General features: G+C 53.5%; 1 protein-coding gene and 2 long non-coding RNA genes across 7 annotated transcripts; 1 reads left to right on the top strand and 2 right to left on the bottom strand.

Annotated features, from left to right (window-relative positions):
* Window positions 1-3,085: 3,085 nt before the first annotated feature.
* LOC131275798 (uncharacterized) lies at window positions 3,086-25,995 on the top strand. 2 transcript variants are annotated; one of them, XR_009183259.2, is made up of 2 exons: window positions 3,086-5,525; window positions 23,315-25,995. It is a non-coding gene; the product is annotated as an uncharacterized lncRNA (long non-coding RNA). The 2 variants fall into 2 exon arrangements; XR_009183257.2 differs by lacking the exon at window positions 3,086-5,525 and adding an exon at window positions 5,538-7,472.
* On the bottom strand, window positions 23,611-27,613 carry LOC139437507 (uncharacterized). 2 transcript variants are annotated; one of them, XR_011647349.1, is made up of 4 exons: window positions 27,586-27,613; window positions 26,858-26,972; window positions 23,951-24,204; window positions 23,611-23,720 (listed from the first exon to the last, which is right to left on the bottom strand). It is a non-coding gene; the product is annotated as an uncharacterized lncRNA (long non-coding RNA). The 2 variants fall into 2 exon arrangements; XR_011647348.1 differs by lacking the exon at window positions 27,586-27,613 and having other exon boundaries at window positions 26,858-27,191.
* A 14,873-nt stretch (window positions 27,614-42,486) lies between these two features.
* LOC111765046 (uncharacterized) lies at window positions 42,487-52,391 on the bottom strand. Of its 3 annotated transcripts, XM_058287225.2 has the most exons (8): window positions 52,198-52,391; window positions 48,157-48,363; window positions 47,721-47,831; window positions 46,053-46,195; window positions 45,375-45,437; window positions 44,472-44,593; window positions 43,099-44,124; window positions 42,487-42,815 (listed from the first exon to the last, which is right to left on the bottom strand). In XM_058287225.2, exons 3-7 carry the CDS (start codon window positions 47,796-47,798, stop codon window positions 44,012-44,014), a joined length of 519 nt encoding a protein of 172 aa, XP_058143208.1. In that variant the 5' UTR covers window positions 47,799-47,831; window positions 48,157-48,363; window positions 52,198-52,391; the 3' UTR covers window positions 42,487-42,815; window positions 43,099-44,011. The 3 variants fall into 3 exon arrangements, with proteins under 3 accessions (XP_058143208.1, XP_071067888.1, XP_058143207.1); XM_071211787.1 differs by lacking the exon at window positions 52,198-52,391 and having other exon boundaries at window positions 48,157-51,583; XM_058287224.1 differs by lacking the exons at window positions 48,157-48,363; window positions 52,198-52,391 and having other exon boundaries at window positions 47,721-48,149.
* Window positions 52,392-56,167: the final 3,776 nt, after the last annotated feature.

The raw sequence follows: 56,167 nt of genomic DNA, 5'->3' as shown, positions 1-56,167 counted from the left end.
CCAACTGCTGGGGGTCCCTCCCTCCTGTGGAGCCCTGGGCAACTGACTGACCCTCCCTGGACTCAGTTTCCCAAATGAGGAGAGTGATATCGTTGCTTGGGAGCATTAGAGGACTCTAACGTACAGTCGAGGCTTAGGACAGGGCTAAGAAAGCACTGGCACATGCCCAGAGCGTTACAAGTGCTGGCGGGTATTACTATCATTATTAGGCCAGGCGGATGTTACGCAGGGCCGCGCAAGCCACGGGAGAAATGTGGGGCTTCTCCTGGAGGCCGGGGAGCCCTGGGTGACCTTTCACGACTGTTCCAAAGTAGTTTCAATGATAGTGAAAGTGCCACAAGGGAGTGGCATGTGGCTTCCAGAGTGGTCTCCCACTCTGCTGAACTAGTGCTTACAAATACCCCTCGACGGAGGTCCCTGGCTACCCCTTTTCAGATGGGAAACCCAGGCTCAGTAACCCTAAATCACTTGCCCAGGGCACTTAGCCGGTCAGGGGCCGAGCCAGACTCTGAAGCCTGTGCGAGTTTCCTCGTGAAATGGAAACAAATTACCATACATTTAGTAGCTTAAAACAAGACACATTGATCCTTTTCCAGCTCTGCAGGTCAGAAGCGCAAAACAGGGAGGCGGATGTGGCTCAAGCAACTGGGCTCCCGTCTGCCATATAGGAGGTCCAGGGTTCAACGCCCAGGGCCTCCTGGTGAGGGCAAGCTGGCCCATGCGGTGAGCTGGCCCACATGGAGTGCTCCCTGCGCGGGAGCGCTGGCCCACGTGGAGAGCTGGCGCAGCAAGATGATGCAGCAAAAAGACACACAGAGGAGAGACAATGAGAGATGCAGCAGATCAGGGAGCTGAGGTGCCACAAGAGAATGATCACCTCTCTCCCACTCCGGAGGGTCCCAGGATCGGTTCCCGGAACCACCTAATGAGAATACAAACAGACACAGAAGAACATGCGGTGGATGGACACAGAGAGCAGGCAATGGAGGGAGGGGGGAGAAATAAATCAATCAATCTTAAAAAAAAAAAAATGCAAATGGGTCTCATGAGGCTAAAGTCAGGGTGCCGGCAGGGCTGTGCTCTTTCCGGAGGCTCCAGGGGGGAGCTCTGCTTCCTTACCTTTCCAGCTCCTAAAACGGGTTCTTAACGAGGGGTCCACGGACTGTGGAGAGATTTCAGGGGGTCTATGAGTTTGAATTGATAAAAATCAACTTATTATCTTTGCTTTCTCTGACCTCTAACTGAAATCTGGCATTTCCTTCACTTAGGAATGGGTGCAACAAATGACAGTAGTATTTATTTCATATCACATTACAGTTGTTGCATATCTCAAAAACTCACTTACACTCACTCATACTTCAAAATTACATTAGTTGTTAGCCCCGACGCTGGCTGAGTGTCATAACACTACCTGCTGCTACGTTCTGAGAAGGGGTCCGTGGTTTTCACCTGACTGGCAAAGGGGTCCGTGGAACAAAAAAGGTTAAGAAGCCCTGTTCTAGAAAGGCTTCTTTGCCCTTCCTTGCCTTGTGGCCCCACATCCCCCTGACTTCTCTCTTATAAGGACCTTGTGATGATGTTGGACCCACCTGCTTAATCCAGAATAATCTCCCCGTCTCAAATTCCTTAATTTACTCGTATCTGCTAAATCCCCTTTGCCATGTGTTTTAGTTTCCATTCAATGGGTCGGTTTAAACGTTGGGAATTTATTGGCTCAGGTTTGAGGATAGAAGTCCAAAACTGAGGCGTCAGCAAGAGCAAGCTTTCTCCCCCGAGACGGTGTCGGGGCTGGCTGCCAGCCACCCTTGGTCCTCGGCTTTTCTGTCACCTGGCACTGCATGGAGAGGCATCTCCTGTCTCTTCTGGGTGCTGGCTTCTGCCGCGTCCAGCTTTAGGCTGCCCATCATAGCTTCTCTCTTTCCCTGTCCAACTTCCTTTTCTTCACAGGACCTCAGTCATGCTGGATTCAGTCCATCCTCATTCAGTGTGGGCACACCTTAACCGATAACACCTTCGCAGGTCCTAGTTACAAATGGGTCCCCACCCCGGATCATGCCTTTTGTGGGGGACAGGGCTCAATCCCTAACAGTCTGCCCTCTGGATTCCCAAAAGACATGCTCTTCCCACATACAAAATATATTCCTTCCATAACAGCATGCCCGAGGCCTTAAGCCATTTTAGAACAATTCCTAAGCACAAAGCCTCAGCAAAATCAGTTATGGGTGTGGTCCGTCCTGGGGCAAAATTCCTCCCCGGTGGACCTGTGCAACTTAGAAAACAAGCTGTCTGCTTCCAGCATGCGATGGAGGGACAGGCAAAAGAAACATGCCCAGTCCAGAAGGGAGAAATGGAAGGAAACCAGTGGTCCAGGGACCCAAACACATTGGAAACCCAGCGGCGCTAACTCAAGTTCAAGACCTGAGAGAGGTCTAGGGGATTGCTCGGTTGTCCTCTAGGCTTGACGGAGCGGCAGGACCACCCCTTCCGGGGCTTGGTGGCAAGCCGTCTCTCCCTCGGTCGCTGGGGTGGAGGCCGCGCCCCCTGCAAGGTAACAGGGTCGGGGATTAGAGCACAGACGTCTTCGGGGACCATGAGCCCACAGGCCTCAGACCCAGAGCCCAGTTCCACCCCAGCCCTTTCGGCCATCCCTGAGCACCTCCTGAGCTGCGGGGCTGCAGAGGAGTGGACCAAGGAGGAGGCTGGGAGAGCAGGAGGCGGGGCCTGGGACCTTGGGAGGGGGACGCCCCAGGGAAGGGCAGGCGTGCCCAGAGATGAGTGAGCCCCTTATCTTGTCTAATCCCAGCTGGCTCTTCTGTGGGGGGTGAGATGGGGGGATTCTTTGCCATCTTTCTCCCCCACTGTGGGAAGGCACGAGAAGGGGATTCGTGGTGGATGCCGTGGGAGGGGTGCAGAGGGTTGCTTTGGGGTTCCAGATCCCAAACGCCAAGGGACACGCTGGTCAGGAGGGCGGGGTTGCCCAATTAGGATTTGGCCGGTTCTTATCTGTGCCTGAGCACTGTGGGCCTGCGGAGGGGGGGATCAAAGGCCTGTTTATTTGCTCCCCCTTCCCGCTTTTTGGCAAAAGAAGATCAAAGGTAAGAGCAAATCCTCCCCTCCGCCCCTTCCTCCCTCCTCCTCTTCCCCTCTTCCTTCCCTGCCCCAGAAGGCTGAGAGCTAGAAGCCCTGCGCTTGACAGGAAGGCTTTTTGTCCTCCTCATGCTGTTTCCCGGGAACAGTGGCTCAGACTCCCCCAGGTAACCCGCGGGGCAGCTCCTATCACCCCCATTTGACAGAGGAGGAGACCGAGGCTCTGAGAAGGGAGGTCGCTCTTCAGAAGTCACCCAAGGCTCCCTGATGCTGGGGTCCATGCTCTTGGCCATTTCTCGAGCCATATCCCTCTGCCAAATTCATATAGCTGCCAAGAAAAATGAAAGGAATCCAAAGGTGGCTAATAGCAGAGACCCAACTTCACACGTTCCCTGAGCCTTTCTGCCGTGCCTGGCCCTGGGCAGGGCTGTAGCAATTCAAGGGCTACAAACTCAGCAGTCACCAGGCAAAACACATAGGTGATTGAAGGCAGTGAGGTGGGAGGCATTAGGAAGAGGTGGGGACTGTGGTAAACTGGAGGGCCCCTGAGCTGCGTCAGTGCCAGTCCCTTGCTGCCTTGGGAAAACAGCCCAGTGTTGCCAAAGCGTTTGGGCAAGCTGGAATTTACTTCATTTGCTTTCTGTGAAATCTCTGGATTTTTTAATGTGGCGGACGATGGATGTCTATTTTCATTTTCTTGCTGATAGTGTGTCATGTTGGCTGGGATCCTGGATTCAATATTCCATCCTTGTCCACTGAGTTGAAATACCCCGTTGCCATAGTCCTTCCCACTGCTTTTCTATTGCTTTCTTTTCTCTGTAGACTTCAAGGTGATTTTAGCCAATTAAAAACATCCTGTTGGGTCACACACTGAAATTGCATTAAATTTATATATGTTGACACCATTGTCATTTGAAGGACCAGAAGTCTTCCCAGTCATGTATTCTCATCTGATTTCATGTCTTTGGGGAAGATTTTTTTTTCCCCCTTTGAAATCTCTTGATTTTTAAGTGGTGGCAGAATTCCAAGCAGTTTGAACTGCAGCGGCCAAGTAACACCTCCTGTGGGCTGCGTTTGGCCAGGGAGCTCCCTGCTGCCCCCTGAGATTCGGGCTGCCTCGCCCCACGGGGGAGCCTGAACTCGCTGCCATTCAAAGATAACCCTGTCCCAGGCGGGGAGATCTCCAGGCCCCGGGAATGCAAGGCAAGCTCAGCTGAAAAACTCCGGGATGGTCGCCGCTTGACCCGCTCTGAGGGGAGGCAAGGTGCCCACTTCCTCCTCCCCTGCCCAGATAAGCCCGCGGCGCCCATGCCTTCCTGCCCAGGCTCCAGCCGCTCTTTTTTTTTCCCCAACTTTTTTACTGTAGTGACATAAGTGCATTTCAAAATTTCCCATTTTAACCGCATTCAAGCGTACTGAACAGTAGAATTAATTACATTCACAATATTGTGTTTCCATGACCAAAATCTGGTACCCCAACTTTTTCATCACCTCAAGCAGAAACTCTGCACCCATTAAGCAAAAACTCCTTCTGCCCCTCCCACCCCACCTTATGCCACCACCTGGTCCCAGGTAATCTATAATCTACTGTCTCTGTGAAATTCGCTTCTTTTAGATATTTCATATAAGCAAGATCATGCAATATTTGTCTCTTCGTGTCTGGCTGATTTCACTCAATAAGGTCTCCAAATCCAAATGGAAACATGCTCAGATCTTCATTCCTTGGGAATTGGATTTGGCTCAACTGATAAGAGCGTCCACCTACTATATGGGAGGTCTAGGATTCAAACCCAGGGCCTCCTGACCTGTGTGGTGAGCCGGCCCATGCGCGGTGCTGATGCACGCAAGGAGCGTTGTGCCATGCAGGGGTGTCCCCTGCATAGGGGTACCCCATGCGCAAGGAGTGCGCCCCATAAGGAGAGCCGCCTCATGCAAGAAAAGCACAACCTACCCAGGAGTCATGCTACACACACGGAGAGCAGACGCAGCAAGATGACACAACAAAAAGATACACAGATTCCCGATGCCATTGACAAAATGCAAGTGGACACAGTAGAACACACAGCAAATGGACACAGAGAGCAGACAACGGGGTGGGAGGGGGGAGAAGGGGAGAGAAATAAAAGAGAAAAAAAAAAGGAACTTCATTCCTTTTCACAGCTGAAAAATATTCCATTGTCTGTACGTACCGCCTTTTGTTTATCCATTTACCTGTTGGTGGACCTTGGGTGGCTTCCACCTTGTGGCTATTGTAAATAATGCTGCTATGAACTCTGGTATACAAATATCTATTCAAGTTCCTGCTTTCAGTTCTTTGGGGAATATGCCAAGAAAGTGGGCTTGCCAGGTCATATGGTAATTCTATTTTCAACTTTCCGAGGGACTGCTAAACTGATTTCCATGGAGGCTGCATCATTTTTCCACGCCACCAGAACCATGTAAGTGTTCCTATTTCTCTACATCCTAGCCAACTCTTACTTTCCTTTGTTGTTTTTTAACATAGCCGTGCTAGTGGGTGTGAAGTGGTATCTCATGGTGGTTTTGATTTGCATTTCCTTGATGACCAGTGACATTGAGCATCTTTTCACCTGCTTATGGGCCATTTGGATAGCCTCTTTGGAGGAACTTCTAGTCAACCCATTTGCCCATTTTTAAACTGAGTTATTTGTCTTTATGTTGTTCAGTTGTAGCAGTTCTTTATATATTCTGGATGTTAAACCCCAATCAGATACATGGCTAGTAATTTTCTCCCATTCTGTAGGTTGTCTTTTCACTTTCTTGATAGTGTCCTTTGACATGCAAAAGCTTTTAACTTTGATGAAATTTGGCCAGCTCATTTTTGGCCAGCTCTTAAAACAAAAATTAAAAATAGCCTTCATGGCTTGCTATTTGAAAAGCAAATAAAACAACAAGAAGAACAAGAAAACACAGTCAAAGAGTATCCCTTGGGGCCCGGGAGAGCCAGGCACGGCTCGAGGAGCTGGGGCCAGGGCAGTGCCTGCCCTCCCGTGTCTTACACTCTAGAGGGAGCTCAGGCGACAAATCCAGAGACAGGTGAAAAGAAGGTACATTCCGGTAGTGTCAGTGCAATAAACAGACGAAATAAGGCAACGAGACAAAGAGAGGCGGGGAGGGCAGGCTCGGGCAGGAGCGCATCACTGAGCCCCAAGCAGTGACAAGGAAACAGGCGTGTTGACGGCGCAAAGAAAGCTCTGGTATTTTGTGTGATCTAAGTATCTTTTAAAAATAAATAAAGGGAAGCAGATTTGGCTCAATGGATAGGGCATCCGCCTACCACATGGGAGGTCCAGGGTTCAAACCCAGGGCTTCCTGGCCCGTGTGATGAGCTGGCCCATGCGCATTGTTGATGCACGCAAGGAGTGCCCTGCCACGCAGGGGTGTCCCCTGCGTAGGGGAGCCCCACACGCAAGGAGTGCGCCCCGTAACGAGAGTCGCCCCGCGCGAAAAAAGTGCATCCTGCCCAGGAATGGTGCCACACACACGGAGAGCTGATGCAGCAAGATGACAAAACAAAAAGAGACACAGATTCTCGATGCCACTAATAAGTATACAAGTGGACACAGAAGAACACACAGTGAATGGACACAGAGCAGACAACTGGGGGGGGGGGAGAAGGGGAGAGAAAGAAATAAAAAATAAATCTTTAAAACATAAAAATAAATAGAAAGTATATTATTATATACTGTCTCCCTGGGGAAACCACTGTGATGCCCTGGGGCCTATCCTGCCGAACTCTTTTGCCTGATTACGTTACTATATCCATATGTTTCATTATTTACTTACTTTATTTATATTTTGAGTGTTTACGTTTTTGGAAAAAGCAAAAATGGCCCATCTGGTGTATTGTAGCCTCCTTTTCATGCTTGAAGCCTCAGTTTCTCCATCTGTAAACTGGAGATGATCTTCTGAGATAGCGCGTGTGAAGGGCCCACGTAGGCAAATGTGAAGAACAAACAAGAAAAAGTTCTAGGGAGCGTGATCGACCCACAGATAAGCTACGATTGGTTTGGTTTGGTTTTTTAAATCACTTTCCGTGCAGCGGCAGGCTGTCCTGGGAGGGGAAATGGGGATGATCACGTGCCTTTTGCAGGCGAGATTTCAAGGCTCAGAGAATCACACACCCAAGGCTGAGGAGGGAGCCAGCTGGGGAGGCGCCCCCCGACTCCCACCCCAGCCTCGCAGGGGGCGCCTCCGCCCGCGGGAGCCCCTTCTTCCTGGCGGTGGAAGCAGGTTGTTTTCTTTTTCCTCTCCGAAACGGTCTTCGTTTTTGCGAACATCGCGCTTATCTGATGTCACAGGCTTTTGGGAACCCAAACCACAGACATAAATACGTCGTGTTACTCTTTGAGGGATCGCGCCGCGCGGTAAGTGAGCCTGGGCTTGGGGTACACGGTGTGCGCGGACGCAGGGCTTGTTTTTGCAGAGCTGAGAACGTCAGGGTTTGTTCTTGGGTTCAAAGCCGTCAGTGGGTTTGGTGGGGGCCGGGCCCCCGCCGCCCGGGCCTCAGCTGGGGGTGCTGAGCGCTCACACCCGCCGTGGCGCGGTCCCGAACACCCAGCGGCGGGCGGGGGAACCCCAGCGGTAACACCCAAACCGCGGCCTCCGCGTTTCCTGGGGATGCGCAGCGCGGGCCGGCGGACTTGGGGCGAGGGCGCGCTGGAGGCCTTCCGCCCTCTGGCCGAATCTGGGTTGACCTGAAAATCCTGTTTGGTTTTCCTGTGCTTTTTGAAAATGTCACTCAAAAGCCCAGATCTCCTCTCTGACCTAAGTTCAGGAGGCCTGCAAAAGCCCACTTCCTGCTTCTGCCCTGGACCTCAGGCGGGCTGTTCTCCACGGGCAGCCAGAGGGCTGCTGTGAAAGCCTAAGTCTGATCGCTCCCCCGCTCAGCTCAAAACCCTCCCCTGGCTCCCACTTCACCCAGGGTAAAAGCCAAGAGCTTTCCGTGGCCCACCGTCCCTGCAGAATCCTCTTCCCACCGGAGCTTCCCTTTCTTCTCCTCCACTCTCACCACCCCAGATCTCTTCCACTCATGCCTCCAGCCTCCACCCAGCCCCTACTACCTCAGGGCCTTTGCACTTGCTGCTCCTCACTTCCTTCTCTGCAACAGCATCTTATCAGAGAGGACTTTCCTGACCCCCATCTAAAATGGCAGCCCCCTTCCCCAAAATACTATCTCCTTAAACCGCTTTATTTTTCTCCGTAGCTTTCGTCACTGCTCGACTTGGTTAGATATGTATTATTTTGCTTATGGTCACTGGACAGAAGTTCCCAGGGACTTTTGTGTTTCTCGGGTACCTGGATACTGCCTGGCTCATTGAGTGGGTGCAATAGTTTCTTTTATTTTAAATGAACAGGTAAAAGAATCTTGGGACAAGCAACTTCAGACTAAAGGGTTTAGCTTGGTCTCTGGCACATTAAGAACCACAAAAGATTTTAAACTGGGGACTTACAGGATCAACTGGCGTGGGAAAGAGCACCGCAGCACCTGAGAGAAGCACGTGTCCTCAGCGTGGGCTGCGCGCCATGGGTGGGTTGCCAGATAGTGTTCTATGGAACATGGACGACTTAATATTAGTGCCTCCCTCGTGGGGATGTTACAGGGATTACACGAGAAAACATTTGCAGGAGGCTTCGTTCCACGCTTGGCCTGCAGTCAGGACTCAACAATGAATCAAGAACAGCATGAGCCACAGTGTGGCAGGGGTGAGTGCAGCCAGGGGGACCATCGGGCACCTGGGTATCTGGATTGGGCGACTTATGGATGAGGGTGCACGGGGGTGAAGTTTGGGGGCCGAGGCTGAGCGTGCTGGAGTCAGAGCAGGAGAGAGAGTTGGGGGTTCTGGGAGATGTCCAAGTGGACATGTCCAGTTGGCAGCTGGACTCAGGAGCCAGGTCAAGGCTGGAGTTCCAGGTTTGGGGGTTGTCAGTGCAAAGACGGTGGCTGATGACCCAGCAATTGTTGACGTGGCCTAGAGAGTGTGTGTGGAAAGAAGGAGGGTATGGCAATGGAAAGCATAGGATGCCAACGTTGCGGAGGAGAGAGAAGGGGAATCTATAAATGAGACCGAGAAGGAGAAGACAGAGAAGCAGGAAGAGGCCCAGGAAAGAGCAGTGATCTGGAAGCCAAGGATTCTCCACCCTTCGTGTATCCCCACCTCTCGCCCTGTGATTTGGTGGGTACTCCCACGACAGGGGTAGATTATATTTCTTCACTCTTGACTTGAGTCCGGCTATGTGACTTGCTTTAGCCAATAGAATGAGATGGAAGGGGCCATGTGTCAGTTTGAGATGGAGCTTTAAGAGACCTTGCATGTTTCAGCTTGACTCTTGTGCCTTGGCCCTCACGATAGACCAAGGGTCCTTAACCTTTTTTGTTCCATGGACCCCTTTGCTGGTCAGGTGACAACCACAGACCTCTTACTAAGACTGCATTGTACTGTGTATTATTTAAATAAATATATTACACCTGCACCAACAGGTCCCCACAAGAATAATGTTTTTTTGAACTTCAAGTCAAGCTCACGGACCCCTTGTTAGGGGCCCCTGCTACAGACAGACGCACGCGGGATGGCTCCCTGGTCCCAGGGGGAGAAGGAGAGATGTGCAGCCGAGTGTGCAGCAGCCAGGCGCAATGTCTCAACAACTGCTCTTCAGCTGAACAACAGCTGCGAGTGGGCCCAGCCAAGATCAGCAGAGCTGCCCAGCCAAGCCCAGACCTGGCTGGCCAACCTGCAGCCAACTGCATGCCCAAGAGAATAAAAGGTCTGGGGGTGGTTTGTTATGCAGCATGACTGTAGCCATAGAGGACTGATACATGTGGCGAGAATGGGAATGAAATTGTCATGAGTTAGGGAGATGAGAGAATGGGATAAAAAAAAAGTTCGGCTAAAAGTTCGGCTAACCTAAGTGTGGCAGACAAGGTCAATTGCTCAGCCACAGCCATGTTTAACTCTTCTCCTTGGCTAAGAGAAGCCTATATTTTGTGTGCTCAAGGAAAGGTCTCCTCTCCGCAGCCTGAGCGGACCAATCAAATCTCAGGACGGAAGCCCACACACTGACAACATAGAGCGGGAAAGAGAAGAACGTCCTGGAGAATGTCTTTGAGCCGTTGTCCTAACGGGCCGTGGTGGGCTCTGCTTGGTGCCCGCCCGTTTCCTCCTTGTTTCCTGAACCCTGGTGTTTGTCAGGACGGCCAGGTGCTGGCTGAAATCCTCGCCTTCCCAGACTCCCTCGCAGCTACCAGTGGCCGTGGGGTCCAGGATGGACCAGTGACAACTGAGGCGAATCTGCTGCGGGGGATTAAAGAGAGGAAGGGGCCTGGCAAGTTCGTCCCGCTCGCCCCTCTTTCTGCCCGCTGCGGACATGGGCGGAGGTGGCCGTCTTGCCACCAGGACCGGCCGTGAGGACAAAAGCCCCACGTTCGAGAGGGCAGAGTCGGCAGTTGGAAAGCAGCTGGGTTCCTGGGAGCCTCACTGAGTCAGCCCTCCAGCCCTCACGGTTCTGACAGCGAGAGGCCACAGGACTCCCGCCAGCGGAGGTCAGCCCCGAGCCGGCCCCTGCGCGCCGAGGTCCGCCTGGCCTGTGACGCGCGCGGGGCGGGGGCGTGCTCTGCTCTTCCCGGAAGGTCCGGGGGCACGAGGCGGCCTGATCGGAGCTCCTGCCAGGGTCCGTTTGTCCTCGGCCCGGGAGCAGAGTCTGCCTCCACCGTGTTTGTGGAGAGTCCTGACTAATCTCGTGCATGTTTGTTTTGTCCCAGAGGAGGAAGCTGAGACTCGGGGAGGCGCAGTCACTGCGGAAGGCGCTCGGCCAGCGCCGGGACGGAGCTCAGGTCCTCCTGGCTCTGGGGATCCTCTTTTTTTCCTCCTCTCTGGGCCCCAGTTTCTTCATCAGGAGCAGAGGAGGCTACCTAAGATCAAAGCTTCCGGAAAAGTTCCTTCCAAAGCAGGCAAAACCCTTTTTACAACGGAACTTTTCCTTGGCGGTGCAACCTATTAACAACCACAACAAGAGATAAAAGAACCCGCCGAGGGAGGGGTCCGGAGGTCCGGGGCCTTCTCCCCCTGCAACCCCGCGGCGCCCGGATCCCCGGGGGGAACCGTGGAGTGGGGAGGAGGCTTTTAGGAAACCACCAGCCTGGACTAAAGGGGCGTCCCTGATCCTTTAAACGTTGCTCAAAAAATTGCACAGGAGGCAGCACTCACGTGGTAAAATAAAAACAAAGCAAAAAGCTTTCCAACAGCACAAAAGGGCATGGAAGGAAAGGAATTCTCCCAACTCCCATGAGCTGTTCCTTCCCCAGAAAAGCTGCTCTTACCAGGTGCTTGCGTCTCCCCAGGAGACGAATGTTCTGTGCATCTACCTGCAAATGTGCAAGTGTGCCGCCCCTGCTCTCTCCTTAAAACATACGTGCACTTTCTGCAATCCTTGTTTGGCTCTTGATTTGTTTTTTTCTGTTGACATCACATCTTTATAATGGTTCCATATCAGTACACAGAGATGTGCTTCATTTTTGTCAGTGGCTGCAGACTCCTGGAATAGTATTTAATTTACACGGCTGAAAAAGAAATCCCCAGTTCTTGGATATTCAGGCGGCTTCTAGTCTTTTGCTCTGCCGCAGCCCTCGGCAACAAAGGTCCATCTTGCGTGCAGGTCGGTGCTCACGTGTTAACTAGGATGCCGGTTCAGCCTTCCCTCCTTCTTTCCGCCCTCCCTCCCTTCCTTTCTTCTTTCCTTTTCCTTCCCTCTCTCTCCTGCTCTCTCTCGCTTGGTCTCCTTTGCCTTCTTTTTTTTTTTTTGCTTAGTTGCATTTTCCAATTTTTATTCCATGAGCATGTCCCATTTGTGTAATAATTAAAAGGATATGTTTACAGGCCCAGACCCACAAACTTCAGCCAAGTTAGATAAACAGCCTTCTGCACAGGCACGATTCAGCAAGAAAAAAGCCAGCATCCGGCGCCGAGGCCAGTTTGGCTGAGAGTCCCCATTTCTGGGAATTGTGTGCCGAGGACCAGCCCCTGCCCAGAGTGACGGTCCCGGGGTGTGGGGTCTGGGCTCCACCAGGCATGCCAGGAACTTGCCGCGTGATGCCGGGTGAGTCTCCGAGCCTGGCCGAGCTGCCGGGCAGCACTTACCTCATGCCAGGCTTGGAACGAAGTAAGGTACAAACATTGTCCGGTGAGCAACACGGGATTACCCCGCTTCAGGGATGAGAGGAGGAGCCTGGGGACACGGAGTGCTTGGCAGCCTCCTGCGGGGCAGTAAAGGAACTGCCATCCACCCAGGAGCCAGGGACAAGCCCAGGGGCCGGCGCGGATCCCCCCTCACCTTCCCTGCCAATGGCATTTCACCCACAAGGACCGCTGGCTCTACCTTTGCAGCCGGCCGCCCCACTCTCCCCCCGCTGTGTCGCCTCTCACCACCTCTCACCAAATCCTTGGCACGGCCTTTGAGACCCCGCATGATCTGCCCCCTACCGCCCCTCCAGCTTCATCCCCGCCCCTTCCCTAGCTCTCTCGTTGCCACCCCCAGGCCTTTGCACTTGCTGTCCCCCTCACTTGGGTTCCTTTTATGTTTTCCCAGCAGGCCCGGGACTAGGGTGAGGCAAGTGAGGAAAGGTTTAAGGAGACTCTCACGCAAGCCTACTAGCGAGTGCCTCCTTCAGTTTCGTGTCCTAATTCTGGCTACCCCAACCTGGCTCTTCTCGTCACTCAGCAACGTCCCCTCCTCAGAGAGGCCTGCCTGACCACTTGGCAAAGGGTCGCCCCCGTCTCCACGTGGCTGGCCATGTTGTCTTAGTTTCTTCATTTCCCTTATCACCAAATGATTTGTTCCGTGCCCGTCTCCAGCCCTAGATTATGAACCCCTTGGGGACAGGGACTGTGTCTGCCTCATTCACGGCTCCCAGCACAACGCTCGGCGTTCAGGAAACACACGAGGACTCTCTGTGAATGAACGAAGGAATGAAGGAGCCGGGAAGTGGCTGAGCTGGGATTCAAACCCAGGTCTGCCAACTCCAACGTCAGCCCTCTCGACCCCGATGAGAAGGACAAAGGGGTGGGATCGGCTCCATCGGGGGCCCCTGGGATGTGGCTCGTGTCACAGGCTGTCCCCAGGGGAACCCTGCGTCCCCTGGACGGGCCTTCTGAGGAAACTTCGAGGCGGGGAGGGGCGGGGCCGCCTCCCAGTCCTGCCGTCCCGGTCACGGGGGCTGCTCAGCCTCCGGCCTGCCCTCCCTCCCTGTTCTAGTTTTTATTTTTAGCGACGACTTTTTGGGCACAGAGACTCTCCTCAGGAAAAGTCAAAGCAAGCGGACGAGGGAGGCGGTTTGAAATCCGGTGGGAAAGTAGGTCAGGCCGGGCCGCTGGCCAGCGTCCAGGCGATAAGGCCCGCGTGGAGGCTTCGCATCCGTGACATAATTCATAGCTGAGAGGAAACGGCAATTACGGGCAGTTGTGCAATGGCAGACAGGCCTCCCGCACAGCTCGTAAAAGGGCGAGGGAGAGGCGGCGCTGTCGTTCCCGGGGCGGCGCGGGGCCGGGCAGGCGGCCGGCGGGGACGCTGGGAGGGGGGCTGCACCCACCTTCCCTCAGGACACGGGGAGCACACGAGAGCCAGGGACTTCCTCAGCAAGCGCCTACTACGCGCCTGGCCGGGCTCGGGCCTGGGGTGGGCTCCACAGAGCCACACGCGTCGCCGCACGCTTTGTCACCGCCAGGTCGGGCTGCCGCCGCGGGGTCTCGAGGCTGCCTCGTCAAAAGGGACAACCGCTTTGCCTGTCGAGGGAACGGACATCCCCGATTTTTATCCCATCTCTCCCGCCCCCACTCCAGTGACCATGGATTTTCGGTTTCTCCTCGATTCATTTTTGAATCGCTTGCTCGCTCTTTTCCGTAAGCAAGATTTGCTTGTCTAATCAGTTAAAAACAAAACAGTGAATCCTCACCAGCCCCATTTCTCCTCCTTAAACAGGCAAGGCCTGTGCCCACCTCGGGGCCTTTGCACTTGCTGTGCCTTCAGCCCCGATGCTGTTCCCATGAGGCTCAGCCCCTCCTCCCTCTGGTCTTTCTCATATGTTACCTGCCCTTTGAAGTCCTAGCTGACCCACCTTTTAAAAACAGTAAACGCATCCAGCCCTTCCGGCCACCTCCAATGCTTTGTTTTTAAAACACTGCACGTGCCATTCATTAATTTCGCCTGCTTCTCCCCACCCTACGCGGCGATGCCACGGGATTTGGTGCAGCTTGCCATCAGCTGCTTCCCCAGGGCACGGGACTGTGCTGGCTGCTCCATCGGTGTTGGCAGATGTCTTCATGCTTCACTCTTTTTTTTTTTTTGAAGATTGGTTTAATTTCTCTCCCCTCCCTCCCCACCCCCGTCGACTGCTCTCTTGGGTCCATTTGCTGTATCTTCTTCTCTGTCCGCTTGCATGCTTGGTGGCACCGGGAATCTGTGTCTTTTTTTGATGCGTCATCTTGCTGTGTCAGCGCTCAGTGTGTGCAGCGCCACTCCTGGGTGGGCTGCGCTTTTATCGCGTGGGGCGGCTCTCCTTGCAGGGCGCACTCCTTGCACACGGGGCTCCCTGACGCTGGGGACACCCCTGCGTGGCACGGCACTCCTTGCACGTGGCAGCACTGCGCGTGGGCCAGCTCACCACATGGGCCGGGAGGCCCTGGGTTTGAACCCTGGACCTCCTACATGGTAGGCAGGCGCTCTATCAGTTGAGCCACATCCACTTCCCCATGCTTTCCTCTTACTATTGGCTGGGGGAAAGGCTGGCAGTAGGCTCCTTTGATTTGGGGGCTGCCTCAGAATGCCCCAGGGTCAAGCCCACCATGAGCACAGCTGATGGGAGCGGAAGCTGGGTGGCCGGGGCCGGTCCAGCTGGCCTGGGGACTGGCAGCTGTTCTCACTGGCCAGTGAGCGACCTGACGACCCCCACCCGGCAGCCTTTCTGGAGGGCGCTGTCGCCGCTTCTGTTAGGATTTTAATGCACTGACGCTGGACTCCGTCAGTCCACGAACGCCCTCCACAAAGGGAGCAAAGCTCCAGACAGGACAGGGGCTCCTTAGAGAACTTTTTACAATAGTGCGCACACACACTCACAGTCAGGGATGCACTGTGCAGACACACACGCACAAGTCAAGGAGGCAGCGTGCACACACTTAGGAATGCGGCGTACACACCCCCCCCCACTGTGAAGGATGCGGCCTGAACACACACACTCACAGCGAAAGATGCAGTGTGCACACAAAGCGAAGAATGCAGCCTGCGCACACACACACCCTCATGCCCATGACCTTGAGACCCGGGGACACGGGCTCACACGCTCACACAATTGCCCATACAGCCTGTCATTCGCACACCCCACACACCCAAACACTTGTTCACCTGTGCAGACACTGCTACACATTCAGTGATACACACGGCGCCCCTCTCCCAGCACACTCACACCCCCTCCACACAGGTGCACGCGCTGGGCCGACAGCCACTCTCAGGGTGCGTGCCCACGCCCACCCTCCTTTCCCATTTAAAGTCATTCGCTCACACGCGGGACCGTCCTTAGACATGCTGCTCCCACCCCCGCACAGTGGACGCCCCCACTCCCCAGCCGCACCTGCTCTGACACACGCACCGCCCTGCCCGGGTGTCTCCACGAAGCCTCGGTGTGGACCCCTGGCCCGGGGCCGCCTCGGTGAACGGCGAGGGGCAGGAGGCCCACGTCAGCCCTGCCTGGGCCACCTCGAGCACGCCTGCCTGGCTCCTCTGCCCCCAGGCACCCACCCACTTCCTCCCCACCAGTGCGCGGGCAGGGCCTGCTGACATCAGGCATTTCCTGGGCCTGCCTGGCACCCAGAAGTGGGGAGCCAGCCTGACGAGCCCAGGGCAGGGTTGGCGGCTCCGTGACCCCGGGTTGCCTTGACTGAGCTGCCCCCTCCTCCTCTGTGGGGGCCGTAGCAATTCGAGGGGGCCTGGGCTCTCTGAATCAGCCCCCAGGCTGCAAGCCCCTTCCCCTTCCACCCCCGAGCACAGCGATGGCTTACCCGCCGAGCACTTCCTGGGTGCCCAGCATTGTTTAAACGCTCTCCTTGGATCTCACCTCAAATCCTCAAAGCAGCCCTATGGGGTGGCATTGTCATCCTTGTTCGACAAATGAGGAAACTGAGGCACAGAGCTCCCAGTCACCCCCCCACCTGCCGGCTGGTTTGCTTGGTTTTGCTGGCTTTGTTCTGTGTTTTGTGACCCTCCGATAGCCACGGCCCCGGCACCTCTCGTCTCTACCACCTCATGTGCAGGGCGCTCTGGATGCCCCATTTAACAGACGTGACCGCTGAGGTTTAAGCGACCGCCTGGAGGCAGGCAGCAAGGAAGGTGCAGAGCCAGGTTTGGCTCTGGGTCCGAGGGCTCTTCCCGCGATGCCACGCCATCTCCCGAATGTGGGGTGCCAGGGACCTTCGAGGTAGAGCAAAGTCACCCTGAACTAAGCTCTGGGTCCCCCTGGCATCAAGAGAGCGGCTAATGGGGGGTCTTGGTGGCCTTGAAACAGTTGGAGAAATGATGATAGATTTATCTCTACAACAAGAAACCTTTATTACGTTTAAGAAATAAATGGGGTGTGACGGACATTCCGAAAAACACCCAGACCTTATGCGTTGAGTTTGATGAGTTCTGATGGACGCACCCAGGAACCATCGCCTGACGCGAGCCACAGAGCCCGCCCGAGCCCGAGTGCTGTCACCCCCTTCGCCGCCGATGCCCACCCCGTCCCCCCAGGGACCCACGGGTCTGCTTTCGGTGGCCAGAGCTGCACACAGAGGCGGCGCGCGTGCCCTCCTGCCCGGCCCCGCCGTGCTCCTGCGAGCGCCATGGGCGCCCCTCCTGCCCAGCACTTCCCTGCCTCAGTGTCCCCCAGTTCGCTTCCCCAGCCCGCGGCGGGTGGACATCCGCGTCGCCGTGCACCTGCTTTACGCCACTCAGTTCTGTCCTCTGCGGGCACTGCGTCTGTAAAGCCCCGTCGGGGGTGGGTGTCACTGCCCGCGTTCGGGGCTCAGGGCAGTTGGGTGAGAAGCCAGGGGACGCCCAGCTTGCGGGGGCCAAGGCTGTGTAGGAAGACCGAGTGAGGGGTGGATGGGGACACAGAGGCCTGGCAGGTGGCCCCCGGCCTGGGGACACCCGTTCTAGTGGGAGCTGAATGGTGGGACCAGCAGCAGCCTGCATCTACTGCATTCCTGGCTCTGCTCTTAGCACTTTGCATGGATCAACTCTTTCAGTCCTCCCGTGTAACAGTTGGGGAAACTGAGGCCCAAGGAAGATGAGTCACGTCCCCAGGGTCACAGAGCTAGTGAGTGGCAGGGCCGCTTGGACCTGGAGGCCTAGCACCGTAGTCCTCTCTCCTGACCCCTGGGAGGCCCCTGCTAGGTTGTGGGCCAGCTGGGTTCGGCGCCTGCCTTGCCCTGGAGGCATTTCCACTCAGGACCATCTCCCAACCTGCCAGGGAGCTTCCCAAGTCTAGTCGGTTCAGAATCTGAAGGCAGGGTGCTCGGAGAGGCAGGCAGCAGAGTGGGGGTTGACGAACAGGGTTCTACATTCTGCCTTTGAATCCCGGCTGTGCCATCTGCTGGCTGTGCAAACTTGGACGGCCACTTAACCTCTCTGGGCTTCTATTTCCTCATCTGTAAAATCAAAGCTGGTAACGATGATAGGGACCTCATGAAGAGATGGTGGCTTGGGAGTGGTTAATGAGAGCCAACACTCACCTGCACCTGCTCCGTAGCCCGGGCCCGCTCAGTGTTTACGTCAGCCTCACAGCAACCTTACAACACAGACGCTGTTTAATCCCCATTTTTCAGAGGAAGAAACTGAGTCTCTAAGACCGCCATGCTAATAACTTCCAACTAGACGCCTCCTGCCGGGATGTCTCCCCAGAACTTTGTCTTGAACGTCCAGCTGCCCCTCAGCAGGCCTCACAGGCACCTGGGACTTCACACTGAGAAAACAAACTCCCTCCCTTTCCCCCACGCCCTGCCCCTCCTGCAGTCCCCTTCACTTTGGAAAACAGCACCCTCCGGGGGCACAGGACAGTAGCCTTCACGACCTCGTTGGCCCCTCCCCTTTTTTCACTCCACCACCCTCGATCCCATCCATCCACCTCCAGAGAACAAACAACGCCAGGCCTGGCTGGAGTCTTGCGTTTGCCTGGATCATTGCAGTGGCCTCCAAACCACCACCCTAATCCGGCCATTGCTCCCTACCAGAAGGAAGTCAGATCACACCGCTCCTCTGCTTGACACCTCCCGTGGCACCCGTGCCACTCAGAGAAGAAGACCAAATGCTCAGAGTGGCCCACAAGGCTTGGCGTGTTTGGCCTTTGCCTTGCCTCTCTGACCTCACTCCCTTCCAGCCACGCTGGTCTCTTCCCTGCTCTGGGAACACCCCAGGCACACTCCAGCCTCAGGGCCTTTGCATTTGCTCTTCCCTCTACCTGAGACTCTCTTCCCAGAGACATCTGCCTGGCCCCTGCCTGCCCTCCTTCAGGGCTTTGCTCGATTGTCAGCTCCCTGACCACTGTGATTCCAGCCAGCTCCTTGCAGGATCCTTAGCATCTCTGCACCTGGCTCAGGGTTTGCTCAATAAATGTTTGTCAAATGCATGAATGGGGACAGGAAAGGGTTAAGTGACTTCCGGGGGTCTCCAGGTTAGGACACGCTGGAGCTGGGACCTGAGCCCGGGGTCTGAGTCCCAGGCTACACCTTCATCTCTAGAGTCTGGTTCCAGGCCAGCAGCCCAGGGCCGGTGGCTGTCTCTGTCAGTGTCCGATATCCCCATCCTTCTCCACCCATGGAGAGGGCTGGGGGACAAAAGGGCAAAGACAGATGGATGGGCGCCCTCTGCCAGCAGGAGGTGACTCATCCACCCCCATGATGGCAGGTGACATTCCATCTCCTTCCCAAGGGGCCTCTGGCCTGAGATAAAGGAGGATCCAGCCTCCGGGGAGAGGAGGGCAAGCAGCGGGGAGAGGCAGCCAAGCTATTGCTTGCGGGGTGGCATGTCTGGGCAGCAGGGCCACTGGGTCAGGCCAGGTGGGCTGGCAGCTTTGGCCCCTCCCCTCACTTCCAGGGTCAGAGGCACAGGCCTGAGTCTTCTTACAGGGAAGATGGAGTTTTTCCCAAGAAGCTGACAGCCTGGCCTCTCTCACCTGGTCAGGGGAAAACCCCCAGTGCCCCTCCACTTTTCTCTTGCCATATTGTGTGGGTCAGCGGGAACTTGAACCAATCAACAGACCCTCTTCAAAAAGGAAAGTCAGGGAAGTGGACTTGGCCCAATGGATAGGGCGTCCGCCTACCACATGGGAGGTCCTTGGTTCAAACCCCGGGCCTCCTTGACCCGTGTGGAGCTGGCCCTTGAGCAGTGCTGATGCGCGCAAGGAGTGCCCTGCCACGCAGGGGTGTCCCCCGCATAGGGGAGCCCCACCCGCAAGGAGTGCGCCCCTTAAGGAGAGCCGCCCAGCGTGAAAGAAAGTGCAGCCTGCCCAGGAATGGCGCCGCACACACGGAGAGCTGACACAGCAAGATGACGCAGCAAAAAGAAACACAGATTCCCGATGCTGCTGATAAGGATAGAAGCGGTCCCAGAAGAACACACAGCGAATGGACACAGAGAGCAGACAACTGGGGGAGGGTGAATAAATTAAATAAGTAAATAAATCTTTAAAAAAAAAAAGGAAGGTCAGCGGGCACGGATGGAGCTCGAGGGGCTGAGCGCCTGCGTCCTGGGTCTGATCCCTGTGCACCTCCTAAAAAAAAGAGGGGAGGGTGGACCTCAAGGGGGCCCGTGGGCGCTAGCCAGCAACGCTAGACTTAATTTATTTTTCAATTGAAAAAAAAAAGTCTAAATTTTCCCCCTCATGAACAATGCCCAGCCAGGCATTCTCTATGCCCACTTGTATTTATCCAAAATTGGAACTGCTGGGTAGAAGGGAGCGGGCCTTTAGACATTGCTCAGCATTCCTGCATGCCGCTCCCTGCCCCGTGTGGAGAGGGCTGCGCCCCACGCTCGCCAGCTGGGAGGTTGTCACTTACAGGTGTTTTGCCATAATGATGAGCTCAAAATCCAACGCCACTATTTTTGTTAAAATTTGCATCTCCCTGATTTATCATTTATGTGTTGACTATTTGTAATTTTTTTTTAAATGTTGTTCATTTGCCTTTCAAAATTATTTGGCTGTGGTTTTCTACTGAGTTGTTTGGCTTTTCCTTTCTGATTGGTATCCCTGTTCTATTCAGGATATAAATCCCTTGTGAGAGAAAATTCAAGTTTATTGAGGCTTAATTTACGTACAATAAACTGCATCTACTTAAGGTCGTGTTTCTCACCTTCAGAACTGTTGGCATCTTGGGCGATAATGCTTTGTCATGGGAGGGTAGGTGCACTTGGGGAGGCAGGTAAGGGGGGGCAGGTAAGGGAGGGGCAGGTAAGGGGGGCTGTCCTGAGCACAGCAGGATGTGGAGGAGCATCCCAGCCTCTGTCTGTGAGATGCCAGGAGCGCCAACCTCCCACCCAGTGGTGACAACCAAAAACGTCTCTAGGGAGGTGGACGTGGCTCAACAGATAGAGCGTCCGCCTACCATATGGGAGGTCCAAGGGCTCGATACCCAGGGCCTCCTGACTCAGGTGATGAGCTGGCCCACGCACAGTGCTGATGCGCGCAAGGAGTGCCATGCCACAACGCCCATGCGTAAGGGTGCCCCCCACGCACGGAGTGGCCCCTGCGCAAGGAAAGCTGCCCCACGTGAAACCACAGCCCACCCAGGAGTGGCACTGCACACACAGAGAGCTGACACAGCAAGATGACGCAACAAAAAGAGACACAGATCCCCAGTGCCGCCTGATGAAAATACAAGTGGACACAGAAGAACACACAGCGAATGGACACAGAGAACAGACAATGGGGGCGGGGGGAGGGGAGAGATAAAGAAATAAATCTTAAAAAACAAAAAGTCTCTAGACATGGCCAAGTGTCTCCCAGAGAGTGGAGCGGGCAAAATCTCCTCTGGTTGAGAAACTCTGATGCGAAATGCACAGTTCAATGTGCTTTGGTGGCTGGAGAGCCCCAAGGACCCACGGCCACCTCGAGATCTTTGCATTTATATGGCAAATATTTCCCCCAATCTGAGGCTGGGCTTCAGCAGTCACTTCACTGCTACAAACCTCAGTAAATGATCCTATTAATTAGAATTATAACCGCCCCCCTCCTTTTTCAAGTGTTCTCTTTCTTAAAGTTGAAAGGATTCTAATTGAAAAAAATGTTCCGGATGCATTATCGAATTCAATCCTCTCAATAATCCTGGGAGGTTAGTATTATTATTATGACCATTTTACAGATGAAGAAACAGAGGCTGGGACAATTAAGTGACTTTGCCAAGGTCACAAAGACAGTAAGTTGCAGAGCTGGGATTTGAATCAGACTGGCTGATTCGAAAGTGCAATTAGGCTAAAGCCACAATCTCCTTAACACGTTTTTGGTAGGAAATTGCAGCCCTATTCTTACTTTTCCCTGGAAAATTATTATTATGGTTGGTGGGAAATTTCAAGTGGGCTGTGTTTCCTTGTACACAGTTAATGACTTTGATTATATGTTTCTGGCTTCTTCACTCTGAGAAAGGCTGCCATTGGTTGTACAATATAATCAAATCATTTCTTGTGTAAACAGCCGTCTGGCACAGAGTCAGCGGCAGTTCCATCAGCGGGAAGGTGAAAATGAAAACTGTGTTTCCAGCTCCGGAAAGCAATCTGCTATTCAGCAGGAAAAGATCAAGGGTTAATGACACACAGAGTTGGGCAAAGGCTGCCGCTGTGGCTCTGAGCATTATCAGGAGGCGGGAACAAAGAATGGTTGTTAAATGGGTTTGTTACAAAAGTTATTTCCTAATGTAATTTATGAAATGCTTGCCAGAACATTAGGCACATTCTTCGAAAGCACAAGGGAGCTAAAAGGGAAAAAGCCTTCTAAAGTCAATTGTGGAACTCTTAGAAAGGGTTCATATCCTTAATATACAAAGAGTTCTTGCAAAACAATAGGTAAAGATAAATATCTTATTTTTAAAATCACAATTCATAAATGGAGTACAAAGGCCAGAATATATATGCAGATAAGTTCCACCTTGCCAGTAATGAGGGAAAAGCAAAAAAAAAAACCTAACAGTGATATGTTGTTTTCCACTTATCAGGGTTAGTGGGAGTTCTTGAATTCTGTTGATGGGCCTGCAAGTGTCTCCGGGGGGGGCAACTGGGCAGTGAGGGCCATGATTTTCAAGGCACAGAAATTTTAAAGCAACCCAGAAATTTAACTTGGGGGCATTTATCCTAAGGAAATATTAGGCTAAGTATTCTTTATACACAAGGATGTCCTTTGTAGCACTGTTTATAAGAGTGAAAAACTGGGGAGGGCAAAAATCAAACTAGAGAAGATTCTTTAAGTAACCAAATGGTATAACCATATAATAAAATACTGTGCATCCATTGGAAATGGAGATATGGAGAGCTGGCCACAACATATTCTAGAGAAAAACATTTTCATGTGCATCATCTAATTTGTATTCAATCATGTATGCACAGGTGCGCACATATCCTAAAAAGAGTATTCTAAAGGATGTTCACCAAATGTCAGCAGTGTTTATTGCTGGATGGTAGGATTTTCGTTAATTTTCCTTTCCTTTAAATCAGAGTTTCTCAGCCTCAGCACTATTAACATTTGGGCCAGGTAATCCTTTGTTGTGGGGGTGGGGGTGGGGGGCTGCCCTGTGCACTGTAGGATGTTAGCAGCCCCCTGCTTCTACCCACTAGGTGCTAGAAGCACCCTACTTAGCCATGCCACCTACAAATGTCTCCAGGTACAGTTTGTTCCCAGGAGGCAAAATTGCCCCAGTTGAGAACCACTGTTTTAAATAGTTTTCTGCATTTTAAAAATATTTTAACAAGAAACATGTACAGTTATAATCAGAAAACAAAACAAAACACTTTTTCAAAAAATATTCAGTCTTTTGCGGCTCTGTAAATTGGCTATGGATTTGGTCGGAGGAATTCAGTCATGAAGCATAGGAGTCCATTACCTTCTCGCCTTTCAGACTCGTTTCTGGTGAAAACCTAGATATTTGGAAAGCTTTATCTGGGTTGGAATCTGCTCAAAGAACAATTTCTTTTTTTTCCTCAGATATTCATTCAGTTAAACTCCTGGAGTGGCCGTTTTAGCTGCTTGCCCGGTCTCCCTTGTCTTGGAAACTCCACCGTGCTTTTCCAGCGTAGCCACACCTCTCCCCAGCAGCCTTCTCTTGGGCAGAAGTGGCTGTCCTCCTGGGTCCAAACCTCAGCTCGTTCTCTACATCTCACCCTCCAGCCGCAGCTGCTGGTTTGAGGATGAGCATGTTACCTGCTGGGTCTGCTGAATCCGGAGGAGATAAATGTTGCAAGCGGAAAGACGCATTCCAGATACTCTTTAGAAGCCACTCAGAGAGACCTTCTTCCTCCAAACAGGGTGAGGCCTGGAATTTCTGTGCTCATTTTAACACCAAGAAGAAAACCAGCCAGAGGAAAAAGTCAACACATAGAAATGGGCCGAGCTGGTGAATCACAGAGAGAAAGAGTTGGCGCCTTGAGCAAACCAAGCCTGAACCCCACCACTAGGCTTCTCGTCAAGCCAGTAAAGCTCCTTCATACCCTGCCAGCTTGAGCTGAGCTTCTATTCCTTGCAAGCCCAAAGCAGAACTTCTGTAGCCCCTTCCAAAGGACAGGAACCCTCTCAAGACCTCTGCTTTTACGTCATGTCAGCAAATATGTATTAGACACTTACCATATTCCAGTTTCAGTGCCTGATGCTGGAGGGGCAACGATGACTCAGGCACAGTCCCTGGCCTGGAGGAACCTGCTTCTGGTGGTGGGAGGGGAGACCAACAGGCAATTCAGCCTGTGCTGTGACCGGCCACCGTCCAGGCACAGGGGCGGGAAGAGGCAAGCCTGACCGAGCTGAGGCTTGCAGGGAGAGCTGGGGAGGGAGCAGGACACAGCAGCCTGGACGTTCGTCGTGGGCTTAGGGTGGGGAACCACCTGAAGAGAGGAAAGGGCTGTTGGGGGTGGGAGCACAGGGAGGGGCCTGCTCAGAGGCCGCGTCCCCATTGAGCCCTGTGGCTTTGGAGTATCAGGTCTCTCATGGTCCTTGGATGAAGGGGAAGGTGGGTAGCTGGGGAGGGGACATCTGTCAAAGCTCAGCTTTTCCATTCCCAAGAGGGAAAGAGCAGCTATCTGCCAGATGACACTGTCAACATTTATTCCACCAGAGCACTACCACGATGGAGGGAGACGTGGACCTGAGCTCACGGCGTGGCGGAATGGACCCAATGACCCTGAAAACATACGACCCTAAAAAACCAGGAACCTCAGCCAGGCCCTGGGGAGCTCTGAGAGAGGCATCTGGCCCTCCAGGGAGACCAGGGAAGGCTTCCTGGAAGAGGCAGCACTTGAGCCGAGCTCGGAAGGGTGAGAAGGAGTTCCCTTGGCAAAGCCGGGAGGAGAGGGGGTCCTGGCAGAAGGAACCGCCTGGGCAAAGCCCGTGGAGGACGCTGCCTGTCACCAGGTTTCTCGTGGGGTCTGGCACCAAGCACATTTTACAGATTAGGAAACTGAGGCACACAGGGCCTGCCCAAGAACACGCAGCCAGCGAGCAGTGGAAAGGGAATTGAACCCGTGTTCTTAATCCCTCCCTCATGGCTTCTGTCTGATGGAATGGCGTTTCTTTGATGCATTAACTCAGCAGTTTTCAAAGTGTGGACCGAGGACCCCTGAGGGCCCCTGAGACTCTTCCGGGGGGCCACAGGTTATTTGCCTTTTTCACTCTCAGTCTCACATGAGAGTAAAGAGTGTGAAAAGTTCCTTTTTCAAAAAATGTTTATTCTTTTTTATTTTGTTGTTTTAAATTTATTTATTCATTTATTTAAATTATTATTCTATTCAGTGATATGGGTTACAGCTAACCTTTAAGAAACTGCCCTGGCCCACGCACAGTGCTGATGCGCCAAGGAGTGCTGTGCCACGCAGGGGTGTCCCCCATGTAGGGGAGCCCCACGCGCAAGGAGTGCGCCCCGTAAGGAGAGCCGCCCAGCGCGAAAGAAAGTGCAGCCTGCCCAGGAATGGTGCTGCACACACGGAGAGCTGACACAAGATGACGCAGCAAAAAGAAACACAGATTCCCGTGCCGCTGACAACAACAGAAGTTGACAAAGAAGAACACGCAGCAAATGGACACAGAGAACAGACAACTGGGGCTGGGGGAGGGAGGGCGCGGGAAGAGAAATGAATAAAATAAATCTTAAAAAAAAAAAAAAAGGAAGAAACTGCCCTGGGAGTGGATGTGCCTCAAGCAGGTGAGCGCCCACCTCCTTCATGGGACGTCCCGGGTTCCCCGTGCCTCCTGAAAAGCAAACAACAACAACAACAACAAGCAAAACAAACGAGAAGACCAACTCAGAGAAGCCGATGTGGCTCAGGGCTTGGGTGCCGGCTTCCCACTTCCGAGGTCCCAGGTTCAATCCCGGCCCCTGTACCTCAGGAAAAAAAAAAAAAAAGGAACCGCCCATGGTGAATTTCGGTGTAACAAGAATATCCACAATCTTAACGATAGTCTCCCTTTTCCCAACAATATGCCTTTGTGAGGCAGGTGTTTGTTCTTCGGCTCCTTCAACCAAAACAACATTTCACAACATTCTGGATGCAAGAGCAGCCACGAGGCTCCAGGTCAGACAACAGCGAGAGCTGCAAAAAATGTACACAATCCCATTTTCTCACTAAACTTTTTGTTCTGAAATATATGGTTATTTATTATAAAAAAGCCTCTTATGTTAACAGGTAGTGGGTTGATGATTATTTTAAGCGAATCAATAACATCTCATAAATTTCTCAGTTTTAATTTCTAATAGGAATATCTTTTGATATTACCTATATAAACAAAATCTCCTTGGGATCCTCAATCATTTCTTAAAATATAAAGGGACCTCGAGCCCCAAATGGTTGGGAGTCACTTGTGCTTCTTCCCCCCTCGTCCCCTCTGGCCAGCCCCAGGCTCGCCCCAGCGACCCCGTGGCAGGCGCCCCGTCTGGGTGCGCTCTCCTCCTCCGGGAAGGGGCGAGCCGCAGGGGCCCGCGCCCAAAAGCCCCTCCTGCCTCTGCCATTCAACGCGGAGGGGGGATAGGAAGGACTCCCATTTATGAAAAAGAGCCCAGCATGACGGCGGGGGCCCCCCAGGGTGGGGGGTGAGAGGAGGGGGTAGGCAGGGGTGGCCCTGTGCACGGGGCGCTGAGCCCAAGAGGTGCAGAAGTGCAGGGGGAAACGCGGCGGGGCCTTCTGCAAAGGCAGCCCCCGCTGCCCCGGGAGGGGCCAGGGAACAGCCAAAGCCCCCCAGGACGTGGGGTGCAGCAGAAGGGACCTCTGCGGAGGGAGCCAGCCTGCCCCGGGCCACGCCCGGTGGGCACATGGCCCTCAGCACCAGTGTCCCCACGCCCACTCCTGCACCCAACGCCTCAGCCCCACCAAAGGCCCAGACCTCAGGGTCTTCCCAGCAGAGGTGGAGGGAGGGCTGGAAGCGGGACTCGCAGGCTCCACCAGCCTGGCCAGACGAAGGCCCCAACCGGAAATGAAGCTCAACTTGCAGAAAACCCACCAACCAACGAAAGAGGTCCAGCTCCCATTCGTGAACTGGGATTCGTACCCTCTCTGTGTGGAGAAACTCCGCTCGAGTGTGTCATCTCCAGACCAGGCTTCTTTCCTTGGGCGTCAAAGAGGAGGCATCAGAGAGGGGATCTCATCTGCCCGAGGCTGCACAGCTGGAAGCAGCAGAGCTGGGATTTGCACCCGTGTTGCCTGGGCAGCCCAGGGCAGTGTGGGGGCTCTGGGCCTGGGCCTCCAGCACCCGGGGTGGGAGATTTGGGCCCCAAGGGGCCCTCGGCTGGGCAGAGGTGGGTCCTCGGGGTAGGGCCCGGGGCCGGGTCCTCACGCGCAGGCCTTGCCCGGGTGTCCTCTCAGCCACGGAGCCGCCGGGAGGGGCGGGGGGGGGAGCCACGGGCGCCGTGGGCGGCAGGACGGGTTCTTCAGGCTTCTGAGCCGGCGGCCTCGGCGCCTCCCAGAACCTTCCAAAACGGGGCCCGGGAAGGCCGAAGAGCTGGCCGGGGCCCCCGGGGGGGGGGGGGCGCACAGGGAAGCCAAGGCCACGCCCGAGGGAGCTCTGATGGAGAAGCAGAGGCTTTGGGGGGGCCCAAGCTGGGGCCTTTCGCCTGCCCCCCAAAGAGGAGCCTGGAGGAGTGGGGGCCCCCTACATTCCTGTCCCAGGCTACATGGACATTGTCCTCGATGTCCCCTCTCTTGCCCCCACACCCAAACGCCACAGCGCTGTTGGTTTTATGCCCTAAATATCTCTCAAGGCCAAGCACACGTCCTCACCTCCACAGCCGCCGCCCCGTGCCGGGCCACCGCCCCTTCCCACTTGGGCGGGGGCAGTGGCCTCTTCCTGCTCCCTGCCTCCACCCTCCCCGTGACCGTCTCCTTTCCATCTGCAGCCAGAGGGAGCCTAACAGAACCTAAGGCAGATCATGCGCCTCCTCTGCCTATAACCATCGATGGCTCCCCAGTCACTCAGGAAAAGAACAGATTCCTCACTGCGGCCACAAGCCCCCTGCAAGCTCTCCCATCCCATCACCCACCGTCCACTGCCCACACCTGCTCCCACCAACCTGCTGCTGCAGCCAGATAAAACACCTTGCAGCTCCTCCCAGCTCTGACCCGTCTCCAGACTCTTGACACGCGCCTCCCTCTGCCTGGAAGCCTCTCCCACCACTTTTGCTGATTGTCCTTTCAAGCCTCAGCTTAGATGTCACCTCCCCTGGGAAACTCCTCTTGACACTCCCCTTCTGTGGGGTTAAAGCCTCTTTGAAATGCTCAAATCCCCTGAGTCTCCCCACTATAGCACTGACCCCAAAGTGTTGTTTTGGTTTTGCTTGTGTTTTTTTTAAGGTTTTTTTTTCTCTCCCCTTCCCCACCCCCCTACCTCCCCAGTTGTCTGCTCTCTGTGTCCATTTGCTGTGTGTTCTTCTGTGTCCGCTTGCATTCTTGTCATGCGGCACCAGGAAACTGTGTTGCTTTTTGTTGTTGTTGTCATCATCTTGCTGCATCAGCTCTCCGTGTGTGCGGTTCCACTCGTGGGCGGGCTGCACTTTTCTCGCGCAGGGCAGCTCTCCTTGCAGGGCACACTCCTTGGGCGTGGGGCGTCCCTACACAAGGGACATTCCTGCATGCCAGGGCACTCCTTGCGCGCAACAGCACTGCACGTGGGCCAGCTCCACACGGGTCAGGAGGCCCTGGGTATCGAACCCTGGACTGTAAGCAGACGCTCTATCAGTTGGGCCACAACCGCTTCCCGCCAAAGTTTGTATTTACCTCTTCATGTGACTCTCTTTCTCACCGGGCAAGGACCATGTCTGATTCTTCTCTGTATCTCTTGCACCTGCACATTATGTGGACTTGGGCAATGTTTGTTGAATGACTGACTGACTGTGAGGGTGAATGAGGACAGAAAGGGAGAGAAGGGGTGAGGGACTGGGAAATGGTGACTGAGCACCTGCTGTATGCTGAGTCCTGGGCTGGGTGACGGGAGCACGGAGGAGGATGAAACAGATGCGCTGCCCACCTTTGTGAGCTGATGTCCCCCTGGGGGAACAAATAAGCACCGTGACAGTTACAATAGCAGGGCATTGTGGGAGCACCAGGGAAACTCCTGACCCAGCCTGGGCTGGGAATGCTCCTCCTGGGTGGCTCTAGAGCAGGGGTTCTTGACCTTTTTGGTTCCACAGACCCCTTTGCCAGGTGGGTGGAAACCACAGGCCCTTCCTAAGTGTGTGCTATAACACGTATTACTTAATAAACATATCACCCCCGCACCAGCACCTACCCACAAGAATGACATTCTTTTGAATTTCAAGTCAAGCTCACAGACCTCTGGTCAATGGGGGACCAGAAGCAGAGAGAGGCGTGAGCAGGCGAGGGCGGGCCGGGTGCCCCCCAAGAGGGAGCAGCCCAGGAAAGGCCTCGCCAGGCGGTTCTCACCTGGGGGAGACTGTGCCCCTCAGGAGACATTTGGCAACATCTGAAGGTGTTGGTTGTCAAAAAGTGAGTGGGGGGAAGTGGCAGTGGCTCAATCAGTTGGGCTCCCGCCTACCACATGGGAGGCCCTGGGTTCGCATCCCGGGGCCTCCCTGTGAAGGCAGGCTTGCCCGCACGCTACCCAGCCTGCGAGCGCCTCGGAGAGCTGACTCAGCAAGGTGATACAACAAAAATGGGAGACAAGCAAAAAAACACAGAAGGGCATGCAGCAAATGGACACGAGAGCAGACAGCAAGCAAGCCACGGGGGGGGGAGGGGAAATTAATTAATTAATTAATTAAAAAATAAAAACAAAGCAAGAAAACTGAGGGGGACGGGCAGGGGAGGAGGATGAAGCACGGAGGTAGGTAAGAGCAATGGGCAGCTCTTGAGGGGGTTTTCACCGGGGGAGAGGTACAAGTCGACTTAGGTTCTTCAACCTCTGGCTGAGTGTAATGAACAGATCATAACCGAGAGGGCAGAAGCAGAGACGCCTGGGAGGAGGCTACTGCAATGGTCCGAGCAAGTGGCCATGGCAACTGGGGCCAGGCAGAGGGATAGAGCAAATGGCTTCTCAGGGGTGTGGTGGTCGGCCTAGCCCAACGGTTTGATGGGGAGGGAATGAGAGGTAGACAAATAGAGAGCCGCCCCGAAGCTTCTAGCTGGTTCCAGCGCCTGGACACAGATTCCTGTGAGTGTTTCCTTTCCTGACCCAGCTCCCAAGGGCCGAGGGCCCTGACGTCAGGACCTCCCACCCCTTCCCAAATTATTCCGCCCTCTCTGTGGATGTTCATCAGCTGAGCACCTGCCAGCAGCCAGCCCAGGACACTGCTGTTGGGATTTTTCCCAACACTCCGTCTCCAGAATACACTGCACCTAAAAGTAGCCTCCAGCTGCTCCCACTGGCCTCTTAAATAGAGGTCAGAAGAGGACACTGCCGGGAAAAGTCAGCTCTCAGAAGCAGGACGGCTGTGTCCGGCGGGCCTGGGTTTGAATCCCGGCTCTGCCACTGCCTGGCCGCCCCCGCCGGGTGGCTCACCTCCCCCTGGCCGTGGGCTCCTCCCCCGTGGAGTGGGGAGCACGGAGCCCCCCTCACAAGGTGGGGGTGAATTTTAACCTGAGATGGTGCCTGGAAAGTACCTGGCACATAGTGGCTGGTAATCGTCAGCTAACATTATTATTACTATTATGCTGTTATTATTCAAGCACACGGAAACACGCGTTCCCCTCCCCGGCCGAACTCGCCGGGGCCGCGGAGCCAGCCCGGGCCTGCAAGGGGAGCCGAACACGGAGCTCCCGCGGGGTGAAGCCCGGGGTGTTCCCAGCACAGCCTGCAGAACAGGGGCAGCTCGGCGTGGAAAGGGGGTCTCCAGGGCTGCCAAGCCCGCGTCCCGAGCCCGCTCAGGAGCAGTGGGATGGTGCAAGTCCCTAAGCTGCCCGCAGCCTGCCCTCCCCAGGGCCGACAGGGAGCTCTTCTCCAGCCCCCGGCACAGGCCGCGGGGAGGTGGGGCCGCAGCCCACCCAGGGGCACCAACCCTGCCTCCCAGCCGGGCCCTTTCTGGTGCTCCCCGCCAGACCCTCGTGCCCACCCTTTGCTGCAGGGTCCCGGGGCTGAGGCAGCCCCAAGCTTGGGGCCCTCCCGGCGGGGGGGGGGTGTCCCTCGGCCCTCGGAAGACAGTCCCTGGGCCCCGTCACCCCGCACCGGACAGCGGTGGCAGGTCCAGCGGGCGTCTGTCGGATGATTAAGTGAGGGCGACAAGCACTGTCTGTGACTGAACAAGCGAGCGGGGACAGCAGCCACCCAGCCCCAGCTGGGACGGCTCCGCCAGGGGAGCTGCCCCTCGAGCAGCTGGGAAGAGTCTGGCTTGGGGGGCCGGGGGCCGAGCCTGCAGAGGTCGTGGCCCCTCTGGGCCTTCTCCACACATCCGTGGCTCCACCACTCCCCGGCTATGTATCCCCTTCTCTCTGTGCCTCAGTTTCCCAGTTGGTGGGGAGAGCAGGGTTTGGCCCAGTTTGGGCTCAGGAGTTCCCAGCTCAAGGACTTTGGACCTCAAGTTTGCCCTCCTGGAGGGGGCGTCCCACACCCAGCTCTTCACTGGAGGGTCCGCCTCTGCCTGAGGTCACAGCCCAGATGCCCCCCCTCTTCCTCGAGGCCTCCAGGACCCCCGTTTTCTACTTTCTCCCCAGATGACCTCACTCATCTACCTGCTGACTCGTCTGTTGCCTGTCGGGGGCACTAGAACCTCAGCTCCCCAGTGCCTGACTCAATGCCCAGCACATAGTAGGTGCTCAAGAAGTATCTGTTTAAAAAAATGATGCTCCCAGTTTCTTCTTTGAAAAAAAAATGATACTCCCAGTTTCTTCTTTGACCCTTTTTACCTGTCACCATCTATGTCCCACAGTTATGATGCAATTTCACAGGTGAGAAAAACCAAGGCAGGTTAAGAGGGGACATACCTTACCTGGGACAGCCTCCACATATAAAGCACCTACTATGTGGGCAGATGCTGAGCCTCATCTCAGAATCCACAGGGCTGGGAACCCTACTTGAATCAGACTTCCTGGATTCAAATCCCAGTTCCATCACTCCCTGGCTGGGTGACCTTAGGTGACTGCTTCTACCTCTCTGTGCTTCAGTTTCCTCATCTGTAAAAACAGGATGGTTATATTTAACTCCCAGGGTTATTGAGAGGGTCACATGGGCTAATACATATGAAGAGTTTAGGCTGGTGGCTCCCAATAAATGTCAAATACAATGTTTAATAAGATATTGAATTGATGGAGTGACAATAATAACTCCCGTCTCTCAGATAGGGAGACTGAGGCACAGGGAGAAGCTAACTGAGCGTGGGACTGGGCAGCAAGCCCAAGTGTGTTCAACTCCAGAGGCCTCCTCTGAGCGAAGCAGGTGGTGCTGGGGTGGGGGGTGGAGTCTAGGCCTCGGGGCTCCCGCTGAGGGGGGAGCTGGGACCCCCGAGCCTCGGGCCTCTCCCGCAGGCAGCAGGGACGACCCAGCACTAGCCTCAGAGGGGATGGCTGTGCCTGGCCAGGCCCAGGCTCCTGCTCTCTGATCGGCCCCCGAGGAGCCCCTCTCACCACTCCCGGTCCGTAGAGTTTGAGTGCTGCCGACCCCACCCCCCAGCTGCAAGGTTGTTCACGTGACCGAGATCTGGGCACGGGCCACAGAGTCTGGTTCAGAGATGGACACACAACCCAGCCTAAGCCGATGGGAGACTGTCCTGGGACTTTGATGGAAGTAGCCGAGAAGGAGCACTTTTTGGGGGGTTGCTGAACTGATAGGCTGATAATAGTAGCAGGAGTCTTCGTAGCAATAAAAAAAAAAGCCAATACTTACAGAGCATTAGGTGTGTTAGGTGCTGCTTAGTGCCTGACTTATATTCATTAACTCAGTCCTCCAGAGGGCCCTAGGGTGTTGCTAAGTCTAGAGAAGCTACATGAGAAAAACCCGCCTGAGACACGGAAAACTGATGGTATCGTTCAAGCACCTGGATCCAGCTGTGCCTGAAGCAAGATCCCTGGATTTTTTTTTAAGTGACCCAATAAAATTCCCTTTTGCTTAAACCAGTTTGAGTTGGGTTTCTATCCCTCACAACCTAGAGAGAGCCCTGACTAATCCACCTGCCTTCCTGACATTATCTAAGCTTCTATCTCTCCATTATTACTGTAGCTGAGGCGGCGCACCCATTAACTGTTTTATGCCTGTCGCTGACTCACAGGTTTCCACTGTAGCTCTTGGTCCATCCTTCCCAGAGGGAGGCTGTGGGTCTGCCCCTGTTCCCATGGCCCCCGAGCGGGAGAGTGGGTGTGCAGGTATCATCACACCCTTGTTCCAGGAAGAGCTCCACGGGGCTGGCTTGACCCAAACCAGACCTCATTATTAGCGTGGTGACTGGTAATAAACAGTCCCGGCTCCCCGATCCGGCTCCTCGGCTGGGCCAGCTGCTTTGCATACGTGGTGATCTCATTGAGTCCTTCCCACAACCCTGCAGGCAGGTATTGGCACCCCCATCTCAGAGACGAGGAAAATGAGGTTCAGACGCGCAGAGCCGGAGTCGTGCAGCGACCGAGCGGCAGGGCCTGCCCCCCGACTCCAGGGCTCGGCCACTTCCGGGACGGGGGCCCCACTGGGAGCGAGGACTCAGGGTCAGCTTGTTTGACAACGTACAAGTCAGACCTACTGATGTATGTAAGGTCTGTCTAGCCATCCATCCATCCATCCACCCATCTGTCCATCCATCCATCCATCACCTGTCTAGCCATCCATATCTATCTCTCTATCATCTATTATCTAAGTATAGAATTTACATCTATGTAGAATATGCATGTGTGTAGAATATATGAGAAGAATCTATATAAACGTAGAATGCGTATATGCATAAAATGTATATGTAGAATATACATATATAGAATCTAAACGTATGTCAAATCTACATATGCATCTATAATACGTGTGTGCTATTGGAATCTGTCTATGTAGAACGTGTACATGGCAGGTAAAGGATTTGCACAACCTCCTGGTCAGCAGGCTCATTGTGCAATGGAGAGAATACACCGAGCACTCGTCCCCTCTGCTGCCTCCACCAGCCACTGTCACCTCCCACCTGTCCTGTTGCAGTTGCCTCCTTGTGGCTTTTCTGGATTCCTTTTTCCTTGCCCCACCCCCACCCCCACCCTCCACCTTGGGCCAGGGAGGTCCTGTTAGGACCTTGGTCCATCAGGGCCTCCTCTGCCCAGAGCTCTCCACGGCTCCCACCTCCCTCGGAGGGAAGTCAACGTCCTGCCCGGCCTGGCCCCGGGGCCCCGCCTGACCTCACCGACCTCCACTCGCTACTTCCCTCCCTTGGCCCCAGCCACCTGCCCCCGTCACTCCAGGGCCTTGGCCCTCAGCTGACAATACCTGTGCAGTTCTACTGTCCCAAACGTGTCTCAGGGGAAGCGTCACCCCCCGAGAGGCCAGACCTGAGCCCCCCATCTGAATACCATCCCTGACTCGCCACGGCTTCCCAGCCTGCCTTGATTTCCCCGAGAGCGTCCCCTCATGACGTGGTGCTAACGGGCCCATCGTGGGTCTCTCCACAAGGGCAGGCCGAGTCTGTCTCTCAGCACCGGGCACGGTGCTGGCACAGAGTAGGCCCTCAGCCGGCGTTTGATGACTAAAGAAGTGTTAACCAGTCACAATGCACCAGGATGCAGGGCCAGCGTGAACGCTGTCTTGCCTTTGTCTTTTTGTCTTCTCCGGCCACACGGGATTTTCACGGCCTTGACTGGTTTCTCCCTACCCCCTGCCTTCTCTCCACAGACCCCGTCTGACTACCCTGCCCCCAGAAAAGCCCACACTTCTTCTCGGTGACTTTTCCAGCCCCTCCGTCCCGGGCTGCCCATCAAGGGGTTTTTTCCTTCAGGTGCTCCGGGCAGAGGTTCCACAGGACAAGAGGCCCTCCAGGACCACGGCCATTGTTCTGAGGCTCACAAAGCTTCTATCCCTTTACTCCCTTCACGCCACAGAGGTGCAGCCCCACTGGCTGCACATACACAAGATTCTGGAAACTTCCACAGCCCGGGCTGCAGGGCCCTGGCACTGACCTGAACCCAGGCTCCCCTGGTCTATTTCCTTCTCGACTGGGGCTACAAATGACGAAAAGGGCCTTTCTTTGCTTGCGTGTAATTGTTTCTTTTTAAAAGGAGAAAAGGGAAGTGTCAGGAGCAACCCGCAGCCCAGAGGCATTTCTCCATCGCTGCCGGCCCCACGGGGGGAATTCTGCTTTCCGGGACAGTCCCTCGTGGTCTGCAGGAACCGGATGTTCCGGGGAGCTCAATGTTCTGGGTAACTGAGAACAACCTCCGGGGACCGAGAAACGTGGCCTGCGGTTGACACTGACCCACGGGAGCACTCTGTTAGCTGACGCCTTTAGTTTTTTTTTAATGGCTTTCCTGAGGTAGAACCCAACACCAGACGGTTCATCCTTTGAAAGTGCACATTTCAATGGTTTTTGGATAGTTGTGCAAGCGTCACCACAGCCCATTTTAGAACGTTTTCCTCTCCCCTTCCCCAAAACCCAGACCCAGGAGCAATCACGCCTCACCGTCCAGCCCCCAGGCCCCGGCAACGACGCTCTGTCTCCCCATTTTTGCCTCTTCTGGGCTTTTCAGACAAACGGAATCATACGCGGCCTTTTTGACTGGCCTCTCTCACGGAGCGTCGTGTTTCTGAGCCTCACCCGGTGGTGGCAGGGCTCAGCCCTTTCCTTTCTGTGGCTGAACACTGTTCCCTGCGGGGACAGAGCACTCGTGGCCGTTCACCGGCGGGCCCGGTTGGCGTGTTTCCACTCTGGGCTATTGTGAGTGATGCTGCTGGGAACAATCGCGGACAAGGATGTTTGTGGTCCCGGGTTTTCCTTTCTCTTGGAGAGCGAGCCGGGCGTAGAACCACTGGCTGGGCCGGGAGGTGCTGTTCCACCTTGCGAGGAGCCGCCAGCCTGTTCTCCACAGCGCGGCGCCGTTCCACTCCCCCCGCAGCGCGAGGAATCCAATCCCTCCACGTCCTCGCCAGCTCTTGCTGTTGTTTCTTTTTGAGCGTGGCATCCTGGTGGGTGTGTAGTGGTAGGCTGATGCTTGCCTTTTTTTTTTTTTTAATTAGTTGGACACAGTAACAAATTGGGAGAGCTCCTATCAAAATCTGGCTTTCTGGCCTCTCTTGAGAAAAGGGGCTGGGGCGAGGCAGGGACACGCTCCCCACGGAGCGGAGCTGCGGCCAGGCCTTCCGGCCCCCACGGCCCTCGCCCGCCCCTGCCCTCGTTGAAAGGGCCCCTCCTCCTTGCTCCTTGGCCATTTAGGTCTGTAAGACTCGTGAGGGCCAGATGAGCTTTTCAGCAAGGACATTTCACCTTCACGGCCTTCCTGAAATTCCTTCCTCCCACCGCCGTGAGGAGATGAGCTTTGATATGATGAACTCACATCGTTCCCTGTCGACTTGCATCCTCTTGAGATCCTGGGAAGGATTTCTTGTCCCCATTTTCCAGAAAAGGACACTGAGGCTTCCAGAGGAGAGGGTCGCAACCCGCCCTGGTCCACACGGCCGGGGGGCGGGGTGGGAGGGTCTGACCCCCCAGTCCCGTGTCACCCGTGATGTCCCATTTTCCATTAAAGTCCCCTCCTCGGGCCCTGCCTCTGCAGGGGGAGCCCCGGAGCCCAGGCCTCTGTCCTGCAAGGGCTGCATCTGACCGGAGGCCACGAGGCGCCCACCTCTGGCTCAGAGCTCAGGCAGCTGTTGTTAATTTTTGTTTTGTTGTTCATTTTCTTTTTTTCTTTTTTGTCATACAGTTCTGATAATTATAGGCCTAAGGCAAGCTCAAGTTCAAATGTGCAAATCCTCAATGAGATGGGCACCTTCACCAGCTCACGCGCTCCAGGAGGGCAGGGGTCTTTCTGTTTGGGCTCTTCTGTGTCCCCTGGGGAGAGCACCGTGCCTGCACACAGTGTCTACTATGGAAGGATTTGTTTGATGAATTAATGAACTGACCATACGTCTTCAAACAAGATTTCCCACTTTTCCTTCATAATATTTTCCCCCACAAAGGTGATTTGTTAAATGTCTAACTAAACATGATTGAAGTTCTAGACCCTGCAACAGCCAGGGCTGTGCTCAGCTGCAAGTGATAAATAATCCAATCCAATCTAGCTTTTGCAGAAATAAAAAAAGAATTTATTGTTTCACATTAGCTGGGTGGCCCGAGGGTTTCAGGTATGGTTGGATCCAGGGCTTGCTTTCTCTTTCTCTCCATCTGCTGCCTCCCCTTGCCTCTGCCAGACTTTATTCCCAGGCACATTTTCTCCTTGTGGTGACAAGAAGGCTGCCAGGGGCTCTAGGCTCACCAGGACAAATTTCAGGCCTGATTCTGATGGGCCTGGCTTGGGTCCTGTGCTATCCCTGAACAATTAACAATGGCTGGGGGTGCTCTGTGACCCTCGGGCTTTAGCCACAATGTGGAGCCTGGAAGGGAGCAGGCTGAGTCCCTCAGGCACGTAGCATAGTTTCTACGGGGTTGGGTGGCAGAGCTGCACAAAGAAAAGGCTTTTGGCAAGCAAACATGCCCACTGCAAAGCAGAGGCTTTTCAAGGGAAGAATTCCCAAAGGAGACCAGGAGTCCTGCGTGGCCTCGCCTATCTCCATAGCTGGACCATCCCAGGATGGCCGGGCTCCTGCACTTACAGGCAAGTCCCCAGCCCCCCCCCCCAGGCCTTGTACCCCTCCCCTAGGAAACGGGGAGGAGAGCGGCACCTGCCTCGAAGCTCTGCATGCAAAGCAGTCACTCGAAGGAGCTGGAAGCCAGCACCATCACTCGGATTTCAGTTTCAATCTGAGCACCAGGCCCGGCTTCTGGGACAAAGGTGAGTGGGAGGTGAGCCGTGCTGTGCTCTCAGGGTGACTCAGGTCCTGCACCGCAGCATGACAAGTTCAAAGGAAGGGTCACAGTGTCCCCTGCGAAATGACGAGGCGGCACTTGCGGGACGAACGTGAGGGGAAGTGAATGAATGGTGGTTGGCAGGCGCTGGAAGATGCACGCCCGCCCGGTGGCCTTGCTCAATCCATCCGGTGGCAGCGGGGCCCGCGGGGACCCGGGGCTGGGGGAGGAAGGTGTTCAGGGCGCGTCGGCTGGATGAGGCGGGGGGCCAGCCCTGAGCCCCCGGGGGGGGGGCTGGCGAGCGGGGAAGGGATCCCCGAGGCTCAAGGTGGAGGATCCCCAGTCTCAGAGGCCCCGGGGGCTCCAGATGGAGGAGGAGGGAACGCTGCCTCCGCCACTTCTGGCTGGACGCCTGGGTGTCCCTGAGCCTCCTGCCTTCCTGGGACCCCTCTCCATTCCCTCCTAGGGAGAAGGGTGCTCCCCCCAGGATGGGGATCCTGGCGCCTCCCCCCACCTCTCAGGAGGTTCTCAGGGGCTGGCAATTCTCCTCGCCACTTCTTTACTTGTTTCATCTGGATTCCTTATTTCCACCTTTATCCCGCCTCCTGAGACGGCCAGGCTCATCCTGCACCCACCACCCACACGGGGCCCGGCCAGTGCCCTCAGCCCTCTCCCTGCAGTCACGGCAGCAGCCACAATAACCACACGCGCTCAGGTGGATTTCGCACTCACCACGAGCCTGGCGCTGTGCACACGGCTTTACATGGGGTCACACAGCTTGTCCTCACGACACCTGCGACACAGGTGCCCCATTACCTCCCCGAGGTCGCAGAGGCCCAGAGAGGCCAAGTCACTTGCCCAGGGTCACATAGCCAGGAAGTTGTCCCAAACGTGTATTTATAGCCTGTCAAACTCACACAGCTCGGGCAGAACAGTCCATTCAACAAATGGTGCTAAAAGAACTGGATATCCATAGCCAAAAGAAGGAAGGAGGGCTCCTATGACACACCTTCTCTAAAAATTAACTCAAAATGGATCAAAAACATAAACATCAAAGCAAGAGCCATAAAGCTTCTAGAAAGAATTGTTGGAAAATACCTTCAAGCCCTGTGATCGGTGGTGGATTCTTACAGAGATAAGAGGAGGACTGAGATGGACTACTGATGTTTAATGTATAAAGAAGTTTTAATTAGCCTTAATGTAAAAGTGTGGAGATGTATAGAGTGGATGGTAACAAAGAGTGAGTGACAGCTAGTTTATAAATGGGGATGTGGCTGAAAATGGTAGTCTAGGGATATAAATGCCAATTGACACAATGCTAGAGAATAATCTAGGAATTGAATAGCACAGTAAACTCCAAAGCGGATGAGAATTGTGGTAGATGGTACAGATGCAAAAGTGTCCTTTGTGAACTAGAGCAAATGTACACCACTACTGCAGGGTGGTGGGAATGGGGCAAAGCATGGGAAAATACAACTGAAGTAACCTCTGAAGTATTAATGTAATATGTTTGCATCTATGCCAAAGATGTATTGTGTTGATAATGGGGCAGTGCGGAGAATCTGTGCCATACACTGTGGACATGGTAACAATCAGATGATATTATTTTATCTGTAATGAGTGTTCCACCACAGTGCAGTGTGTTAATAGATGTATGTTGTTTGGGAATTCTGCACACGTGCATGATGGTTTTATAAGTTTACAACTTCTGTCATAAAAAATATTAAAAAACACTGATAGGGTGGGGGGAAAAGACACCAAATGTAAGATAAAGACTATAATTACTAGTAAGATTTTGACAATATTCTTTCATAATCTATAACAAGTGTCTCAACACAATGCAAGGTGTCGGTGGAGGGATGATGTAAGAGACCCCTGTATAATATTATGCATGTTTGCTTTGTAGTCCATAAGTTTTACTTTACACTTATTGTTTATATATGTTCATATATAAATGATATAAAGCTAATAATAATAGGGTGGGTTGGAGGAACATACTGTTCTTTAGTTGAAATATATTGACATTTTTCTTTAATCATTAGTGAAAAATGTTTAACAACAATGCCAGGTATTGGTGGTAGGTGAGTTATGAGAGACCTGTATGACGCTATGTATGTTTGATTTGTAAGTTCACAACTGTTACTATACACTGATTGTTTATGTATGTTTATGTGTGAGTGATACACTCCAATAAATTTTTTAATGGAAAAAGTATATAGAGGACTTCCTGAATTTTCACTTCTCACAATGATAAGCAGGTTTTATGCCAATTTATTTGCATTATGATTATCACAAGGATCATTTAATAGGTGTATTTTTTCCATTATATTATACCATTGGTTATTTTGCCATTTCCTTATTGGGCGATACTTATTTCAAATTTTTCACTATTACCAATAACACTGAGATGAATTTATCTGTGCCTTAATTTCTTCCCTTACATTATGAATTGTTGCTTTTATCTTTCACTCTAGTTATTTTACTCAGCTATTGTGACCCTACTCCCTACACATCTCATTAATCTGAACTCAAAGTTCCATAAGAGATACTTTCTACTCAGACTCGTTGGCCACGTGTTGGAGCAGAGAGTGGGCGGCGCCTACAAGGGCCAGGCTTCCTTCTTCCTTAGGCGCTGTGGTCTCAGCTCCTTTCAATCTAAGTTATCAGCTGCATAAGGCTCGTCTCTCTCCCAAGGGCTCATTTCTCTTCAGTATCAGCTGCAACCACAGGCTATTAGGCTCATCTCTTTCCCCAGGGCCTCTGCTGTGTCTACAGAGCTGTCTGCATTCCCCTGTGCTCTTCTCCTGTGTACTTACTTTCTCAGGCTACAGTTCAACAACTCCAAACTGTCTTCTCTACAGTGCTTTTTTCTGAGTCCCCACCCCCTCGGTGGTTGGGGACACAGCAACCTGCCTATGTGGCCCCATCAAAGCCTAATCATTATTAATTCAAGTGAAAGTGAAACAATGGAGTCCAGTATAATATAATATGCCCAGAGGAAAAGACCAGTTCACAAATATAATGAAATATCTATTTTTGGAATTCATGACCAATATTAAACTGCTACACACCCCAAAGTTTGTATTCTTTGACCCCACAAGGACAACGAAGTGCCCGGCTCATCAGCAGGTTTTTGGTTAGAGTCCACTGAAATGGACCAGGCAGACCTAGCACATCCGGATGTATCTAGGAGGGACCAGGATCTGGGGTTCATTCTTACCTAAAGAGTTTGCAGCAGATGGTCCCTGAGCAGGTGTTTTCCTGGAGTTGCTGCAGCTTTTCCTGTCCCACCAACCACCCACCGACTCTGGGTACCTGCAGATAGCTTAGGGCCAGAAGACAAGGAGCAGGGAACCCCTGGCCCCCTCCCACTCACCCCCACCACCCTCCCACATTGCAGCTGGTATAACAGGGGTAGAGACGGCCACGGCAAGAGGCAATCCCCATGGGTTGTGTGGAGTGCAGAGGCAATTCTTGTCAGAGAGCCCTCCCTGGTCCACTGCTTTTCCCCGTTTTGTAGATGAGCAGTAATCTCAGGCCTCAAGTCCCCCCAGTTTTGGGCAATAGAATCCAGCTCAAGGGTGGGACTCAGAATCACTGCTCGGAGCCAAGTGCTCCATCTTCACCCTTTACTATAGAGTTCAAGCCCCTAAAACTTTACACACCTCTAGAAATGAATGGTCAAGTAAAATAAAAAATAAGTTGGGAATTCTTAAAAGAAATGAAGATAAAATAAATATTCCAAGAAATGTAGGGAGAAACTTTTTAGCAAGAACAGAGAAAATGGATCTTTGAGCTTCCTTTCAGTCTAGGCCAAAACGAAAGTGTGAAGGATACGTAACTTCTCCAATTAAATGAAGAATAAAAATCATTTGTAGAGAAAAATATATTTTGATGAAACTGAATATGAGGAGGAAGATGCCTTAAAATGTCAAGAGGAGGTGAATATATACTCAATTAGAATTGTAGAAGCTATCATAAGGCCATGGTTTCACCTTGCCCAGGCATGGGAATCCCAGTTTCCTTTTGAGTCCTGAGCAATTCCCTACATCCTTCCATACTCCTCTTATAGCCTCCCTCCAGGATCCTTTTCTGTGATGATCATGCCCAGTGAATACCTTGAAATATAGGGTATTCTCCTCTGTCATTCTCAGAATTTCCAAGACCTCTCCCTACCTGTCCCTCCATTTTCATGGATGACAAGTGCCCCACACGGTGGGGTGGATCATGTGGACAATTTCCAGTAGGCCACAGGGCTGCCCTTCTCCATGCATTCAGTTCTAACCATATCCTGTAAAACAAGCCAAAAGCATCTCCTGGATAGAAGTGGCCAGAACTCAAAAAGGTATGTGGGGCTGAGACACTGGCAGGGGCAGAAGAACAGAGGGTTGAGGCACAAAACGGTTGACTCAGACTTCAGACCCCTGCTCTGCTGTGAGTCCTGTTCTGGGTTCTGTCCTTGCTGCCTGATGTTTCAGTGGGGGCAATTTGGGCAAGTCCCTTAACATGCCTGAGCTGCGCTGCACCCGTATGTCAAAAGTGGATAACGTTTCCCGGGTCAAGCCTGACTCTGGGCCAGGAGCTGAGATTGTCCACCTGCTCATGCCAGAGCCCAGGAAACAGTGACACAGCAGCAGTGTATCCATGGCTCCCATGGTCCGAAGGATGTAAGAAAGGAGTGTGGCTGCCAGGTAGGGAGGGGTTCATGTTTGAAATCTGCCTAAGACACTGATGAACACACTACAAAGGAGTAAATGATAACAAATATTTAATATATATGACTTAACACTAGGAAATAAAAATATCCATAAAATAAATAAACAACCAAAAAAGTTGAGAAAAAAACCCCACAGGCACTCTTGAGAGAAGGAAGAGAAGCCTCCTGTCCTTCCTCGGGCCCACACTGGAGAAGTGGAGCTTCAGCCTCCTGTGCTGCCTGGGCAGGCACGACCTCCTCAGGTGACCGTTCTGTGCCGGGTGACGATGGAGCCGGTGCGGGCACTGAGTCCAGCCTCACATGTGGCCCTGCGGTTCTTCCTTCAAACATCTCAGAACCGGACTGAGCAGGAGGGAGAGCTGGCCAGCCTGTGGCCACTGGACCTGACCTTGGAGCTGGAAGAGAAGCAAGATTCAGCATCATGACTGCCATGCCGGTGCCGAATGGCACAAACTGTCCCCAAACCTTTCAGGGGGAAAGGCCCCAACCCCCAGAGGAAACTCTCCCTTACAGAGGACGACTAGGTGACTCTTCTGAGGTTCTTCTATCCCCTCAGAAGCCCCGAAGCCTCCCTCCCAGGTGCTCCCCCCAGGTCCTGCAATCACCCTCACAAACAATGACAAAGACCCCACCTCACCCTCTGGCCCGGCCCCTGCTTATTTCAGGGTCTCTGCTTACCACAGAGCTGTGCCCAGCATGGGAACTCAGCACGCTGGGTCTTAATTTCCACAGCCCTCGGCAGGGCCCTGCCGCCGGGAGAGCCCAAGCGATGGGGGGATTCCCTGCTGAGGTGGCCCAGCCAGGTTCCCAGGGTGAAGGTTATGGCCCTGGTGGGGGGAGGGTGGGCAGATCAGAGGACTGGTCCTTCCTCCCTCCACCTCCTCCACTTTTGCCATTGTGTCTGCTTCTGGGATGTTCCTCTACCTGTCCCTACCCATCCCCATGTCCCCAGCCCAAGCCACAACCCTCCATGTTAGTCCTGCATGGTTGACTTTTAGGAGAAAGTTCACATTAGGGGGTCATGATCAATCATCTCAACAATTTCTCCTACTTCAGAAACCTCAGACACATCTGACTCCCTGAGTATAGACCCAAGATCTGGGGTCTGGACGGACAGGGAGGGGCTGTGTCTGCTCTGCTCACATCGACAGTAAATGCTCCCTAAAAACCATGTGGTTGAGAGACCTCCTGCCAAATTTTCTAAGGACTAGAAGTGTACCGCAATCTGAATCTCGAGCCAAAGGGTTCCATCTACTCTGTGTGCTGTAAAGTCCTCATCGCTATGACACTCCGCTCCCGGAGGCAGGGTGCGGCCTGCACAGCCCATGCCTGCAGCTGAGCATACTTCAGTGTACATCCAGGCAGTTGGGGGACAGAATGCACACCACATCTCCAGGTCGGGGACACGGTATCCTGGGGTAGAATCAGGATCATGGGAAGTGGAGCAATAGTGGGGAGATGTTGAGGTGGTTGGAAACATCAGATGTGGGGGACACAGTGATCTGCCCTGTCCTTCCCACACACTACCCACACTGACATTTCCCATTCTAGTTTGGAGAAAGGAAACACTCGTGCCTGCCCAAGGCTCCACTCACATTTCCAGTTCTTGCCGAGGGGATTCCAGCTCCTTAGGCATTTCTCTCTCTGGCCATTGTGCTGGTCCTGGAGCTAGAGCTGCCAGTGTACCTGGTGCAGGTCTTGATGCTGGAGGTGGAAAAGGATGAGTGTTCACCAAATGTTGGCATCTCCAGTGCCCTTATGAAGGCAGAAATCATCTCCACATCTTTCAGGTGCAAACACTTAAAGACATACCCACAACCCAGGAAGACTTCGATGACAAGGAGTCCACCAGATGACTCATGGGAGGTTCCTCTTGCCACTGGACTGACACCAGCCCTAGGGGTTCCTGCCTGGGGGTGTATCCAAGTACTCCCATCCTCCCCTCAGCTTCGCAGTCTGCAGCCCCCAGGCCTCCTCACCCTCTGATTCAGCTACTCTTAAATACACAGTCTCAAGCTGCACATGTGAAATTTGGGCCTGGCACTGCCAACCTGATCCCATGATGTTCATTTCAATTCTGCACACCACAGCACTGAGGATGGTAGAGACCGCGATGGGAAAGGTATCTGCTGTGCAGGGTTCCAGCCAGGCGCCCCGGAAGCAGGAGATTTCACTGCGGAGATAATGGTGGGCATCAGATCAGAAGTCTGGCCTTTTTTAATACTGTCCCTTTCAAAAGTATTCCTGTATGTGTGGGTGGACAGCTCCTGTGACAGTCCCTGCCTGTCCTCTTGTCCCCACCCCACAGCCCATTCCCTCCCTCATTGTCCTTTCAGTGGACGAATGTTAACAGAGAGGAGACTTGAGGAAAGATTAAACCACTGGGTGCTCATGCCCCATCATCTTCACAAGTCTCTCCTTCTTCAAGTATCCTTGACACGTATCTGTCTCTCTCCCTACATGAACAACAGGAATCTCAGTTCCAGCTGGGTAGAGACGGCCTGTATCTCCTCTGCTCAGTGGGCTGAGCATTCACGAGTAGGCGCTCCCTAAATACCTGGTGGCTTGTGGACCTTCTACTGGAGCTGAGGCTCATGCAAGTACGGGTGCGTTATTCCCTGCATGTGAGGCTCTCACCCCCCTACACTGTCCTCCTGGAGGCACGGGTACAGCCTAGCCACCCCCTGCCTGTACGTGAGTATCCTTGACTGGTGACGCAGCCCAATGGGGAACAGGTTGCTCCCCACGTCTCCTGTTCTGGGACCAGGTATCCTGGGTTAATTCAGAAATGGGAGCAAGTTGAACCATGATGGGGTGAGGTTGGGAAGGTGGGAAGCATTAGATATGGGGGCCTAGTGACCTGAAGTGCCTCTCCCAGCCACTACCCACACCCCACCGTTTGCATTCCAATGAAGATTTAGGAATCTTTTCTTTGTAAACTAGTGTCCACTCACATTTTTACTTGTGTCAGGCATCTTCTTCTAGCTCCGTCCATTACACAGAAGTTTCTTTCACACCTACGGGGTGACATGAGGATGTCATTTCCCTCTGGACCCTTCCTGCTCATGAGATCTAGAGTCACTGTCTGATTTTCTGACTGGAATGGAAGCCCGATAGCCAGAGATTTTTTCTTCTTTATTCCTGCAACTAGGCTAAATACAGAAATAGACCTGCACACAAAGATACCTGTGTATATTTTGTTGAGTCCCACCCGCACCTTCCTAGAAGTCAGAGTGGGCATGGAGCTCTCCTCCCAGCCCACTGCAAAATCTGCTCTGACTAGACTTCAGATCTTGACGTTGGATGACATCTCCAATATCTTGACAGAAAGAACATGTGACGGTTCACGGACAAAGCATCTGTGAGGACCGAGTCCTGTGCTTCCCATGGGGGAGGAAAAGTGAGAAGATGTCTCCAAATCTCCAGTCCTCCAGCAGCACATTGCACTGGTTAGCACTGTGTCAGCACTTCTCATGGCATATCTCATTTATTCCACACAATAACCCTGTTAGCTGTGTCCTCTCAAGCCCTAGTCTCCCAATGAGCCACTTGAGTTTCAGGGCGTTGAAGTGACACCCCAAGAAACATGCTAACGTCTGGTGGAGGAGGGCCTGGGGGGGCAGGGTGCTCACCTGGTGACAGGCAAGGCCTGCGGCCTGCAGGGGTAACGTCCAAATCTCCCCAGAAGCTGGCCACGCTCCTCCTGCCTTCTCTCCCTGGGCAACATCAGTTCTGGGCTGGTCTTCTCTATGTTTTCTGGAGGTTCATTTTCCCACTGGCATGTAGGCGTCAGGGACAAAATAGGAACACACAGTCAGAGTTTCTCTGTCTACCAGGAGGGTTGGGGATGGAGGTCAGACCAGGAAACCTTGAGATCTCAGGGAGTCCCACCCTGGGTGCGTGCATTCGGTTACAAAGCAGGAAGCCTTCTCTTCTTCCTTTTGCTTTTAGAGAGTTTTTTTTTCCTATGATTTGTTTATTTTTTTTAAATGTTACATTAAAAAAAATATAAGAGGTTCTCCTATAACTCCCACCCCCCGTAACCCACTCTTCCCACGTCAGCAACCTCTTTCATCATTGTGGCGCAGTCACTGCATTTGATGGATACATTTTTGAGCACTGCTGCACCACGTGGATCAGTTTACATTGTAGTTTACACTCTCCGCCAGTTTGTTGAATGGGTTATGGCAGGATATATAATGCCCAGCATCTGTCCCTGCAATAGCACATATGACTACTCCAAGTCCCAAAAATGCCCCCATATCAAATCTCTTCTTTCCTCTCCCTGCCCTTAGCAACTACCAGCTCATTCTATGGTGACCCCTCATTCTGCATATGGGTAGACGCCTGGAAAATCTGAATGGGAAAAAAAGACCCTGGCTTGATCAAGGATAAGAGCTGATGCTGCAGTGAAGAGAAATTCTAAATGGCCTTGAAAATGTTCATGGTAGATCCCCTTTGCACTGGAGAAATTGCACATACGACTTCATATCCCAGACAAGAGTTTCAAACCTTGTCACACACAAGGTTGTCAGATGGCAGGGAAGCAGCCTGGTTTTTTCTCTTTAACTCCTTCAAGTATTCTGGCCCCAGCCATTCAAACTTTATCTATGCATAACCTTTGCCCAGGCTGTCCCATTCCCAGGAGTCTATTCTGGGCGAGCTGGAAACATTAGAATATTCAGGGATGTTCCCTTCAATCCTGTTGAAATGGCAAGAGGAAAGACTCCCATCAAGGCCCAAGGGAGTAAGAGGCTGAACCCCTGTCCCTGTCCTATCCTATGAAGAGACGCAGCCCTGTCACCTGACCTGGAGGGTACTAGTGGTGAGCTCTGTGAGATGGCAGGATGCTGAGAAACATGTATCACACTATCATCCCCTCACCCTTTCTATGTAAAAACAACCCAGGAAACCTGATGATGAGTAAGGATAGAGATGGCGTGGAGGGACACTCTAGCTGACCTCAGGTGGGACTCGTGGCATTGGGAAGCACCTGATGGCAGGTAGAGTAAACAAACAAACACATAACAAAAGCAAAGACCACCATGAATGAACGTGAGGGTGAATCATGGCAAAGTCTCTTTTCTGCTATTCTGTCAAACACTGCGCCTGGTCAGGGCTGGGGCTGGGTGGTGGGCGTCGTGGCTGGGGCTGGGGCCTGGATGCCTCTGCTGGGACTGAGCACCAACAGCAGGAGTTCCCAGGAGGGAACCTGGTGTGCAGCTCAGGCAGCTTCTGTGTCCTGGAGGCCCCGTGACTGTCTAGAGCCTTGGGTGTGGGACTGTCTGCTCCCATCTCACCTCCAGCCTGCTCTGGTCAATGTTGGTGGCATGATGCCCAGACTCCCAGGTCTGGGGCGAGAGGTCGATGACCTCCATGTCGTTTTCTGTTCTGGTCTCATGGGTAGAAACCTGCAAAGACAGGTCTGTCAACCAGGCCTGGCGGCAGCAGGGCCCAGCCTTACAGTCAATGGCAAGGGACAGCTCCATGGGTCAGGATCAACATTTGGGCAGAGGGATGCCAACCTATGTCCCCCATCATGCCCTGGTTGCCGTGGCCTGGAAGTGAACATGACAAGCCACCTGGCCTCCTCCCCCAACCCCCTGCTCCTGCCCAGGGACGTCCTCACTCATGATCCTCCCCTGCACACACCAGGCCAGAGTGGACGATCTGAGGCTGCCCAGGCAGGCCACAGGCTAGGCCTGGCCTCATCCCCTGCCCAGCCCCATGGCTTACCTCATGGCTCCTCCTAGGAAACGGCCACAGCCGGCGAGGCTGCGGGGTGAGCCGTCGATACTGTGGGGTGAGCCAACGCCGACAGCATCAGAGAAGCCTCTCGCGACAGGGACTCCTGGCGCGGGAGTCTCGGGAAGCTCGGAGGCAGCAAGAGAACATCTTCCTCCCTCAAGTTTCTCTGCCCGAGTGAGCAGGTAGCGGCTGTCTCTAGAATGTGGGTGCCTGGTTACCAGGTTCCAAGTTCTGCTGGGCTCCAGCTTCAAGGAAGTGAGGTCACTTCCTGTGTCCCCTTCCCTGGGCCCCTTTCCTGGATAACAACTCCTCAAGGACCTCTGTGGGCTGCTGACTGCTCACCATCCTCTCCCATGTCCTTTCCCAAGTGTGCTCAATGTCACCAGCACAGCATCCAGGCTGCACTGCGAAGGCCTGGGGGCATCAGGAACCATCTGAGGGGAAGGAGCTGGGTTCACACCCACTCCTGTGACCCTGGATAAGTCAGCATGACCCTCAGGGTCTCCTAAGTCTCCCCTCCTCCACAACTAGCCCAAGCTGGCTCCTCTTTCCCAGGGACGGCAGCAGGCGAATGGGAGCTGATACCAAGAACCTCGAGGGCTGGTGTCACGTGCAGCCACTTCGAGAAGGGAGACAAGGGGATGTACAAGAAGAGGGGGGAAGCAGCCAGGGTCACAACTCAGATCAGGGCAGAGTTCAGGGTTCATGATCATGGAAAGTCAGTTATTACTTTGCCCTCATTTCTAAGTCCACAGCAGGAGGGTTTTGAAATTCAATGAATATCAGAATTTGTCACCACTTGGGTATAAAATCCTCCAAAGTTTCTCATTCTATACTGTACCTTATCACTCGCTCCCACAAAGTTTGTCTTTCCCAAGATCACAGACTTGTGGTCTGGTGCCGTTTCCTGCTTTGTGCACCCCAGGTCCACACAGCCCCAGACCTTCAAGCCTGTATCTGCTTAGAAGGACCCCAGCATGGGGAAAGTATTTTCCAGGGTCTCAGGGCACTGCAGTTCATTGATGGAGAACCACAGTCAAGCATAATTCTTCTAGGAGTGGGACACTTGGGGTCACCTACTCTAAGTATTCCAATTTAGAGAGGAGGAAACTGAGGCCTTCTCTCCAACAGCCCCTGTAACAGGCAGGTTTCTCTAGGGAAACAGAATCAACAGCAGCTGTCTGTCGATAGTAAGAGATTTGATAAGAGTCTTTTAACTGACTGTGCGGATACACATGTCGAGGTTCCACAGGCAGGTTGCAAACCAGGGGCCCTGATGAAAGTCCAATGAAGGTCCTTGAGGAATTTCCTGGGGACACTGGCTGTCCAAAGATGATCTGGGAAATTCTCTCTGAATGCTGAAATCACTTCCCCTTTTAAGGCATTCAACCAAGTGGTAAAAGCTTCACTCACTGCTGACAGCAATCCCCCTGATTGATGTTGATGTAATCAGCTATCTGTGCAGTAAAGTCACTCATGACTAAAGGCCATAGATGTCCCTGTAGTACAATTAACCCAGTGCTCGCTTGACCAAACAACTGGGCACAATCACCTGGCTGAGTGCATACATTAGCCTAACCATCACAGCCTCCATCCACACAGAGGCTCATCCTAGTTGCAGGTGCCCAGGGTGGGGCAGGCAGGACACCAGCTGTCCTCTCCTGCTTGTCCTGGAGCTGACCAGGCCCAGCAGATCCCTGGGAATATCAGGCATCTCCCCACCCATCAACCTGGCGTCTCTGCCTCCCTGTGCTGTGGGACGTGGGCATGTTGTCAGGAGGATGATGGCACTGCCCCATAGCAGAGCTGTCTCAACCTCCTACCTCTGTCCCCTTCTCACCTCTCTGGTGCCAGCTCCTGCCCTGCCTCCCCCTCCATCGTCCCCACTGGTTACTTCCTGTGTGTGCACGTATGTATTTGTAATTGTGAATGATATTTAGGATTTTCAGAAGAAAATTGCTTCACGTGGGCAGGAGGAAGTAGGGGTTCCACAGGATTAGGAACTCTCACTAGCAAACCCCACGGGAATGGTTGAGCCCGGCCTAGATGGCCAGTTGATTCCAAGTCTTCTAGACTATACCTAATTTTTCTAACTGCGCACAGGCATTTGGGCCTGGACTGGTTTACGGGTGCTCAAGGAGGACAGTCAGTCTCCCCTGCCTGGGTATGGGTGGGATGCTGTGCTAGGGGTACACTGGCATGGGGCTAACCTAACAGGCAAATGCGGAAGGCACTGCACGGGACACATGGGTCATGCTGAAAGCTGGGCACCCACATGGGTCCCACAAGGGACAGAGGACAGTCCATGGAGTGGGCCCCCTTTGCCAGGCATAGTCAGTGTCCAGTGGTTCTGCCCCAACACTTGCCTTGCTAACGCGCACTGTAGGTACCTGTTCTTTTTCTTCCACTCAGGACTGAACCCAGGCCAATCTATACTCATCTTAATTCATTTACTTTCATCTGCAATGACTCTATTTCCAAATACTTCCAACTTCTGGTAAACCAGCGTTAGGACTTCACCATATCTTTGTGGGGATAGATTTCAACCCATAACAGCTGATGATATCCAGGAGGAGGGAAGTTTAAATCTTGCCATGTGCTGTCCTTTGAAAACGGGTCCTGAATTAATGCTGGTATTTCCAGTTTAGCTGAGTTATGTTTTAACCTTGCTCTAAGATTGGAGTGCTGTGGTCTCTGGCTGTGATGTGCCACATGATGTGTGATCACACGCCATCATGTTTAGAGGAAAGACCTAAGGCATTAGAGTTGTGATGAACTCCACCCTATCACCTCTGCCATCTCCCCCTCCCTCCTGCTGTTGCTGCCCAGGGGCCTCCCTCTCCTTCCTTGCAAACAGCAGGCATTCTCCTATTGAAAGTTGTGACTCATGCTGACGGGAATGCTCTCCCTTCAAATAGGTACTTGGCTCCCTCCTTCCCCACTTTGGAACAAATGCTACCTTCTGAAAATAACTGGAATGAGAGATAAAAGCAACAATTCAAAATGTAATGGAAGAGACTAAGGCACAAAGCAGGCCCCTGCTCTTAGTAGTCATTCACGAGAGGTGGGTATCCAGAAAGGATGCACCCAGGGCTAAGGGGACATGATGCCCCCACTGCCCCAGATACTCATGCACCTGTCACCTTTGTTAACTATGCTAATGTTGTGCAGATCACAGCAGGACCCACATGAAACAAAGGCACTTAAGGAGTCAGTGGAGAGATACTACTAGGACATTAAGGAAGGCAACTTCAGAAAGTGGAGATCAGCTCTTAAGGCCAGTGTGTGCCCTGACTGGCAGCCACTTCCACAGAAAACATTTCCTCTGAGAATGTCCCGCCTCTGACTTGTGGCAGATAGGCTTCTGGGTATGTCAGCCATAACCATCCGAAATGGGTGATCTGACGTCAGCTGGTGAACAGATGCCCAGCGGGGAGAAGCCATTGATGGCTTCTGAGTGATTTGTGTTCCCTGCGTAGGTGAGCCCCACGTGCAAGGAGTGTGCCCCGTAAGGAGAGCCGCCCAGCGTGAAAGAAAGAGCAGCCTGCCCAGGAATGGCGCCGCCCACACGGAGAGCTGACACAGCAAGATGATGCAACAAAATGAGACATAGATGATTCTGGGTGCCACTGACACAAGCGGGCACTGAAGAACACACAGCGAATGGACACAGAGAGCAGACAACTGGGGGGGGGGGCGGGGAAGGGGAGAGAAATAAAAAATAATTCTTAAAAAAAAAAAATACACCCATGGGTTATCTTAGTGCTCTAGAGATCAGAATTGCAAAATGGGTTGGCAGGGCTGCCTTCCCTTTGGAAGCCCTGAAAGAGAATCCATGTGCTGGCCCTTTCCATCTTCCAGAGGCCACCCATCTGCCTGGGCTCGTGGCCCCTTCCTCATCTTCCAGCGCCACAGCCACCCTCAGCGTCCCACCTCCCAGCTCCTCCTCTCACTCTCCTCCTGCTTCCCTCTCACGACTCCTGTGGCGAGGACCCACCCGGATAATCCAGGAGAAGCTCCTTGACTCACCATCTTTAATGTACCCTGCAGACTCCCTTGTGCCAGGCAGGGTGACGGTCCCAGGTCCCAGGGACTAGGAAGTGGACGCCTTCGCAGGGCCGTGATTCTGTCCACCACACCCCCTCTCCCACCACGCCACGCCCCAGCTCCACAGCTCTATCTTCCCCACTGCACTTTGGAGAAGGATTGTCCAGCGTTCATGGCTGCGGCGGGTGTGCCCAGCAGCCCACTAACCTAAGTCTATACGGAAGAACCCGTTTTATTTAAAGCAACATCCGATGCATGTTGACAAATGAGAGACTCTAAGTCCTGCAACAAAGGATTTTCCTGGGGTGTGGAGGTACTACTCCTGTGAACGTTCTCTAAAGTGGCGTCCTGCAAAATTCTTTGTGAGAGATGTTCACAAAAGAATAATTTACTCCAAAATGCCCACAGCAGCTATCTACAAGTAGTGCCATATTACAGACAACTTCTATTATCTTTCATTCGCTTATCAGTATTTTTTAATTCTTTGACTGTAATAAACTTTTTTAAAAATCATAATTGTGAAGTGTCATCTTCCCTCTTTTTTTTTTTATTTATTTCTCTCCCCTCCCCTCCCACCCCAATTGTCCGTGCTCTTTGTCCATTCACTGTGTGTTCTTCCGTGTCCTCTTCTATTCTTGTCAGCGGCACCGGGAAACTATGTCTCTTATTGTTGCATCATCTTGTTGTGTCAGCTCTCCGTGTGTGCGGCCCCATTCCTGGCCAGGCTGAACTTTCTTTCACACTGGGCGGTCTCCTTATGGGGCGCACTCCTTGCACGTGGGGCTCCCCTACACAGGGGACACCCCTGCGTGGCACGGCACTCCTTGTGTGCATCAGCACTGCACATGGGCCAGTTCATCACACGGGTCAGGAGGCCTGGGGTTTGAACCCTGGACCTCCCATGTGGTAGGCGGACGCTCTATCCATTGAGCTAAGTCTGCTTCCCCATAATAACCTTTTAAACTTTTTTAAAATTAAGCAAAGAACCACCTTTCTAATAGCTGTTGTTAACATGTTAAATCAAGCCCTAGGTAAGGGGGATGAAATGCTTACTTAAGTAGTAAGAAATAATATCTGGGGAAGTTCAAAAAAGAAGTAGCACCAGCTAACTGGAGAAACATTGGATATGCAGAAAAAAAGGGAAATCAGGAGGATGCCAATCACCAGGGAAGGACAATTTGATCTTGAGAGATGAACTTGCACAGGTGCCTCATTCAGAGGGAGAGTGGCTGAACGTCACTGCGCTTGGCACAGGAAGCGGCTGGCAGGAGGCCTCCGGGCTGCTCTCCTGCGTGAGCCCCACGTACACCTTCAGGCACCAGGGCGCCTCTACTGAGCAGATGAGGACCGGGGAGGCCGGACCTCACGGGCATGGAGGTGAGCGTGAGCCCCTCTGCGTTACTCGGAGGGCAGGGGGGGCTGCGAGGACAGTTTCAGAATATCAGAGCCGCCAACGGGCCACGGGGAATGTCAAGCATTTTGAAAGCAACGATTTACGCATGGGATTTGGCCTTTCAGTCCATTGTTCTCAGCTGCAAGGAATAGAAACCCAACTTACAGAAGCTTTAAAACTAAGGAAACTTATTTCCTAACAGACAGAAGTTTGGAGGCTAGGGGAGACCAGCTTCAGAACATCAGCAAGGATGCAGGTCCTGGGACGTGGGCTTTGCCCTCCAGTTGGCACGCCTCATTGACTCAAGATGGCTACTGCTGCTCCGAGCATCAAGACTGTCCTCAACAAGACCAGAAAGAAAAGAGCTTCTTTCTCTTTCAAAGAGCAGGGAAATCATTCCCGGAAGTTCCCGGTAGACTTCCCACCATGGCTCATTGACTGGAATTGCCTGCCATGCCCAACCTAAGCAAGGATGGGTGAGGGCCCAGGTCACTGTGACGGGCTTAAGGCCATTGGCACCCATCCTTTGGGGCTGGGCTGAGGCTCGTTTCCCCTGAGCCCGTGTGAACAAGGGAGATTTCTGAGGAAAATGGAATTTTAGGAAGGAGGAAATAGGAGGAAGGGCTGAAACGGGGAGGAGCTCGTTACCCCATCACTGCAGTCACATATCCAGTTCTTACCCCCAGGACCCTCTGAACTGCCTCCATTTCTGCGCTCTTCCTCATCAGTTCTGTGAGTTTGTATGTGTCCTTTCAATAAATTCTCTCCCTGCTCTGGTTAGCCAGACCTGGCTCTCCCTGAGACGCTCGAAGCTCGTCTTTATTGAGCACTTGTGAGGGGCCTGGCTCTGTGCAAAGCACTTCACTAACGCCTGAGCTTCTCAGCAGGGGACATCGGGCAATGTCTGGAGATACTTTTGGTCGTCACAGCTGGGGAAGATGGAGCTATGGCGTCTAGCGGGTGGCCTTAGCCAGCCTGGAACGTCCTATGGGCAGGGTGAGAAGTCTCGTCTACCGCTGTTGAAGGGAGCATGGCCGAGGAGCGTGCGCGGCGCTCCCAGGACCGTGCTGAGCAGCTGAGCCCTGCGGGAGCTGGAGCACACTGTACATCCTGAGGCCATTGTGTTTGACCCCTGCCTTGTTCCAGAAGGATCTCAAGGCAGCTAGAACTAGTGATCGTTCCTTGTATCCTCCACGAATCAGAAAAGAATAAACACCCCAGTTCTGTGGAGGAAGTAACGCTTTCCCCAGCACTGGATATTCAATGCAGGTCTTTACACGGAGATTTCACATGGGGCCACGGGGGCCTGAAATGGGCAATAGATGGCAAGAAGTGTAGTCAGGAGAAGCTTACGTATTTGTTAGGACTTCTTGCGACTGCAAGCAATGGAACCCCAATGCGAACTAGCTTTTAAAAAGACAGACCAAGAGAGATAACTTGTTGCCTTGCATAACTGAGAAGTTCAAGGCTAGTTGGTTTCAGGCATGGCTGGATCCAGGGGCTCCAGTCGTGTTTTTAGGCCTCGGGCTATCTCCGTCTCTGGGCTCTGCTTTGCCCCATGTTGGCTCTATCCTCAGGTCACCTCTCTTCTCACCGGGCCAAAGTGGCCGTGGCTGCTCCTGGCCGACATCCGAGCTCAGCCAGCCCAGGACTCTTCCCGCCAAAGTCTCAGAATTAAATTCCACTGGCTCTGATCAAACCTGTCAATGTAGCCAGGGCCTGGAATGTTCTGACTGGCCAGCCCCAGGTCAGAGGTCCAGCCTGGGGATGGAGTCAGGCCCCCTGACCCACATGGACCAAGGGGCTAGCTGCCTCCCAGGGGTAAAACCGGAGTGTGGTCTCCAGGAGAAGGGGGACTGGGGCCCGGGGACCCAGGCGACTGCCAGTGCAGCCGCTTCAGCAGCTCACCCACCAAATCCGATAGGCAACCACGGCGAGCCTGGCGCCAGGCCCAGACACGACCTGGCGCCTTTCCCCCTCTGGGAGGAGGGGAAGGTAGAAGTAAGTGGAAGTGGAATTCAAAGCGCTGCGCAAGGTGTCCTGGGAGAAGGAAACAAACAGAAGGCCACAGGCTGTAGAGACCAGGCTCCAGGGCCGAGGGGCCTTTAGCCGCATCCCTGAAGGGCGGGGAGGAAGGACAGCCCCGCTGGCGGGAAGGGCGTGAGCGAGGGCAGGGAGGCGGGCAGGGGCTGGGCGCTCGAGAGCCAGGGCCGCCCGCTTGGTTTGCCCGCCTGGGCCACGAGGCTTCACTGGGCGCGCAGGCAGATGGGGTGACCCGGGGGAGGCGTTTGCACTTTACTCAGGTGCAGTGGGGAGCCACCGATGGGTTTAGAGCAAAGCAAAGACAGGGCCTAGAGAGTTGTACTTTCTGAAGATGGCCGCGGCAGGGGAGAAGAAGGACAGGAGAGGAACTGCAGAGGTGGAGGGCCATGGGGTGGCTGTTGCAACTGTCCAGGAACGGGTACCGGCGTTGGGACCAGGTAGAGGCAGTGAGGAGGCGGCAGGGGGCGGCTGTCCTTGTTCACCTGCCTCCCAGGCGCCTCAGCTCAGCGGGTCCAG

This window comes from Dasypus novemcinctus, chromosome 24 (genome assembly GCF_030445035.2).
Source record: "Dasypus novemcinctus isolate mDasNov1 chromosome 24, mDasNov1.1.hap2, whole genome shotgun sequence".
Lineage (NCBI taxonomy): Eukaryota > Metazoa > Chordata > Mammalia > Cingulata > Dasypodidae > Dasypus > Dasypus novemcinctus.
The sequence above is the reverse complement of the archived record's forward strand: the minus strand, read 5'-3'. Positions and strand labels throughout refer to the sequence as shown.

Excerpts from the sequence above, each read along its gene's own strand:
- LOC111765046 (XM_058287224.1), bottom strand. The coding sequence starts at position 47,909 with ATGGAGCTGTCCCTTGCCATTGACTGTAAGGCTGGGCCCTGCTGCCGC. Across the intron at positions 45,438-46,052 it reads CAGGCCTTGCCTGTCACCAG|GTGTGAAAGAAACTTCTGTG; the intron begins GTGAGCACCCTG and ends GTCACCCCGTAG. Across the intron at positions 44,125-44,471 it reads AATGAACATCATGGGATCAG|CATCAAGACCTGCACCAGGT; the intron begins GTTGGCAGTGCC and ends TTCCACCTCCAG.